The sequence below is a fragment of the Trachypithecus francoisi genome, unplaced genomic scaffold (genome assembly GCF_009764315.1).
Source record: "Trachypithecus francoisi isolate TF-2019V2 unplaced genomic scaffold, Tfra_2.0 Lachesis_group5, whole genome shotgun sequence".
Lineage (NCBI taxonomy): Eukaryota > Metazoa > Chordata > Mammalia > Primates > Cercopithecidae > Trachypithecus > Trachypithecus francoisi.
Window position 1 is genome coordinate 60,184,078 of NW_022681470.1, and position 70,220 is coordinate 60,254,297.

The following is a 70,220-nucleotide window of genomic DNA, read 5'->3' on the forward strand; positions in this document are numbered from 1 at the left end:
AGAATAGGCAGGGTGGAGAACACAGCCAGGGCCATGCAAATGTGCAGTGAGGGGTTCTGTCCTGTTACAGTGTGTCTCCCTGCCACCCTCGGTTTCTCCCACCCTCTCAACCTTTCTGCACCAATAATCCCTCCTCCCTCCTCAGAGCAGAGGGGTGATTGACGGGTCTGCCATCTGCTGCCTTCCCTCATGCTCCAGGTACCCTGTGCAGAAGTAATCTAAACGACTTGGGTAACCGAGATAAGATCCTTGCTGCCATTAAACATTGACAGGCCCCAGTGTGGTGAGTGCTTAGTTGCAGAGAAACTGCTGGACTAGTCCATGGGGAGGCAGGGAGACCACGGCAGCTGGGCCATTAAAAATGAATGGAAACCAGCCCTTCTAAGGGGCTGTGCCTCTTAAAGTGGCAGTTCTCCTGTTGGCTGGGGAAGATGCCAGGAGGATTCAGAAAAGGCCAGCAGGCCCAGGCCCTGCCCAGTATTCAAAGTCTCAGCTATTTGTGCCCTTCACACTCTGTTAGTTGGGTGGAAAGAGCATGGGTTCCAGAATCAGGCAGATTTGAATTTGAGTCTCAGCTTGACCCTATAGTCTGGGTTTAGGCACCCTGAACCTTAGTTTGCTCATCTGTAAAATGGGCTTAATACTTACTCAAAAGGTTATAAGAATGAAGTGAAATAATACATGTAAGTTGTCTTGTATGGTGTTTGGTCTATTAGAAATAATTACTTAAGGCTAGGCATGGTGGCTCATGCCTGTAATCCCAGGACTCTGGGAGGCGAGACTTGAGCTCAGGAGTTTGCAACCAGCTTGGGCAACACGGTGAAACCCCATGTCTACAAAAAATACAAAAATTAGCCAAGTATAGTGGTGCGTGCATGTAGTTTCAGCTACTCGGGAGGCTGAGGTGAGAGGATCACTTGAGCCTGGGAGATGGAGGCTGCAGTGAGCTGAGATCACACCACTGCACTCCAGCCTGGGCGATATAGCCAGACCTTGTATCAAAAATAAGTGAATAAATTAATAATAATAATAATAATAACTTACAAGTTAGTCCCCCCAGCCAGTTGCAATGGCTTACACCTATAGTCTCAGCTACTCAGGAGGCTGAGATGAGAGGATCCCTTGAGCCCAAAGTTCGAGGCTACAGTGCATTATTATTGCATCTGTGAATAGTCATTCACTCCAGCTTGGGCAACATTGTGAAACCCCATCTTAAAACAAAACAAACAAAAAATGTTAGTCCCCTTCTCCCTTGCCCCTACTTCTCCTGGAAAGGGTGAGTTTCTTCTCAGACCCAAGTCTCCTCACGAAGACCCTTTCTGGCCTGGTGGGATCTTTTCCCTGTTCTTCTCCTTCCCACAGCTTCCAGAGACCCTGGTCTCATTGTCTGTTCCCTTGCCTGCCTTCCTCTGCTAGACTGGAAGCACCCTGAAAACAAATATCTTAGCACCATTGATTTTCGTATCCAGTCAGTGTCGGGTGTATACCAGCTGCTTGGGGAACGTCGAATTGAACTAAACTGATAAAAGCCTTTAAAAAGATATATATGAGACCAATAAGTGGAAGGCAAATGACACAAGATGGAAGGAATTAGGGTAATTTGGCACAGAGAAGGTCATCCAGGCTGTCCAAGCTCACGGCTATCTTAGGTATGGTTAGTCCGATATCCTCACTTTATAATGAAGGGGTCTGAGAGCCAGAGAGGCGGTGGCTGAGCGAGAGAGTTCACCAGGCTCCTGACTTCTGGCATCATGCCGGAGAGCTGGGGCTGTGACTGACAGGCTCTGTCCCTCTCCCCTGTAAGCAGGGCAGGATGATCCTCCCAGGCCAGGTGTATGGTGTCTTACTCCCAGTTCCCCAGAGTCAGTGCAGGGTAAGCCTAAATCCAGAAAGCTCTTGTGACTTTGAGGCCAGCACCACTGTCCTCGGGGCACCTGGAATTTCTTGCTAGTAGGCTGGATGTGCACTTGACTTTGCAAATTTTGGCTCTAGCAATAGTGTCATGTACTTCCTTGACTCTGGGAGGTCAAGCATTAAGTGGGAGTGTTTTTGAAGAAGGAAGAGGATGAGCCACATCTGACATGGCCAGCCCTTTCCCTGCAGTGCCTGCTCCAAATAACAAACTGATTCAACCTGTCATTAAGTCATCCTGTTATTATGGACTCTGAACTGGTCCTCCATGGAACCACTTTGCAGCTTCCTCAGTGGAATGGCTTGCAGCAAAGATGGATGGGATCCTTTTCAGTAGGACAGGAGGTGGGACAGCCATCCCAGGGTCCCAGTCAGCTTCTCTGATAAGATCTTTATAGCCTATTCTGTGGGATCATCATGAAGATTAAATAACACAATAAATGTGAAAGTTCTGGGATATAATATAGTTATAATAAATATATGGCAGGACAGGCACTGAAAGAGTCAAGCCAGGGACACTTTGCCCAGGTGGGTTTCTTAGTTTGAAAAGGTTCTCAGACCTTCCACTTCCTAATACTCCCAAATGGCCCTCATCACCCCATTGCTGTTGATGAATGGCTCCTGTGGCTTTCATAGTCCACAGGAAAGAACTGAGCATTCTCCTCTCACTGAACCTGGAGTTCAGCGGCCAGGAGCAACATAATATATTATATATAATGTCATATATATTATATATTGATAATGCCTATTACCCCAGTACTTTGGGAGGCTGAGGTGAGTGGATGGCTTGAGCCTAGGAGTTTGAGACTAGCATGGGCAACATGGTGAGACCCCTTCTCTTAAAAAAGAAAAGAAAAGAAAGAAACAAAGGTGTGAGAATCAGGGAGAGAATATCTTTTTGTAACGGTAGAGGAATTAAACTAGGAGGCCTCTTAAGTAAAGTCCTTTCTTATAATAACAATAATGAGCCCTAAGTGTTTTGCATATAGTAACTCATTAATCAAAAACAATCCTATGTGATAGATATCGTTGTAATTTCCACGTTATGGATGAGGAAACTGAAGCACAGCGAATATTAGGTAACTTGTTGAAGATAAGATTTGAACCCAAGCGGTCTAGCACAGTGGCTGGAACCTCTGACCACCCATCCCACAGTTCTGCCTCTATTAGAAGACCACTCTGGAGAGTTTCCTGGGGGAGGAGGAACTCTTGTTACAATAATCAATAATCAATCAAATTTCCAAGGAGATTTCTCTGGACCTTTGGAGGGAGATTCAAAGCCCTTCTCCATCCCACTTCTAGGTCTGCTTGCTAAGTCAGGGATAAAGCTACCCTGGATCTTCTGGAACTTTCTGCTCCTTGAGGCAGGAAGGCATTTGTTTGCCCAGGACATCTCAGCTCAGAGGCTCATTGGCCCCAGAAACGTGGATGGCATGGAGGTGGGCTGTGCCAGTCAGCTTTCAGACTGGGAGCTTCTGGGTGTGCTTGTTCTCCACCACACCTCTGCAAGGTGAGCCTGGGACTGGGAGGGACAGCCTGCTGAGGACTGAGAGTGTGGGACTTTTATGACTGTCCCACTCCTTCTCTGCAAATCATCCTCTAAAAGGCTTCCCAGGGCTTGATTCTGCTGGGTTCTCTGAGCTCCTCCTGTAGGCAGCTGCCTTTCGGTTCACTATTGTATCCCAGTGAATCCAAAATTAGCTTGATTCACAAGAGAAAATGAGCACGAAACTCCTGTATAGCCAGAGAGTGATGTCTATAAAGTCCTATGTGGTAGAAATACGGCTTTGCCCCAAGGAGCCATCTGGCTGTGTGCCCTCTCCCACACACACACTTCCATTTGGCACACTTATTGTTATCCTGTGCTGTGAGGGAAGAGAGGTACTGGCCACGGATCCATTGCAGAGGAGCCAGCTTATACTCCCACGGTGCTAGGAAGGAGGCGGAACAGGTAAGACAAGCACACAAACCATGGAAAAAACTGGAGGAAACTTTCCACACTTCTTAAGCAATGGATGCATTTCCCTGTGGTGTAGGTTGAGTAAGTAAGCCAGAGGAGACAGGATGGGGTGGATTCAGATGCCCAGGGAGGCAAGTCTTGGTTTGGGGTTTTCAGGAAGGCAGGGCCACTTGTAGAGATGGCAGCTGGTGGTGACCTGGGGTCTGTGGAAGTGGCAGGCAGAAATAGCAACTCGTGTGTCCATGGTGGCACCATTTTCAATGCACCTTCATAACCACATCTCTTTTGATCCTGACAGTCACTCTATAAGCAGTTTGCCACTGTCGTTTTTCAAATGAAAACACTGAGGCTTAAAGGGGTTTCTGAGTAGCTGTGAACTCAGGACTTCACACTCCCGATTCTTCCCTTGGCCTGCAGTTTGCCTGGCGAAGTCACAGGAGATATCTCCATGGCACCGCATCAGCCCTTACAAAGCAGGAAACCTTGATTTCTACAGAGGCTGTTTCCTCCCAGCCTTGCACAAGGCCCGCTGCAGAGACAAAATCATAGTGGCGAAAGTGTGAATGCCAAAGCCACACTGGTAAGAGCCAGTAGCCGGGCAGCTGCAGTCACCCCACCGAGGGTGGACAGGTGTGTCTCAGTGGTAGGCAGAGGCTGGTCTCCACAGGGAGGAGGAGGGAGCCTGTGGGTGGCCCAGGGGCTGCCCCTCTGTGCCCAGGGGAGTGGGTGGAGGCCTGAGGGGAGCCTGCCTGTGCTGAGATTTTGGTCATCAGAGGTTGGGGTGAGGGGTTGGGGAGGTAAAGCAAGAGTCTCTTATGTTTAAACCAATCAATGAGAGGACAGCTGTTCTTTGTTTCCATGAGCTCAGCAGAAGAGGAAACGGTTTGCCTGTGTGGTGGGGGAGGAAGGGAGGGCGGGGTTGTAGGTTAGTGCTCTGGCTGTGAGGAAGTGGAACTTGTTACCCAAGGACTTCCCTTTTAGAATGTTTGCTTTCCTACCAGGAAGAGTGGCTTGGCTCTCTGCGGAGGCTCTCAGAGGTTCTCCCAGCCTTGGGAACGCTGAGTAAAACCAGTTAGCACAATGTCCCCCTGTGGAGACTGGCATTACCTTGCGTCTATGCGTGGCGACAGTGGGCATCCTTTGGCCTGTGCAGCGCAGGGTCGCTCCCCTCCTTTCCTCCTGTCCTCCCTTCTTCCCCAACCTCTCTCTCTCTCTCTCTCGGAGGACAGAGTCTGCTCCCTTAAATTCTACTGGGGCCTTTTTCAGGCCTCCATCCCTGGGATTTGCTGGTAGAAGAAAGGGAACCAGCATTGACTGAACTTCTACTATGTGCACTTCCTGGGCCTGGCACTGGGATCACAGGATGGTGGCATATTTCCTGCCCTGAGGAGGTGTCCATAGGGGAAGTTGGAATTAAGCCACCTCCAGAATTCTGAGGTCAAGGGAACGTCAACAGAACTGTGAACAAAATGCCCAAAGCCATGAAAATCGACAGAGACTTGAAGGGGAGGAATGGGGTAGGAGCTGGTGCCGAGGATGAGAAGGGAGAATTCGCCTGGTGGAAAACTGATAGCTAGGGGCTGTTTTCAAAGAATTTTCACAAACATTTATTCTCTTGACTCTCACAATAAATGAAGCCAGCCAGAAAGTATTGTCCCTATTTCAGCGATAAGGAAATTGAGGCTCAGAAGGGTGGAGTGGCCCAGGGCAGGGCGAAGCTGGAGTGGAAGCATTGGTCTTGTGCTTCCACACTCATTGCACTTTCTTCCAGGCCAGGCTGAGGTCAGGATGGTGGAGGAGCTGGTGGAGGTGATGAGGTACCAGAGCAACCTCGAAGAAAGGTGAGAGGCAGGGGACCACCAAAGGCAAACCTGGAACACCTGGTGACTCCGGCTAACTCTCCATGTGGTGTCCAAGAGGACTTTTCTGGTACTGCTACCGCTGCTAATAGTAATAAAAATTGCTATTTAATGTGTTTACTATGTGTTGGGTGCACAAATATTGTGGAAAGAGTGAACATAAGTGCAGAATGCTTAATAAATGTGATCTCTTTTTATCTTCAAAAGAACAATACAGGCCAGGTGCGGTGGCTCATGCCTATAATTCCAGCACTTTGGGATGCCAAGGCAGATGGATTGCTTGAGCTCAAGGAGTTTGAGACCAGCCTGGCAACATGGCAAAACCCCGTCTCTACAAAAAATACCCAAAAAATTAGCCAGGCATGGTGTTGCATGCCTGTGGTCCCAGCTACTCCAGAGGTTGAGGTGGATGAATCGTTTGAGCCCAGGAGGTCAAGGCTGCAGTGAGCTGTGATCCTGCCACTGCACTCCAGCTTGGGTGACAGAGTGAGACCCTGCCTCAAAAAAAAAAAAAAAAAAAATCAACACGATTAATACTTTTACTTCTATTTTGCAAACAAGGAAATTGAGGCTCAAAGAGGTTGGGAACTTGCCGGAAGACCTACCAGCAAGTGGCAGAGCTAAGCTCCCATCTGACCTCAAAGCCCACACCCATAACCACTATGCAGTACTGTCCAGGCAGAAACACAAACACTACCCCATTGTTTTTATTCTTCAGCAACTTTGGTATCATCCAGTCCCAGGACACTAGCTCCTGAGGAAAGAAGTCACCTCCAGCAGCCTTTAAAATTCCCAGGCATAAAAAACTATGTTTACCAGCCACCCTGAGGGTAAGCCTCAGAGACAGGGACCGTGGCCAAGCCTCAGAGACAGGGACATTGGCCAAGGCAAACTTGCCACATCTTTGGCCAATGCCCTGCCAAGGAGGGCCACTAGCTATTTTTCATGCCTCAAACTCCCACTCTATCACAGCACCCAGAGCTTGGGGATGGGGTGAGTTTCCACCCAGACAACTCTCTACCAGGGAGAGACTGGGCCAGGGGAAGTAGAGAGAGGAAGTAGGTCTTAGAGAGAGGAGCGAATGTGGGTGGCTAAGCCCTGTGGGCGTGAAGGGATGGTTGGGAGGCCCTGGGGACTTTCCCCGGAGGCTGAGCTAGCCAATTTACTCTCCGACCCACCACAGGCAGGCACGCACACCCACAATTTCAGGCGAGACGGGGCAGGCCTCTGAGAACAGCACTCCAACAGGATTTATCTGAGTGCACAGCTGGATTCAGAAATCAGAGTGCCCCCCACAACCTGCCCCCGGAAAATGAAGGCTCCATGAATGAGCCCTGAGTTCTCATTGCAGTTTCTCTTCCTTTTCTGTTTTTTTCTTGGCCTCTGCCTGACAAGAGGCCTCCGGAAACCCTCGTTTTTCAGGCTGCTTCTCCATCAGCCCCTAGGCCAGACCTTTTTATTTGACTGGTCTGGGGGAAGAGATGGGGAGGCTGCTTGGCTAATGAGAAGCCAGTCTTCTTACAGCAGCACCTATTCTGAGACTTGCTGGGGGTCTCTGGAAACACAGATGCCAGTTGTTCTTTTTGTTTGCTTGTTTCAGTACAGAAGAGATTGAGTTTCAATAGGAGACGTGATTGTATTTAAACACCCATGGGAAAATCCCTAGGCTCTGCAGTAAAAATACACACCACGACTATCCATGTCATATGCGTCCTTGACACCACCAGGCAAAATGCGCAGGCTGTGAAACACATTTGGATGTCCAAAGAGCAGATCCTCCAGGGCGCAAATACCTGCGCCCACCCCAGGACAGAAGTGCTCAGGCAGGTGTCACCAGCGCAGTCCCTGGCCTCCGACTTCCCCCGCTCCACGCCCCCCATTCACACAGAAGCTCAAAGACAGTCCACGACCTTGGCTGGCCGCGCTCAGTCCTTGGCTGCGGCCGCCTGGGCAGGGGTTAACCCAGCTAGGTGTGGCCGCTCCCTCCCGCCACCCGCCTCCTCCCTTCCGCGCCGCGTCACTTGTTTTTCTGCCGGGCTTTCCCGCCTCCCGCCGGCCGCTGACGTGGACCGGGGGCGTCACAGCCTCTACCTCGGCCGCGGGGAAGTGCTTCCCTTATATGGGCACAGACTCCGGAGGGGCCGGCAGGGCAGGGGCGCTCGTGGGGAGGGCAACAGCTGCCAGCCATCAAGGGCCAGGCTCTCCTCTCCCAAACAATGCCCAGGCCGGGGCAAAGGTGACCCGCATTTGGAAAAGGGACGCTGGCTTCCCTGTCTCCTCCCGAGAGCCACAGCCCAGGCGGGCAGCCTTCCCAGACGCTGTTGCTCTGCATCCTCCCTCTGTGGGTTTCTCATGAAATGTGCAGAGCTCGATTGAAATGCAGATGACCAGGTGGCCTTTCATAGATGCACTCTGATAGTCTCTGAATGCTCTGCATGCCAAAGTCAACGGCCGGAAGGCTGTGATGCTAGGCCAGTGTTGGGTGGTAGAAACGACGTCCTCGCTTCTGCCATGGGGCCTTAAACTTGTCTTCTAATTCCTCAGGCCCCAGCTTCCTTCTCCATAAAATATAGAGGATACTGGCCTCGAGCCTAGTAAGGACTAGATGAATATTCTGCTTGGTGTAAAATAGCTTTGCGAGCTGTAAAGTGCTATTCAGACTTACAGATGGTCGCTTGGTGCCACAGAGGAGAAACCTGTTCAGGTGCCACCTCCAGAACCCGCCTGTCACGGGCCACACCTGTGTGCTCTGAGAATGCCCTTTGACCCTGTTGAAAAGCTTAAGCTGTGTAAATAAAGTCATCCGGAGTTTGCCTCTTGTGTGCATTGTGGCGAGCTGTTTGGGGCCTCTATTAGTAAGCAAGTGGTGAGCATGCTTGAGATTACCCTTCCAGCAGGGAGGGGAACCGCGGGTGAGCGGTCATTGTGCAAATGCCTCGCACTGTACTGGACACTGTGCGGCACATGACTATCTTCTGTTGCTGCTAGTAAGAACTCTCTCCCTCCAAATCCAGCTCAGCTCAAAACTCCCAGTCCCAACAAGCTATTTCCTGCTGGCACCTTCACTCCAACTCCTTGGTTAATTGTGAATCGTGTTTGTGCAGTGCGGCTCTGCCCACATTCGCCTGTCTCCTGGCAGCTTTGCATCTGTGTCCTCGATGTGGACACTTCTCCCTCCTTGGGAACTCGGAGTGTCCTGCGGGCAGGAACCATTTCCCCCCAGTCAGAATGAAGAGCCCACACTCTCTATCTCTGAGAGTGGGGACTAAATCTCCTTCCTTTGATCACTCTAGGACAAAGAGGACAAAAGGTATTCAGATCATGAGGTCAAGTGATTGATTTGTGACCCATATGTAAATGGCAGTGAGCCATAGGGCCAGCCAGACATGGTAAATTTCTTCAGGATTTTCCTCCCCACTCACTGTCTTCAATGAGCCCCATGGAACCCCCTCTCAGGGAGGACTGTGCTAGGTTGCCTAGAAGTAGACTGCACAGTGGGCAGGCAGGCAACCTCCCTTTGGAGACGGTTGTCCTCATTAAACATCAGGCATTGAAGGTGACACCTAATTCCATGCTCCCACTGGGTAAACTGCTTGTCAGCTGTGGCCAACTGCTCTTTAGGCGCTGGGCAAGATTGGTTTTATGTTTTATTTGAAGATCGATGAGTGACCCAATAGTCTTCCTCAAAATATTCCAGATTCCCCTGGAAGTGGGGATGGAGGGTGGAGAAGACCTTCCTTCTCATCAATGCCTCTGGCTTTGGGATCTCAAGCCAGTTCCATTTAGGAGTAATCCTGCTGAGCCTGAGCACTCACTGCTGTGATCCGTGTCAGCCCTGTCTCTTGCTTCTTCATACGAACTCCTTACAAGGTCTGTATGTGCATCATGGGCTTTAGTGAAGATTGGGGTCTCCTGAGGGGGTTCATTTCACAAAAATGTAAACAGCTTAGAAAGGGAACATTGGGCATTTCTGTTTTTAAACTTCCCTCAGCTTCCTCTCTCACACTGGCTCTAGGCCCTCCCAACACCATTTTAAGGTTACTCAACCCCGTTTTTTTTGCTCCTCTCTCTCAGAAACAGAAATATAGATTCCTCTTGTTTTCTTCTGCGGAGTATTTCAGCTCTAATCCCCACCCACACCTCTGAACGTGAAGAATTCAACGAGATAGGTCCAAAGCTTCTGAGTGTGTAAATTCTTAGGCAAAGAGCCACCTTTTTTTTTTTTTTTTTTGAGATAGAGTTTCGCTCTTGTTGCCCAGGCTGGAGTGCAATGGCATGATCTCGGCTCCCTGCAACCTCCGCCTCCCAGGTTCAAGCGATTCTTCTGCCTCAGTCTCCTGAGTAGCTGGGATTACAGGCAAGCACCACCACGCCCTGCTAATTTTGTAATTTTAGTAGAGACGGGGTTTCTCCATGTTGGTCAGGCTGGTCTTGAACTCCTGACCTCAGATGATCTACCTGCCTCAGCCTCCCAAAGTGCTGGGATTACAGGTGTGAGCCACTGCACCCGGCAGAGCCGCTGTTTTTAAGCCTGGTAGGTCAGGTTGGAGGATCATGGTGGCGGTCTTCCTGGACTTATGCAGTGTTTTTACATAAGGATATTGACTTACAATAGATTCCTCTGAATTCAAATGGTAGGAGACAGAGAGTTGTTATCTTTCTAGGAGCTTACCCATTCCCACTGAAATAATCATTCTGTTACATGTTTGGGAGCTCAATCATCTCAAAGCCCTCTTAGACATACTTCATAACCTTCCTGTCTCCATTCACCTCAAGAGTTTTTGCCATGGGTTCCACCTTGCTTCTACATAGCTCTAATGCTGCAGGGAGGCAGGTGAAACCACCTGGGGCCACCTGACTGTTTGACCAAGCAAGGCTTAACTCCTGACCTCAGAGAGTTCCTGAGCCAAGAGGGAAGGAAGGAAACCCTGAAATAAGGATAGAAAGAAATGTAGAGATGATATTGATTGTTACTATCCCAGCCATTATCCCGATTACTTCTGTTGTCGTTATAGGCTCTTATTAAAGGTAAACCCAATTGAGGAAGATACTAAATGCCAGCTGAGAACAACTTCAGATTCTTTGGCTCCAATATTCCAACATAGGGATTCATATCATAAATTTCTTCTTGAGGAATGTGTGGATGGAGCGGGCTGGTGGGGGTGGGTTTTAACAGGCTAACTTGAATGCTTTCTTATATTTCACAATGAAAACTATATAATGCAGGTATTTCCCTTTTTACCTTGGCTTCCTGGAAGTTCAAAGATAAATTTAGGTGTCAAAGAAGTAACTGATTCAAACAAGTTTGAAACAATTTATCTTTCTCTTTCTCCCTCCTACTACCAATTCGTTTCTGGTCTTTAATATAATATGAAAACACATATAATTATCCTCTATGTGGTTTAATATTTTAAGCTATCTCAAATTCTTGTTGGAAGTAAGCAAAGTATAAATTATAAGTAAAAATAGTTAACATGTACTGACCACTATTATATGCCACACACTATTCTAAGTATTGTAAACTCATTTGAATCTCCCAACAACTCTAAGAGGTAAGAATTACTATTAATCTCATTTTACAGATAAAAAATTAAGGCACAGAGAGCTTCAATAACTTGCCTAAGATAGCACAGCTAGGAAGTGTGCTATCTTTGAACCTAGGCAGTGTGGCTCTAAGGGATGTGCTCTGCCCACCACACTAGAACAAATATGTCAGTTCAAAAACTTAGTCCATCTGGGGACACCAAAGTAAAAAAGCATAATTATATGCCATCAGGGCCAGTCATCATCAAAACAAGACTGATATAAGGCCAGGCAGCTATAATCCCAGCACTTTGGGATGCTGAGGTGGGCAGATCACTCGAGGTCAGGAGTTTCAGACCAGCCTGGCCAACATGGTGAAACCCCATCTCTACTAAAAATAACAAAAATTAGCCAGGTGTGGTGGTGCACAACTGTAATCCCAGCTACTTAGGAAGCTGAGGCAAGAGAATAACTTGAATATGGGAGATGGAGGTTGCAGTGAGCCGAGACTGCACCACTGTACTCCAGCCTAAGCAACAGAGTGAGATCCTGTCTCAAAAAAAAAAAAAAAAAGACTAATATATCATAACAAGCAGCTCAGACCACCCATTCGTAATCTAAATAAAGATTCCTCTCCACTCCCCCCCAAACTTATTCTTAGTGGAAGGGATGGAAGAAGTAGGATTTAGAATCCTTTCCCACCCTTCCCTAGCCCACTCTCCCCCCACCACCCCAGCACCCTCTTTAGAGACTTTCCTGACATGTCCATTGCCCTATATGTGACTTACTTTTTTCTTCAATAATGTGGGAAGAATAATGTTTTCACTCCTTCACATGGAGATAATTATTTCAACCAAATTTAATAAAGCTTCACTGAGTACCTACTGTGTGCTGGAGGCCAAAGTATGTGCCAGAGACTGAAGTATAAATGTACAACCCAGTGTCTGCCTTCAAGAAATCACAATCTCACAAGTCTACACAATGAACTGTAACACTGGGATATGAGTATATACATGTGTGTGTGTGTGTGTGTGTGTGTGTGTATATATATATATATATATACACAGAGGAGGAAGTGATTCATTCCAGTAGGGAGATGGAGTGATGGTGAATCCAGGAAGACTTCACACAGGAGACAATATAGAAGCCAGTCTTGAATAATCAGTCAGCTTTTTGATGGACAAAGAGCTGAACAGAGAATTTCAGGCAGAGCAAATAACATGAGTAAAGGTACAATGAGCTGGGCACTCAGCTACTCAGGAGGCTGAGGCAGGTTGATCGCTTGAGGTGAGGAGTTTGACGCTGTAGGGAGCTATGATCATGCCTGTGAATAAGCACTGCACTCCACAGCCTGGGCAACATGGCAAGACCTCACTGTTAAAACTACAAAGGCACAATGGTATGAAAGTGCAAAGTATGTATTTGAGAAACACTGAGAATGGGTTAATTGAGCTTAGAGGTTGGGCCAGATTGTAAAGGTCTTGAAGGCCAAACCAAGAATTAAACTTTCAACAGTAGGGAGCCTTCAAAGCTTTTAAGTATGAAAGAGACAAGACATACCTGTAGTTTAGGAGCTCTTGACAGCGGACTATGGACTGAGGAAAGGGCAGGAAGGGAAGCGCTTCAGACAAAGAGACCACTTAGGGAACTGCTGAAACTATCCAAGAAAATCTAACGGTTGGTGGTTTCAGTGATGCTGAGTAGAAGGTATTTCAAAAGGATGACTGACAGGACTGGGCCAGTAATTGGATATGGGATCCGCTCAGGAAGTAGGGCTCCAGGATATCTGTCACCTAATCAGGAAAATCCTCTCTTGCTGGCAGGTGATCACGTATTCCACTAGGACCCAAGGAGTTGTCAATGTGAACCATAGATGACAGATTAAGAGGCAGGGTAGGTCTCCTAGCCCAATACTCTTTTGTTACATATAAGCAAACTAAGGCTTATAGAAGTCCAACCATCTCTCCCTTTCTCCTGGTCCCTTCCTCCAAACCACATGGATGAAAAAATGCTTGAGTCCATGGTGCAGTAGAGAAGCACTTCAGGCCGAGAGCCAGAAGGCCACAGGTGAGAATCTGCAGTACCTCTTCTTTAGACTCTTTCTCACGTCCTCCTTTCTGAATCTGTCTTCCTCCACCCTTCAGCCCCTGCCCCCTGGGTGGTCTCTGGCTGTCACAGCTGTGATGCCAGCTTCCTGCTTGCCCCAGACACTCAGCCCCAGGAGGCCCAGCCCCATTACGGCTCTGCCAAAACAACATCTGGAGAAGCTCCAATAGGTCCAGGGCCTCTTGTCTTGTTTTTCGTCTGGAGATAAAGGGGATTTATCCTGGGCCCCTGGGAGTGAGGATGAGGAGGGTTTACAACATGTCTGTCTTCTAAATTTGGGAAAGAGGCAATAAATTCAGCTTCAGATCTGCTTCTGTCCCAAGTCCATGTGTTCCCCTGTGAGTTTCCGGCACTTTCAGTCACACCTTCTCCTACCATAGGAGAAGGCCTAGAGGGAGAAGGTGTGGGAGGTCACATTCTTGGGGGGCCTCCAGGATAACAGACTGTTAGCAGATCATTCCCATCCTTTTGCTCCTGATACACCGAGGGAGTTGCAGAAACAAAAACACATCACTAGGGACCTTTCCAGCCAAATATTGGTCTGGCCATCTGTCCACGTCTCCCCCCACTCCCCAGCTCCCACCTCATCCTCTCTTCACTCTCTCTCCTGTACCCCCAGCCATCCTTCTTGCCTTCACTCTTCCCTGACTACACAGCCGGGCTGGCAAAGGAGGGTGAAAAGCCCAGATCATTCCCCTTCCCACAGACACTAGTGGGTTAGTAGGTCACAGCAACTGAGGAGCAACCCTCAGGAGAATACATGCCTTTAGGGGAGCAGATTCCTTCCCCAGATGGGGCCTGGCATAGAGTCAGCTTTAGTTACAAGCTTGATGAATTCCTAACAGTTTCCAGCCCCTCCCTCCCAGCAGCAGTAGCGTGGGCCTGTGTGGGCCAATGCGATGCACAGTAGTGTGGAGAGGATAAAGAGGTGAGTTAGGGGAGCACATAGCCTGCATCCAGGACCCTGGAGGCCCTGTCCCTCCAAGACACGGAGATCACTCTGCAGTCGTCAAGGCAGTGGCTGGCCCCTGAGAGCAGAAGTGGCAGTTCCCTGGAGATTGTCTTTCTCTGCCCTGTCCAGCACTCTGGGTCTCATATCTCAGTTGCCAGGCCTCTCTCCTGGAACCCTGTGTTTGGTTGCCACCTCCAAGGCCCAGCCAAGCCTAAAATCCTCACTCTCCCTCTTTGGATGCTGGTCACTGTCCGAAGGGCACATGTTCTCATCCCCATTCCACTGTGGGTGTGCTCTGCTAGTCTGACTCTCACCACCCTCCTTTCCAAACCCTTTCATTGAGCCCCCTTTGGGCCCAGAAAAGTCCCCTATATCCTCACCCCCTCCAAGCATTTTCTCCATCTCCTGGCATTCCCTCAAATGGGCTGTGTCAAGAGAAACCTGTTTTTCTGCCTTACCCAACAGCCCTCAGGATGAGGCGGCAGGGACCAATGCTTTCTTGCTCTGTGTCAGCCTTTCCCTGCCGTCATTCCTCATGCCTTTCTCCGAAGTTCATTTACCCCACTGTCTCATCATCATGGGCCCTCTTGGCCGCTGTGAGGCTCAGGGCCTTTCTCTGTACTCTAAATTCCTGCTGCCACCTGAGGAAACATCAACTTCTACGTGAGTAGCTGAACTCATCCTGCTCCTGGGCTCCTTTGTGTCTCCAAGTGACCATCTCATGCACTCAGCCTCCAGCCCTCACCCCCAGATAGACACTTGGAATGCTGACACCAACTCCCAAACCCATAACAGTTCCACCGCTGGCTCCCAGGGGAACCCAATAAATATTTCTTGAGTAAGTAAATACGTGAATAAAGCCAGGGTCACATGATGGGAGTCTGGCCTAATGGAAAGGGCCCTGGACTGGGTGGGAGATCTAAGTTCTAGTCCTAGCCTCGCCACTAAGTAGCTGTGTGACTTTGGACATGTTTTTTTCATCTCACGGCTTTCTTTTCTTCATCTGAAGAATTAAAATTTTTGTGTAGATGATTTCTGAAAACCCTGCTTCTGACAGTTGGCAATTATGAGACATGGTTTGCTGAGCATCTATAATATTTAGGTGCTATGCTAGGTGTTTCCTATAAATTACCTCTCATATACCTAATAACTAAAGGCCAGGCGAGGTGGCTCATGCTTGTAATCTAGCACTTTGGGAGGCTGAGGTGTGTGGATCACGAGGTCAGGAGTTCAAGACCAGCTTGGCCAAGATAGTGAAACCCCATCTCTACTTAAAACACAAAAATTAGCCAGGCATGGTGGCAGGCGCCTGTAATCCCAGCTACTCGGGAGCCTGAGGCAGGAGAATCACTTGAACCTGGGTGGGCAGAGGTTGCAGGGAGCCGAGATCTCGCCAGTGCACTCCAACCTGGGTGACAGAGTGAGACTTTGTCTCAAAAAGGAAAAAAAAAAAAAAAAAAAAAAAATATATATATATATACACACACACACACACACACACACGTAGTTATATAAATATATATATATACACACACATAGTGAATAACTGATTCAGTAGTTTGAGGTGGGTGGGGCCCGGAATCTCAGTGAGAGGCTGCATGAGCTGAATTTTTATCAGACTTCCCGGGTGATCTGAATGGGTATCCTAAGGCCCCTTGGTACGCAGCCATTCGAATGTCAGATGAGAGGTTTTTAATTAGTACTACAGGCAATGGGACGCTATTGAAGGTTTTTAAAGCAGAAAAAAGAAGGGTAATACTATGGAGAGAGAGAAAGAACTAAGAAACAAGGAAGAAGGGAGAGAAGTATCTTTGATCTGTTACATGTTGAGACTGAAACACCAGAAAAATGCTCCAAAGGTGTCCAGCTCTCAATTGGAAAAAAAATGAATTGGAAGCTCTGTAATAAAGGTGAAATTAGAGATGATGATTTTGAGATTTATTCTTTATGAGGAGATGCAAATTCAAATACCTCCAGAATCAAGGCAGGTAATGCAAATGAGGATTAAGTATAATTAAAAAAAAAAAAAACAGCATTCATCTTTAATAAATGGCAAGTACCACTTTGTCTCAGCAGGGATGCAGTAGGTAATGGTGGAGACTGTGGTGAGCTAGAGGACATACCCCCTGTCTTAGGGGCCAGTCATTGCCAAATAGAAGTGTGGGATCAGTGTTAACAGATCTTCTGGTTTTTACAGAGAAATTCTAGATATTTTCATTTTGACACTTCCTAATTATTAAATGTTCACAATGAATTTTTTAAGTGCTTAAACACTACACAGACAAAACCATTTGTATCTATGTTCAGCTTTGCCTTGGGGGGTTTCAATTTGTGACTTCTGAGCTGCACAGATGGGATTCAGGAGACAGAGTTGAGTGAACTGAGAAGAAATCCAGGGGCTGCACTGTGAAGAACCATGGCCCTCCCAAGCACCCAAGCTTGCCTGGCGGCGAGCCCAGGGCTTAGAGAGACCCTGGTGCTTTTGGCCATCGGGTGTTTGGTGAGCTCCAAGTTGGTGGCAGCAAGTGAAGCCTGCACCTGCCATGGCTATTTCTGCTCATCAGCTGGAAATCATGTGGGTAGCCTCTGAGGTCCTGATACCTCTGGGGTTAGATGCCACCTTGGGGAGGGGCCTGCAGCCTTCACTCCACCACTCTGTGTAGTCACTTTCATCCCAAACTGTGAAGATGCTCTCTACCCAGGAGTGTCTGAGTCCTGGCTGGAGTGGGCATCTTGTTTAACACATCTTAGACACTTACTTTGTATCAGGACATTCTTCTGTTGTCTAATTTAAGTGCTTTTTGTGCAATTTAATCTTTTTTTGCTTCTTCTATCTTCAGAACAAGTGGTGGAATGGGTTACTCTTTAGCTTCCAGACTCTTCTTCAGCCTTCAGTAGGGTCTCAAAAAGTCCTAGGCTGGGTGAGGTGGCTCACGCCTGTAATCCCAGTACTTTGGGAGGCCAAGGAGGGCAGATCACAAGGTCAGGAGTTCAAGACCAGCTTGACCAACATGATGAAACCCTGTCTCTACTAAAAATACAACAACAACAACAAAAAAATTAGCTGGGCGTGGTGGTGTGCACCTGTAATCCCAGCTACTCGGGAGGCGGAGGCAGGAGAATCGTTTCAACTCGGAAGGCAGAAGTTGCAGTGAGCCAAGACCGCACCACTGCACTCCAGCCTGGGTGACAGAGCAAGACTCCATCTCAAAAAAACAAACAACAACAAAGTCCCATCTCAAAAAGTGTCCTCAGGGATGTAAAACTTGTTACCTGCAGATTAGAAAGCTGTTTGCTTACTGATGTGTTAGCAAGCCTTCCTTCAGTCTAGATGGGTAGTTTTCTGCTTACCCTCAACCCTAATCATCTTTGCATTATCTATTTCTGTCCCTACTTTCAGTTCATTCTGGGCTGGAGGAAGGGGTTCAAACCAGAAATATTAAAAATAGCTACCTTCCTGTAGTTCTCATTAGCAGGTTTTAAAGACAATGTCATTTTCTCCTCTTCTTAATTCTCTTCTGATTCTAAAGAATGACTCCCAGACTGGCTGGCCTAGAACTGACCTTGAAAGGTTCAACTTTGTGAGAAACTGATAGGGAACCCCCAAAGATGTCCTGATCGTTACCCAACGATGCTTGCAAAGAGTTGTGAGATATTTAGCAGTATTTCCACCCTGATTAGGAAGTGAGGAAGAGGCAGCTGGTCTTCCCTGGGTGATATTTCTTATCAGCTCTGGTCAGCACAATCAAGTTGTCACCAATGAGGTCTGTTAAGAGGAAAGATCAAATTAGTATTTGCACCAGCTATACTCAGACATACTCCACCAAAATGTACGCTCTATCATAACATTTCACAAGACGTCCTTCTTCAACAGATACCATTGTATGTGCTTATTAACATAGCGAACACATATCCATATCCCGTTACCCACAAACATCAGAGCCCATGTGCGATCTAAGTATGTATGCTCACTCAAATACACATACTAATAACTCCCTAACCACACTGACACACACACACACAGACCAACAAAAAATAAACTCTGCATGGTGTAGAAATGACCTGATGTTATCCTCCTAGAATATCTCAGCCCAGCCTCTGCCTGCCTCACTCAACCTCAGGTTTCTACTTGTGCTCAGAAAATTGAGGCAACCAAGCCAAGTCCCCACAGGCCCAACAGGGCTCTGGGAAAGATAGAAATTACTTACAAAGATCCAGTTGCTTCTGAGCTGGAAATGGAGAGCAGGGCTGCATGCTAACCCCACAGACAGGGCCAGCACAGAGGCCTGAGGAGTGGGACCCACTTCTGAATGGGAATATGGTCTGAAGAGAGCAGGTGGGTCACTCCTGAGTGGGTCACACAGGTGGGCCGTGCAAGTGGGCGAGATGAGCAACCAGGACTAGAGGAATCAATAGGTCTGAGGTCAAATGGGACAGAAGTTCTGGTCCAGATGAGGCATAAATGAAGTCCACCCTCACTTCCACCACGCTATTCCCCCTCTTTAGTTGGTGAAGTCACTGGTCAGCACATGTCAACATTTAAAGTTCAAAATTCAACAAAAGACCCTTGGGTGGGAATGGAGGGAGGGAGAGAAGAATGAGGAAGAAGAGGAGGAGGAGGAAGGGCAGGAATGGAGAATGAGAAGCAGGAAGGACGGGTGGGGAGGGAGAGGCAACTCACTTTCCTTATCTTGCTGCTCAAACAGCAGCTTGATTATACCAAGGAATGGGAAGCAACAGGCAACATGCAAAGAAAAAAAGCAGGGGTGACAGCTCGACTTTTAGAGCTTCTAAGGATTCCAGTCCTAGCAATTTAAGAGCAGTTTCAGGAAATTTCAAAAACAATTGGGACTACTATAATGTATTTGTTCAGAAATTGAGAACCTAAATCCAGAGTTGAGTACAATTACACCATATGCATATATATTTTTTAATTAATTATTTCTTATGTTTTGAGATGGAGTCTCACTCTGTTGCCCAGGATGGAGTGCAGTGTCGTGATCTCGGCTCACTGCAATCTCTGCCTCCTGGGTTCAAGCAATTCTCCTGCCTGAGCCTCTGGAGTAGCTGGGATTACCAGCGCCTGCCACCACACCCAGCTAATTTATTATTATTATTTATTTTTAGTAGAGACTGGGTTTCGCCATGTTGGCCAGGCTGGTCTCAAACTCCTGTCCTCAACTGATCAGTCTGCCTCAGCCTCCCAAAGTCCTAGGATTATAGGCATGAGCCACCATGCCCGGCTACACTGTATATTGACTTGGGAACTTTGAATGTGAGATAAATTAAGCTTCCTTTCCCCAGGCTTGTGTATAGAAAGAAAAGAGGAGAGTCTGGGCACAATGGCTCACACCTGTAATCCCAGCACTTTGGGAAGCCGAGATGGGTGGATCATGAGGTCAAGAGATCGAGACCATCCTGGCCAACATGATAAAACCCCACCTCTACTAAAAATACAAAAATAGCTGGGCATGGTGGCACATGCCTGTAGTCCCAGCTACTTGGGAGGCTAAGGCAGGAGAATTGCTTGAACCCAGGAGGCGGAGGTTGCAGTGAGCTGAGATCGGGCCACTGCACTCCAGCTTGATGACACAGCAAGATCCCATCTTAAAAAAAAAAAAAAAAGAAAAAGAAAAAGAAAAGAGGAGAAAGTGGGGGCACTGCCTTCTGGTATTTATGGATCATCTCTGCCCTACACAAAGTTCACAAACTAATCACCAATGAGGAGGCCAAGACATACCCCGGGTAATGGTGGAGACAAAGGGTTCCAGCCTCCAGGCTCCTGTCCCATTCACTACATCATCTGCAATGACAGCTCTGCCGGACGGCGGCCCATGCAACAGCAGCAGAAGGGCACCACAGTCTAATGAAAAGGTCCCATACTTGAAGTCAGAAAATTTGGTCCCAGTCCTGGTTCTCTTGAGAATTTACTGTGTGGCCTGGTGAGTGACAGAAAAATCTACATAAGGACAGAATTCTATTTTCTAAAGCAAAAAACAGGTGAGGGGCTACCACAATATTTTTTTCAGCAGTTCAGTTGCAAGAGATGTTAGTCATCTCCTACGACTCACCCCTGTCACAGACATAACCAGGAAGATGGTCAGCGTTTTCAGATTTAGGTGCTGAATGACCCTATATAGCTGTCTATATCTTGACCTATTTCCCTGACTTCCTTAGTGGTTGACCTTGGTCAGTTCTGGCCTTGCTGACACCTGGTCTGTATGGTTTGGTATATCTTTAAGTTAACTTGCTTCCAGGGTCAGCCCTGTTTCCTGTAGCAAATAATTCTTTCCCCTCAGTGAGGAGAAGTAATGGCCTCATCTGGCCTGATCCAGCGTTTGGGGAGAAGCCAGTGAAAGAGGCCGTCTAAGAGATATGTTTAATGCCAAAATATTAGAATTTGGGGTCATTTTGATTTGTTATATGAAGCAGTAGAGCAGCATATTTGAATTCTGGATTGTCCCAGAAATGTGGGACATGTGAGCATAGTAACCTGTTTTCAAGTAACTTGCAAACTGTGGTTGAGTCTCTAAAAAGATCTCTAACAATGCCAAATGATAGATTGTGAATGCCCAATGAATGGTATGGATGATTAACTCAGCCTCGAGAGAATGGTCAGCATAGGTTTTCAAGGTAGAAGACCAAGATTGCACTGTACCTTCAGTAGTGTGAGAGATTGAGGTGGGGGTGGGGCGTGGTAGAGACAATGATGTATGCAGGAGATAAGGACATGAGCCAAGGAGCAGCAAGGTCATGCATGTTCAGGCATGCATGGAATGGGGACCACGTTACAGGGCAGAGATGGGGATCATGGGCAAGCTGTTGAGGGATCCAGGCTGTAGATTCGCTGTGATACTTAGAGGGCAGTGAGAAGAGTGACCCTGGAACACAAAGTAGCAGAAACCTAAAAAGGTAGATGGGATTAAATTATGAAGGGTCTTAAACATTAGGCAAAGGAGTCTGGACTTGAATTAGTAGATGAATCGGGGAGGGGATGTTTCAGAATGACCTGATCAAGAGAAGAGCTAGGGAATGAAGTATTTTAGGAAGGGAACTCCACTAACAGTGGGAAGGGTGGCCTGGGGATGGGACTGGAAGGAATTCACTGCAACCATCTAGACAGCAAGAAGCAACCGATTTGGGGACTGGATCTGGGGAGCAAAGTACAAGGAGAGGCTGACCTTTCTGTACAGAGTGACTGGGAAATGATGGTATGGCTGACAGAAATGGAGATCAAGAGGGAGCTAGCTTTGGAGAAGACAATGGGCTTCCGCTGACATTGAGGTGGTGGCTGGACATCTGAGGGAGAGGACAGAGCCGGTGGGAACAGGAGCAGGATGGAAAGACAGGAGGACAGACTGTGCAGATGAGAAAAGTCACTGTAAAACAGTAAACATCAAGACAGACTACATGCATAGGACCTCTCCAAGGAAAGGCAGCCTAGAGAAAAGGGAGGAGGACTGAGGAGACATAGTGTGGGGAACGGGGCAGGAAGGGATCCAGGGCCAGCACAGCCAGGCAGCGGGGTGGAGAAGCCTGGGGCACAAGGAAAAAAGACAGGGACACTGCTTCCAGAAGGTGGTCAGAGGGCTCAGAGTTCAAGGAAAATAGGAATTTACAGAGGCCATTGGGTTTGAGTCACCTTACAAACACTGGGCATCTGTATGCCAGACCCTGGGCCAGGCTTCAGGGTGTTGGGTAGAAGTTATCCCCATTCGGATGAGGCTGGATTCTTTCTCGAGAAGGTCCAATCCACAATAAGGAAGGAAGACGGCTGGGGAAGGAGGGAGTGGACGGAAAAATATGTACAGTTGAGAGCAGACTACTAATTCAAAAAAATTATCACTTAAGGAAAGTGAGAACTAGAAAAATAAGTTGAGAAGACAAAAGTCTTGCAACACACCCCTACCCCTACTACCCACCATAAAACTTAGACTTGAATGTTTCTCAGCAAGAGAAAAGGCATTGCTGCAGAATGGAACTTGTTGTGGGAGGTGGGATTACTACGGAAATAAGCAGAAGACAGCCTCCCTTTCCAAAGAGCCAAGAGGAACCCATTTCATCTAGTTAAGAGACGAGGCAAAGAGGTAAAATGGTGACATGTCCTGGTGAGTGGTTCTGACAGTGTATGGTTGGAAAATGCTGTCGGAATCCGAAAGGGGAACCGCCTGGGAACGGTTCTGGGAAGCCTTCTGGTGGTGTCACCGAAGGCTTCTCGGAGGAGGTGGCCTCTAACCCGAGCCTTAAAAATGGGAGGAGAGGCAAGGCCGGGGCCTGCCCGGCGCGGAGTACTCGGAAGCCGCCTCCTTCCTCCAGAGCTCTCAGCCTCCTCCCCGAGCCTCGCTTTCTCCTCTCGTCTGGCTCAGCTCAGCCGGGCGCAGTTTCCTAGCACTGACGTCAGCGAGCGATGACCTCAGCGCCGCCAAGGCTGCGAGGGAGGGGGCTGGGGTGGCGGGGGCGGGGAAGAGCGCTTGAGCGCGGGGCGGGGCGGGCCCGGGCCCCGCCCCCATCCGCTGGCCGCGGCCAATGAGCGCCGCCACCGGTTGCCCCCACCTCCCTGGACCTCCTGAAAAAGGCGGCCCGGGGAAAGTCCGGGCAGAGCCGGAGCAGCGGCCAGGGCATCGCTGGGTTGTGGACCCGTACTTCCCACCCGAGACCTCTCACTGAGCCCGAGCCGCGCGCGACATGAGCCACGGGAAGGGAACCGACATGCTCCCGGAGATCGCCGCCGCCGTAGGCTTCCTTTCCAGCCTCCTGAGGACCCGGGGCTGCATGAACGAGCAGCGGCTTAAGGTCTTCAGCGGGGCGCTCCAGGAGGCACTCACAGGTGAGCGCATGCCGAGGGGCCTGGCGCCACCGGGGGTCGGCCCCCTCTCTGCCAGGGCCGTCTTTCCTGTACTCCTGCGGCAGGGTCACCCACAGGAGCAGCTTTGGGACTCGGTGGCCCTCCGACCCCCGGGGCGGCCCGCAGTCCCCAGTTTCCCGGGTCCTCCTCCCCAGCCCTGTGCTTGGGTCTCGGCCCGTGGCTGTTCTGATGGGGCGCGCCCCTCCACGCTCTCGGAAGCGCAGACCCTGGTCCTGGAGTGCCAGCCCGAGTCCCCAGCTTATGCCCCGGTCTCATTACGGGCTCGTCTCCCTCGCTGGACCCTCGAGATCTTAAGACCCTCGATGGATGTTGTTGCGGGCCGCCCGGTCGGCCGAGGGGTCCCGATGAGGGAAGAAGGTGCAGTAGAGCCTTTTCAACAACTCGGAGTCCCAGTGCCATTCTTCCTGCCAGTCGGGGTGCGCTGTGCCTGGGGCAGTCCACTGGTTGCTGACTCGCTTCAAGTTGGAATTTGGGCCGCCTTTGTGTTCTCTTTGGTTCCCCTTAGCCATCTGCCACCTATTATGGTAGGGAGGAGAGCCTGGTAGCTGGTGACCCTACCCTGCTGGCCTTCGAGTTGGGAGGTGAAGAGATAAGCAGCCCGCTCACTGACTGGGGAGAGACCTCTTTCCCAGCTGTTTCTAGCTGGTTGCTGTCAGTTTGGGGAAGCGATAGCCATCTCGGAACGCACCCACACAGACCCTGCCTTCTGAGAAAAACAGATGTTTCATCAAAACAACCCAGTTTTCACTCCCGTGGGCACTGCTAAGGAAGGTTCTCTGACTCTTCCGAAGGAAGCAGAGGGAACACAGGGTGGGAGGCCCAATTTACTTGCTGTGGACCTAACAATGTTGGCAGCCTTCCTGGCCCTGAAACTTCAGCTCACAGGTCTCCAGAGGCCCTGCCTGGACATGCCAGCCCCAGTCACACCCTTCCCTCCTGAAACTGGGGGTGTGCCAAAAGCAATACAGTGGCCACTGGAGAGTACCCCAGAGCTCTGGAATCCCCTCCCAACACACAAACACACACACACACACACACACACACACACACACACACACACACACGTTCTGGAGATCTCTCCCTCTTCCATAAAATTTTCTCTGCTAAGTGGCAAGAGGGTCCTGGAACTCAGAGGAATCCACCTCCCTTACTTAAAGGGCCCCTTCCTCTCCTGTTCCTTGACCCTTCTCCCTGCCCTGTGGTAGTATCCATGGCCCAGCTGCTCTAACCAGGGCATCTCCCCCTGGTCCTGTCTCCACAGAGCACTACAAACACCACTGGTTTCCTGAAAAGCCGTCCAAGGGCTCCGGCTACCGCTGCATTCGCATCAACCACAAGATGGACCCCATCATCAGCAGGGTGGCCAGCCAGATCGGACTCAGCCAGCCCCAGCTGCACCAGCTGCTGCCCAGCGAGCTGACCCTGTGGGTGGACCCCTATGAGGTGTCCTACCGCATTGGGGAGGACGGCTCCATCTGCGTCTTGTACGAGGAGGCCCCAGTGGCCGCCTCCTGTGGGCTCCTCACCTGCAAGAACCAAGTGCTGCTGGGCCGGAGGAGCCCCTCCAAGAACTACGTGATGGCGGTCTCCAGCTAGACCCCTCTGCACCCGCCCTGGGCGCTGCCGTGCTCATGCTGCCGTGACAACAGGCCACCACATACCTCAACCTGGGGAACTGTATTTTTAAATGAAGAGCTATTTATATATATATATATATATATTTTTTTTTTTTTTTTAAGAAAAGAGGAGGAAAAAAACCAAAAGATTTTTTTTAAGAAAAAAAACCCTTCAAGGGAGCTGCTTGGAAGTGGCCTCCCCAGGTGCCTTTGGAGAGAACTGTTGTGTGTGCTTGAGTCTGTGAGCCAGTGTCTGCCTATAGGAGGGGGAGCTGTTAGGGGGTAGACCTAGCCAAGGTGAAGTGGGACACGTTTGGCTAGCACCCCAGGAAGATGGGAGAGGGAGCGAGCAAGATTAGCAACTGTGAACAGAGAGGTTGGGATTTGCCCTGGGGGAGGAAGAGAGGCCAAGTTCAGAACTCTCTGTCTCCCGCAGCCAGACACCTGCATCCCTGGCTCCTCTATTACTCAGGGGCATTCATGCCTGGACTTAAATAATACTATGTTATCTTTTCTTTTTCTTTTTCATTATACTTTATATTTCTTTTAGTTTTCTAATGAGGACCTGGGCAGAGAGTGAGAAGGCCTCTCCTGGTTCCTACTGTCCTAAGCAGCTTTTCTTGACATCATGACTTGTTTCTAATTCTACCCTCAGGGGCCTATAGATGTTGCTTTCCAGCCAGGAATCTAAAGCTTTGGGGGTGTTTTGTTTTGTTTCTGAGGGGGGAGGAGGGAACTGAAAGTTACTGGGGTTAGGATGGAAGGGAACTCTGCACAAAACCTTTGCTTTGCTAGTGCTGCTTTGTGTGTGTATGTGTGGCAAATAATTTGGGGGTGATTTGCAATGGAATTTTGGGACCCAAAGAGTATCCACTGGGGATGTTTTTTGGCCAAACTCTTCTTTTTGGAACCACATGGAAGTCTTGTTGCTGCTGCCATGATCCCTTTGAGAGGTGGCTCAAAAGCTACAGGGAACTCCAGGTCCTCTATTACTGCCTTCTTTTCAAAAGCACAACTCTCCTCTAACCCTCTCCTCCCTCTTCCCTTCTGGTGGGGTCATGGAGCTACCCTATTTTCTAGGACAAGAGTTCTCAGTCACTGTGCAATATGCCCCCTGGGTCCCAGGAGGGTCTGGAGGAAAACTGGCTCTCAGAACCTTCTGATGCCCTAGTGGGCTCAGGGAACCATCTCTCCTGCTCTCCTTGGGATGATGGCTGGCTGGTCAGCCTTGCATGTATTCCTTGGCTGAATTGGGAGCGTGCCCCATGTTCTGCAAGACTACTTGGTATTCTTGCAGGGCCGACACTAAATAAAAGCCAAACCTTGGGCACTGTTTTTTTCTCCCTGGTGCTCAGAGCATCTGTGGGAAAGGTTGCTGTCTCTCTCCGTACAATCCACATTTGTCGTAGACTTGTGCAATATTTACTGTTGTGGGTTGGAGAAAAGTGGAAAGCTACACTGGGAAGAAACTCCCTTCCTTCAATTTCTCAGTGACATTGATGAGGGGTCCTCAAAAGACCTCGAGATTCCCAAACCGAATCACCTTAAGAAGGACAGGGCTAGGGCATTTGGCCAGGATGGCCACCCTCCTGCTGTTGCCCCTTAGTGAGGAATCTTCCCCCACTTCCTCTACCCCCAGGTTCCCCTCCGCATAGCCAGTCCCCTTTCCTGGATTTCTTGACTGCTCAATTTTGACTCAGAGGTGCTATTTACCAAACACTCTCCCTACCCATTCCTGCCAGCTCTGCCTCCTTTTCAAATCTCCACATTTTGTATTGCCTTCCCAGACCCTGCTTCCAGACTTTATTGCTTTAAAGTTCACTTTGGGTCCACAGACCCAAGAGCTAATTTTCTGGCTTGTGGGTCGAAACAAAGCTGTGAATCACTGCAGGCTGTGTTCTTGCATCTTGTCTGCAAACAGGTCCCTGCCTTTTTAGAAGCAGCCCCATGGTCTCATGCTTAATCTTGCCTCTCTTCTCTTCTTTATGATGTTCACTTTGAAAACAACGAAACCCCCGAGCTGGACTGTTGAGCAGGCCTGTCTCTCCTATTAAGTAAAAATAAATAATAGTAGTATGTTTGTAAGCTATTCTGACAGAAAAGACAAAGGTTACTCATTGTATGATAGTGTTTTTATATGGAAGAATGTACAGCTTATGGACAAATGTACACCTTTTTGTTACTTTAATAAAAACGTAGCAGGATAAACTTGTGTGGTGTAGAGAAGATAAAATTCTCACATTGTACATTTGCGTTTCCCTTTCAGATCCAAATCCTTTCTTTGCGTTTAATAGTATTTCTCCTCAGTTGCACTCAATCTACAGCATGTGGGTGGCATAAAAGAAAAATCTGGTTGTATGGCTGGGCCATTTCCAAGCATCCCCTCCTCCCTGGAAAAGTAGCTCCTTACTTCCTGGTTTTGTGTGTGTGTGTGTGTGTGTGTGTGTGTGTGTGTGTTTATTTATTTTTTGTTTTGTTTTTGAGACAGGGTCTCGTTCTGTCGCTCAGGCTGGAGTGCAGTGGTACAATCTCAGCTCATTGCAACCTCTGCCTCCTGGGCTCAAATAATTCTCCCACCTCTGCCTCTTGAGTAGTAGCTGAGACTGCAGGCATGTGCCACTACACCTGGCTGATTTTTGTAATTTTTGTAGGGACGGGGTTTTGCCATGTTGCCCAGGCTGGTCTCAAACTCCTGAGCTCAAGTGGTCCCCCTGCCTTCGCCTCCCAAAGGGCTGGAATTACAGGCATGAGCCACCATGCCCAGCCTACTTCCACCTTTAATGAGGATTCTAATTTCCCTGTGAAGATGCTAGAAGTAACAGGGTTCTAGTCTGAACATTCCCTAGTCTAGTCAGATCTCCATCTTATGCATCTTGTTTTTTTGTTTTTGATAGTCCTTCATTTCATTCATTCATTCAGTCAGTCATTCATTTAGCAAGCATATATTGTCAGTAAGTGCTAGGCACTGAACATATTAAAAATGATTAAGACAGAGCCTGTCTCACAGATCAGGGTTTGGTAAGCAGCAGGTAATGAACTCCTTCCCAGGCTAAGGCAGGATTGTTGGCAATTCCCAGTAAAGGTGCTCTTGTCATCTCTGGGGCTGCCATTTGCCACCCACCATACTTGTCTTGTTAGACAAGAGCAGCTAGGCCTCAGGATCTATGCACTGGAGCTGAATGCCAATGCTACAGGTTAGCCAAAGAGCGGCTACTTCTGACAGCAAACACTGGAGTGAGAGCCAAAAGTTTGTTACCAATTTATAACTCCCTTTGGCTACATGCAAGGAAATAACAGTTTTTATCCTCCCTGACTTTTGAGTTCTTTCTATGAGATTTTTGACACAAGCCCAGAGTTTCCCACTGAGGGCAAGTACATTCCCGACCTGGTCTAGTTTTTTCTTGGCTGTAGGTGAGCTGTATTTATTTATTTATTTATTTGAGATGGAGTCTCGCTCGCTCTTGTCGCCCAGGCTGGAGTGCAGTGGTATGATCTTGGCTCACTGCAACCTCCGCCTTCCGGGTTCAAGCGATTCTCCTGCACAGCCTCTGGAGTAGCTGGGATTACAGGTGCCCGCCACTATGCCTGGTTAATTTTTGTACTTTTAGTATAAGAGACAGGGTTTCACCATGTTAGCCAGGATGGTCTTGAACTCCTGATCTGAGGTGATCTGCCCGCCTTGGCCTCCCGTGCTGGGATTACAGGTGTGAGTCACTGCACTGGGCGGTGACCTGTATTTAAACTAAATTTTACACATGTTGCTTCATATACAGTGACAGCTCCCCTAACTTCATTTCATACCTCCATGACCTTTATCAACAAACATATAGTTTTCTCTAGGTGTGCTATGTTGGAGGTAGCCCAGGGAGACTGTGTGTGCTATGCCTGTATTGAGTGAGGAGGGTAGGGGAGCCAGGGATGGGGTTAGAGGAGGCCAGGTCATCTGTATCATAAATATAATTTGGTTAAGACTCATTGTATCAGGGGGTTGTTAATTGAAAGGAGTAGTCCCATTTTTATTTGTAGCTTCTGAAATAAATGTCCTAGACACTTGCTTGAAAGGACCTACTTTTTTGGATGTAAGACGGGGTTAATTAGCGTTGAGAGATTTTTGCCCACCCTCTTTTGAGCGTTTGCTACAAAGTCAGCATCTATCTTCCTGATTTCTAAAAAGCCTTGCTCATGAAGAATATTTCCTTGTTTAGTGGAAAGCCTGAAATTCAGGGAAGGTTGGAGACTGAGAGGACCCTTCACCCACTTCTGTGTCTTCAAGTCAGGGGAGCCACAGCACGGCAGATTCACCTTGGGGCCAGTCTTGGCTCTTGGTAAACTAGTAGTCCCTCAATTTACGTGAGAGCATTCTGTGATCAGGCAATGTGTTTTCTTTTTAGATATGAACCAATTTCAGTAAAACTGGAGCACACCCCTTGGCTACCTGGGGGTACAGGGGCTCTGGCCTGAAATTGCTTGAAGAGTTGCAGTTCGTGGCTTTCATGTGTCCAGGGACTAGGCACTGGTTGGTCTGTTCTGCTTCCATCTTCTCCACTTGGTAAGCAGTGCCAGCTTGGGAGACCTGTGGTCAGTCAGCTGTTTTTGAATGATAATGCACCTCCCCAGAGAGTGCAGACAAGGCTCTGCACACTGCAGATTAAGAGCCCATCCTGGATCCTGATAAGGAGTTCTGGGTCGGGGAGTCCTTGGTGCTGCAAAAAACAAGTCCCAGGAGGAAGAAACCCACTTCTGTAGGCCTGACTCCTGTAAGGAGCCTTTGGTAAGGAAGGTGAGGACTCAGGTGTCCTGGCCCAACAAAGACTGGTGCAACAGAAAGAGTTCTGGACTGGGAGGAAGAATGTATGGGTTGTGCTCCTGGTACTTCCTAACTAGCCGTGTGAGTTTGGACAAGTTCCTCAGCTTTTCTGTCTAAAAAATTAGGGGGTTGGCTGGGTGCAGTGGCTCATGCCTGTAATTCCAGCAATTTGGGAGGCCGAGGCGGATGGATCACTTGAGGCCAAGAGTTCAAGACCAGTCTGGCCAACATGGCGAAACCCCATCTCTACTCTAAATACAAAAATTAGTCAGGTGTGGTGGCGTGTGCCTGTAGTCCCAGCTACTTAGGAGGCTGAGGCAGGAGAATCACTTGAACCTGGGAGGCAGGGGTTGCAGTAGCCAAGATTGAGTCACTGCACTCCAGCCTGGATGACAAAGCAAGACTCCATCTCAAAAAAAAAAAAAAAAAAAAAAAAGCGGGGAGTGGTGGCTTATGCTTGTAATCTCAGCATTTTGGGAGGCCAAGGCAGACGAATCACGAGGTCAGGAGTTCGAGACCAGCCTGACCAACATGGTGAAACCCTGTCTCTACTAAAAATACAAAAAATTAGCTGAGTGTAGTGGCAGGCGCCTGTAATCCCAGCTACTTGGGAGGCTGAGGCAGGAGAATTGCTTGAACCTGGGAAGCCGAGGTTGCAGTGAACCAAGATTGCACCACTGCACTCAATCCAGCCTGGGCAACAGAGTGATACTCTGTCTGAAAAAAAAAAATTAGAGCTTTGGATTAAATGACCTATGTTCTTTCCTTTGGCTATTTATTTTTATTTATTTATTTATTGAGACAAGGTTTCACTCTGTTGCCCAGGCTGGAGTACAGTGGTATGATCACAGCTCACTGCATCCTCCATCTTCTAGTCTCAGGTGATACCCCTGCCTCAGCTTCCCGAGTAGCTGGGACTAAAGGTGTGGGCTAATTTTTTGTTATTTTTTTTTAGAGATGGGGTCTTGCTATATTGCCCAGGCCAGTCTCAAACTCCTGGCCTCAAGCAATCCTCCTGCCTCAGCTTCCCAAACTGCTGGGATTACGGTTCTCACCCAGGCTTTTTCAGCTTTTGATTCTAAATTATCCCTTCCCATTATACTGCCAGTCACTGGGGGACAAATTAGCACCATTATTGTCATTACTGTCAGTTAGTTGAACTGAAAGGTAATTTGGGCCGAGAAGTACAGTAATTAATGACTTTTTGCTTGGGTCAGACTACTGCCTGATAAGGTTTCAGTTTGCAAACACCGTGAAGCAGTACTACAAAGAGGTTAGGAGCTCAGGCTCTGGTGTTAGGCTGCCTAGGGAGGTTTAATCTCAGCTGTACCACCCACCTATCCACTGTGCAACCTGGTGGCTAGTGACTTCAACCAGGCCTCAATTTCCCCCTTTGTAAAATGGAGTGAAGAATATAGCCCACTTCAAAATGTTGTTACGAAGACTACATGAGATCCATAAGCTACTTATAATTGTCCTGGCACATTTAAGTACTCAGTAAAAAGAGAATACTCCTTCCTTCCTTCCTTCCTTCCTTCCTTCCTTCCTTCCTTCCTTCCTTCCTTCCTTCCTTCCTTCCTTCTTTCTTTTCTTTCTTTTCTTTTCTTTCTTTTCTTTCTTTTTCTTTTTTGAAACAGAGTTTCATTCTTGTTGCCCAGGCTGGAGTGCAAGGGAGTGATCTCCAGTCACTGCAACCTCTGCCACCTTGGTTCAAGAGATTCTCCTGCCTCACATGGGGAAGGACTTCATGACTAAAACACCAAAAGCAATGGCAACAAAAGCCAAAATTGACAAATGGGGTCTAATTAAACTAAAGAGCTTCTGCACAGTGAAAGAAACTACCATTAGAGTGAACAGGCAACCTACAGAATGGGAGAAGATTTTTGCAACCTACCCATCTGACAAAGGGCTAATATCCAGAATCTACAAAGAACTTAAACAAATTTGCAAGAAAAAAACAACCCCATCAAAAAGCGGGCAAAGGATATGAACAGACACTTCTCAAAAGAAGACATTTATGCAGCCAACAGACACATGAAAAAATGCTCATCATCACTGGCCATCAGAGACACGCAAACCAAAACCACAATGAGATACCATCTCACGAATGGTGATCATTAAAAAGTCAGGAAACAACAGATGCTGGAGAGGATGTGGAGAAATAGGAATGCTTTTACACTATTGGTGGGAGTGTAAATTAGTTCAACCATTGTGGAAGACAGTGTGGCGATTCCTCAAGGATCTAGAACTAGAAATACCATTTGACCCAGCCATCCCATTACTGGGTATATATCCAAAGGATTATAAATCATGCTACTATAAAGACACAGGCACACGTATGTTTATTGCGGCACTGTTCACAATAGCAAAGACTTGGAACCAACCCAAATGTCCACCAATGATAGACTGGATTAAGAAAATGTGGCATATGTACATCACGGAATACTATGCAGCCATAAAAAAGGATGAATTCATGTCCTTTGCAGAGACATGGATGAAGCTGGAAACCATCATTCTCAGCAAACTTGTTTTTTTGGACAGAAAACCAAACACCACATGTTCTCACTCATAGGTGGGAATTGAACAATGAGATCACTTGGACACGGTGGGGAACATCACACACTGGGGCCTGTTGGGAGGTGGGGAGCTGGGGGAGGGATAGCATTAGGAGAAATACCTAATGTAAAAGATGAGTTGATGGGTGCAGCAAACCAACATAGCACATGTATACCTATGTAACAAACCTGCACATTGTGCACATGTACCCTAGAACTTAAAGTATAATAACAAAAAACCTAAAAAAAAGAAAAAAAAAAGAGATTCTCCTGCCTCAGCCTCATGAATAGCTGGGATTACAGATGCTGCAACTATGCTCAGCTAATTTTTCTATTTTAAGTAGAGATGGGGTTTCACCATGTTGGCCAGGCTGGAATCGAACTCCTGACCTCAAGTAATCCACCCGCCTCAGCCGCCCAAGGTGCTAGGATTACAGGTGTGAGCCACCATGCCCAGCCTGAGAATAGTTGCTCTAAATAGAAATTCACCTCATCTTCTTAAAGACTCTGAAGAGGGTTCTAAAATGAAAGGTCCTAAAATGAAGAAGAACACTCTGGCATACTGCTAACTAGAAGGAAATCATTATTAAAATCATAGCACCTACTAGTACCTTCAAGAATGGCTACAGCTGGCTGGGTGCGGTGGCTCACGCCTGTAATCCTAGCACTTTGGGAGGCTGAGGCTGATGGATCACGAGGTCAGGAGGTCGAGACCAGCCTGACCAACATGGTAAAACCCCGTCTCTACTGAAAATACAAAAATTAGCTGGGTGGTGGCACACACCTGTAATCCCAGCTACTCAGGAGGCTGAAGCAGGTGAATCGCTTGAACCTGGGAGGCGGAGGTTGCAGTGAGCTGAGACCACCCCAGTGCACTCCAGCCTGGATGACAGAGCTAGACTCCATCTCAAAAAAAGAAAAAAAAAAGAATGGCTAAAGATAACACCATCCGAGAAGCAGCCTGCGGCCTCTTCCCTACAAAGATGATTTTCAATCCTTTGTTTAAAAACATGCACAGGGCTGGGCGTGGTGACTCAGGCCTGTAATCCCAGCACTTTGGGATGCCGAAGCGGGTGGATCACAAGCTCAGGGGTTTGAGACTGGCCTGGCCAAAATGGCGAAACCCCGTCTCTACTAAAAATACAAAAATTAGCCGGGTGTGGTGGCACATGCCTATAATCCCAGCTATTCAGGAGGCTGAGGCAGGAGAATGGCTTGAACCCAGGGAGGTGGAGGTTGTGGTGAGCTGAGATCGTACCACTGCACTCCAGCCTGGGTGACAGAGCAAGATTCCATCTCAAAACAAACAAACAAACAACAAACAAACAAACAAAAAAAGAAAAATTAAAACAAAACAAAACAAAAACATGCACAGGCCAGGCGTGGTGACTCATGCCTATAATCCCAGCATTTTGGGAGGCCATGGCAGGTGGATCACTTGAGCTCAGGAGTTTGAGACCACCCTGGGCAACATAGTGAGACCACATCTCTACATAAATAAGTAAATAAAATAAAATAAAATAAACAAAAACATGCACAGCCCAGGCTGTGGCAAAGAAAATATGCACAATCCAAAAGCCCTTTCTAGGGTCATATGTAGCCCACAGTAGGGACTCTAAAATACCTGCCGAATTAATGATTGATAACTGAATGAACTCATGTCTGACCTCTGTCATTCTTGCAGAAGTGTACAGTATCCTTGCTAGGCATCTGACCTTATTGGCGGGCCACAGGGCAACTTTAACCCATTGGCTCCAATGGTCTGCTTGTGGATTAATACCAAACTGGGCTATGTGCTCGTTTACACACAAAGTGGGTGGGGAAAGTTTTCTAATAGCAGCTTTACTTACCTCCACTCGGCCCAACTGTGGAGTACACCCACAGGTTCTCCCTTCCCAGAAGAGAAACAAATGGGGAAGCTGAGAAGAGCAAGCCTGAGCTCTCTGGCTTTCTCTCCACACCACTTCTTTGGCAAGAAAAATGTTTGAGCTCAGTCTAAGAGGCTACCAGGGCCCTGGATAAGGATCTTATACAAACGAGTGTGCCCTGGATATGCAGCCAATCCGTTCCCCTGATGTGAGCCTGGATCTCTGGGCCCCAGCAGCTCCAAGCCATTTTGTTCCCAGTGGCTCTTCCATTCTCCACCCTCATTCCTATAAACAAGAATGACCCTTGATTCAACTCTTGTCCAGTAAACTGCAGAGGTTGCCTAGGGCATATCAGATAAGAAGAGGTAATAGCTGGGTGAGTTTGGAGCAAGAGCTGCTTTACTTAACATCACCATCAGGGAAGGGCCATTTAAAATTTGATGGGCACGGGAGTGAGGGTGGGACCAGGCAGTAGATAAGTGAGGCTGGCTGGACAAAAGCCAGGGTAAACTTGAGGAGTGAGCTCAAACCTTGTCTGAAAAGAACCCCTGTTCCTTAGCTCCAGTCCACTGCAATCATGAGAGGCCAGTCATGAGGCCAGTGATTTCAGAGATTGTAATTTTCAAGAGCAGCCTGAAATGTAGATGTTTATTTGACATCTCCCTAAACTCTAATGATGGCAACTAATTTTTTGAAAGTGTTAAATGCTGTTTTTTTAAAGTACATATCTGCGTGTGCTCCCAACTTGTGGCCTGTGATGTACCTGGGGCCACCTGGGAATGGGATGTAGGGGTTTTCAACCATACTCCCCAAGCTAGCAGTGAATCTCTGCGTTGGGCACCTCAGTGGAAGGCTGTCCCTATGGCCACAATCTCTAGGAAGGAGCATTCTGGCATGTTCCTGATAGAAATGAGGGCACACAAGGGGCCTCTTCACCCTAAAATTAGACAAAAAGCAGCTCTCCCCACCTTCAACTGGTGGTACCCGTTAAACTTGCGCTTGGGACTGCAGCCTCCAGGCCTTTGCTCAAGGAATGCCCTGTCCCCTTCCTATCCACCTACTTTAGCCAGGTTCACTCAGGTTTTCAAGTTCACACTTTTCCAGTGTTCACTGTTCACTGTTCACACTTTCAAGTTCACATTTTTCAGTGACATCTCCCCTTCACAAACTGGCCTATGTGGCCTTCCCTTGAGTTCCCATGATGTTCGGTTGAATGTATAGCTAGAATGTAGGCCAGAGACCTTGCCTGAACAGTGTCTGGTACTTAGTAGGTACTAGTGAATTCTGGTTGAACAAATGAATGTCAAAGTTGCCAAGAGTGGAGGCTAGTGGATGATAGGAATTTAGATTAGGGGTGGAAGAAAAAAAATTAAGCCCAGTCACCTATTTTGAGCTGGGACTCACTAGGAACCTGTGATTGCACCTTAAGAAAACTTGGTCCTCTGAATCTTGCAGGCTTTTAGGTCTTTAAGCACCTCTCAGTGAAATGTAAATGTCACTTGGATGTGGGTGTTCACACTTTAAATCATAATATGGGAGAGCCTTCGTTATCAATTAACTCCCTAAGTGGATTTACCCAAAAGGTAACCACCTGGAGAGAAGAAAGCTGGGCTGACGCCAGGAAAGGACTCTGGCCTCAGCAGCAGGAGAGGCAGAATGGATTCCACAGCTACTAAACGCTGATTCTATCCAGAGAAATCCTTCCCAATGTCTACTTTGGAGGCTGACTGGGGGCTGATGGAAATGGCACTGGGGTAGGAGTTGTTAGGAAATAGGGGGCCTAGCTTCAGGGCTGACAATATCTTGTAATAGAAGTCTTCGATATCTTGAACAAGTCCCTTTAGCACTCTGAGCCTCAGTTTGCATTTCGCTTCCCTCCCTCCCTCCCTCCCTCCTTCCTTCCTTCCTTTGAAAGTGTTTAGTTTATAAATCATCTCATGAAAAATCCACAATGACTGCAGATAACATCATTGCACCACCTTTTCTCCTTCGTGAGCCTCAGTTTTCCCATCTGTAAAATGAGTCACTTGTGCTAAATGATCTCTTACCATTCTATTTTCGTTTCCACATGGAACAGAAAAAAAAAAAAAATCTATTTCTTCTGTTCTATTTCCTGCCAGCACATAACCCAGGTCTTGTCCTCTGTTAAACATTCATATAACAGCCCCCTGACCTCCTTGCCCTACCACCGGACTGACCATTATCCTAGGACAACGCAAACTCTATTTTCTTTTCTTTCCCCCCAATTTTTTTAATTTATAAAAATATGGAATGCTTCACAAATTTGTGTGTCATCCTTGTGCAGGAGCCATGCTAATTTCTGTATTGTTCCAATTTTAGTATATGTGCTGCCGAAGCGAGCATGCAAACTCTATTTTCATCATGCCATTCCCTTCCTGCTGACTTTCTTTGCCATTCTGTATCCCTAAGATGGGAATCCTAGGGCTCTTTCAGTCTTTCCAACCCCAAACTCCTTGTGCAGTAGCCCAACCAGCCAGAACCCTTTACCAAATTGTCTCCTGCTCACCTTTCCTTGCAGCTTTGCCAACATCTGCAAATTTCTGTAATTTGCCAATTGACATGGCACAAATCACTTTCTTCTAGGATGTGAGCACTACTGTGTGCTGAACACTCACTATTGCCAGGGACTCTGCCTGGTCCCTTACACACAGTATCTCTAATGCAGTCTCTGAGATCTTAGGACCTCAGATTCACAGATGAAGAAAGCAAGACACCAGTAACTAAAAGAGGAAAGTGGTGGAAATGGGTTTAAAACCTATGTGTGCCTGTCTCCAGCATCGATGCTGTTTTCCTTTACCACTGCCTCTTCAGGATGCCTTCCCTGAATAATTCCACTTGTCCTCTATATACATTCTTACCTCAGGGATTTCCAGCATTCATGCATATGGTTTAAAACGGCTCACATCTTTATGACATACTTCTTACTTCAGAACCCCTTAAGGAGGTACACACATAGTTTACTACTGTTCACACTTTTTATGGCCAACACAGCACATTGCTTTGTGTGTGTATGTGTGTGTTTGTGTGTGTGTGTGATGGAATCTCACTCCTTCACCCAGGCTGGAGTGCAGTGGTGTGATCTCGGCTCACTGCAACCTCCACCTCCCAGGTTCAAGCCATTCTCCTGCCTCAGCCTCCCAAGTAGCAGGGATTACAGACACGTGCCACTACACCAGGCTAACTTTGTATTTTTAGTAGAGACAGGGCTTCAACACGATGGCCAGGTTGGTCTCAAACTCCTGACCTCAAGTGATCTGGTGGCCTCGGCCTCCCAAAGTGCTGGGATTACAGGCGTGAGCCACTGGGCCGGCAGCACATTGCTTTGAGTTGATGTCTGATGGCTCTGCAAGCCCTTCTCCCCTCTCCAACTGTCGTCACTCACACCTCCATGGCAGGAACCACTGTTTTCTATTTCCTTTTTCACCTCCATGTGCTTGTCTACCACTCTGCATGGAGCAGGCCTAAGTACACTGACTGCTGGATGAAACATACGGGTTCAACAAACTACAGTGTGGTCCTCAGGTAGCCATGGGGCAAGTGTCCCCTCCTCACCACCGCTCCATCCTCCCACTCTAAACCTAAAAGGAAAAGTGCTCTATTTGGGAATCTCCTAAGAGGGAGTAAGGGAGCTCTGTAAGCTAAGCCAGCCTGCATACATGGTTCCCGGCACAAGGTCTACACACTAGTGAGCACGTTCTTGGGTGGATGCTGATGGCAGGGCTTCATTTGATCTTGGTGAGGTCAGTTCCACCCTGAACCTCAACAACTTGAAATTATAAGCAGTAAATAGGCAGACACAGATGGAGATCTAGGTAAGTTTGAAAAAAACTGGAGACTTCTCTTTGGAATGAGCTTTCACATTACATGGGCTTTCACATCACGTGGGCTAATGAAGACTGATGATTCAGTCTTCATGCCTGGACCACAGATTTACTTTTACACTGTTCACAGAGGTTGAGAAGCTCTGGCTGAGGGTGAAGAGGCAAAGCCTTCTGAAGAGTCTTTCTTGTATGATTGCTCGTGTCCTCGCTCAAGGCAAGCTGGTGCTAGAGAGGGATGATCCCTTTACTGTGTACTGTGTATGTGTATGATCCCTTTACTGTGTATCATACTGTGTATGATAGGGGGATGGATCATTTCAGCAACTCAGCTGTTAGTTCCCCGCAGCTGGTGGGTGCTGTGAGAAGTGCAATTAAGCGCCTAACTCCCTCCCCCAGCTCCTCCCCAGCCTAGCTACTCCCTTGCAAACCCTTTCTTCACGGGCAGACTGTTCCCTTGCCAGCTGCCTGCTCCTCCAGGTGTTTCCTGTACTCTATTTACTGGCTGGGGTGGCAGAGGGCGGAGAGAGGGAGTCTGTTTTGGCTTCCTGTTAGCCAATGGCAGTGGGTGTGGGGAAGGCTGGTGCTCCTGTATCTAGGGGGAGTTAACCACAAGCAGCAGCTGCCTCCTGACACCTGCCTTTCTGAGAGCCTGTAAACAGTTAGGGGACCAGGGAGGAAGAAGGCCTCCTGAGCAGGGCAGACACTTCTGTCGGGTCAGGCTGGAGGAGGTCATTTCATAAGCTTCCAACCTCCATTCTTTCCAGGAGGAAAAGGGTAGGGTCAGGGCCTAAAGTGTCAGTCACCCCAAGGACCTTAGGCCACCCTGGACTCTAATCCCTACATGAGAAGCCCAAGTAGTACTGGGTCTACCTCCGCTGTCTACCTGCCATGAAATGGACGGCACTGCCTCCCCAGGCAAAGGCCAGGAGGGGACGGCAAGATCTTGGCAAAGCCTCCATTTCCTTATCTGAGACCTGAAACAGCTACACATTCCCCATCTTCACCAAGGTCCCCAAATCCAGCCAGCTTGGTACAGAGACACTGTCATGGGTTTCCCCCTGGACACTCTTCCCAAGAAGGCAGGACAGTATTTTTGGTTCCAGTTTTTCCAGTCCAGCTAAAATGATACACTCGTCTGTGTATGTGTGATCCTTCCCTTCTTTCCTTCCCTCCCTCTCTTCTTCCCTCCCTTGTCCCCTCCCCTCCTGTTCCCTCCCCTCCCTTCTCCTATACTCCCCTCCCCCCCTCTCCCCTCCTCTTCCCTCTCCTCCTCTCCCCTCCTCTCCTCTTCTCTCCTCTCCCCTCTTCCCCTCCTCTCCCCTCCTCTCCTCTTCTCTCCTCTCCCCTCTTCCCCTCCTCTCCCCTCCCCTCCTCTCCCCTTCTCTCCCCTCCTCTTTTCTCTTTCCCCGATAAGGTCTCACTCTGTCACCCAGGCTGGCTTACAGTGGCATGATCTTGATTCACTGCAGCCTCAAATTCCCGGGCTCAAGCAATTCTCTTGCCTCAGCCCTCGGAATAGCTGGGACTACAGGCATGCACCACCACACCCAGCTAACCTTTGTATTCTTTATAGACACAGGATTTTATCATATTGCCCAGGCTGGTCTTAAACTCCTGAGTTCATGCTATCCACCTGCCTTGGCCTCCCAAAGTGCTGGGATTACAGGCTTGAGCCACCATGCCTGGCCTCCTCAGAGCAGTTCCATAGCATTGGCATTATTACCTTTAGACGATAGATGAAGAAACAGGCTCAGAAGGTTAAGCAAATTACCTATGGGCACAGTGCTTGTAACTGGCAGTCAGGCTTGAATCCAAGGCTGACTGAATACACAAGAAAAATTACAGCAAAAACCCCAGGGTTTCTTCTATTTCTTCTTGTCACGCTTCGTGCTCTTGTCTTCTGGAATCCAGAAACTTTTACACAAAGCCACAGTTCACTTTGCAGATAGCCTACATAAGATGAGAAGTCTGGCATCCCAATCTTATACATCTCTTATGACCAAGCTCAGATCACCTCTCCCCTGTGAAATCATTGCCATTCATCCTAATGTTAAGTGATGTTTTAAAAACCTGCTGAGTTCTTATAGCAAGAAGCCACTGCTCCCTCCCACTGGGTGTATTCCATGGGTTTCTTTTTTGTGCGTATGTCATATTTCAACTAAAATATAAGGTCCTAGAGATCACCTCTGATGTTGTCCAACATTCACACAGCATCTGCATCTAACACAGTACCTGGGAATGAAGCTGAAGCCAGAGGGACTGAGGAGACCAGATAGTCTAGACTTTTTAGGGAAGCCTCTCTTTTACCCTTTGCTCCGCTCCAATTGGAGAAATCCCAGTTCAATACCGACTGGCCAGCTAGATGGGTTGCATCATCCTAATCAGGACTTTCAGCCGCTGACTTCCCAGCCCTGGTACAAAACACAGGAACTCCTTGTGTCCACTGTGACCCACTTCCTTTCTTACTGGAGCCTGCTCAGGGTGGAGGCTTAGGTCTCAGTGGCTTCTCTTGTTTTCACAAAAGGAAAATAATCGCTGTCATAATTGCTGCTTGACCAATAGGCTTCTCCTGTGACACCTCCCCAGGGGAAAGAAAACGGAGCACTGATTGTTTCCTAGGATGACATTCAAAGATATCCAGGGGGGGTGGAACAGGATGTAAAAGCACTTGTTGAGATGATGGTGCTATTTGAATGTGAGGGATTGATGTGGATCCATGCTGGCCTTGGAGTCCAGAGGTTGTTATCTGGGTCTAGCATGGGGCCAGCTGCAACTGGCAGCTTGAAACCCATTTTTTATGGTTTTGAGGTTTCAGCCATCAGTCTGGCAGGCAAGTAATGAGTGTCCTGCAGTAAGTGCCCTCTTATGGGCAGAGACAGGTCCCTTCGAGAAGCACAGGGAGAGAGGAGAGCAGAGGAGAAAGAACAGGGATTGGTCTGCAGTGTTGCCAGTCCAAAGGAGGTGACAGGAAAATTATATATCAAAGTACCTAAAACACTAACTACATGGGATTGAATGCAAACTAATGGAATTACATAGAATGATCTACATCAGTGCTTGGATGTTAGGTACACAAGTGGAAAAGATCAGAGATGGGTGAGGTTAGCTTGAGCAAGGATTGGGAAAGACAGATGTTTCGAGAAATGCCTTTGCAGCTAGCATGTCTTTACTACCTTATTTATGCCCAGCAGAAGACATTCCAACCACTTCTGGGCACTGGAGCTTTGGCCAACACAAACAACAGGAGGTCAGGTGGGTGGGCAGAAGAGCAGGGCATGAGGCTAGTTAGGAGAGGGTCAAGTGCTGTTCCCTGTGTTCTCTGGGTAGCCACTTTGCTCCCCCATGCTTCCTATCCTCCCCTGACACCAGCATCACCAGCTTAGCTCTCTGCAGAAAGAACAGCAGCAGCATTTAGCCTAGAAGAAAGCATGCCTATGGCCTCAGAATCATGACTTTAGTAAACCTTTGATTAAGACATAGGGATGACTCCCTTTTATTCTGAATGTATTGACCTCAATAAATAAACTCTTAGCACCTTAGCCCAGAGTTCCCCTTAAATCCTCCCAAGTCAGGCTAGATTGATGGAAGGCAGAGGGAGAAGGGAGACAAAAATCTGAGATTCAGGAGGGTGCGGGGAGGACACTAGCCTTAGCTCAGCCTCCATCCCTACTCTCTAAAAAAAGATCTCTGCACAGCCTTAGACCTTTCTACTCTCAGTTGCCTCATGAAGTAATAGATGTGAAGTACTTTGAACTATGTTTAAAGTGCCATGCCCACTCCACTTCCTGGGAGATGTGGGTGTGGGGAACTTGAGAGGAGAGCCTTGCGCAGCTTCTCCTGTTTACCAGGCACTAGATTGGGCATCAGCTTGCTCTCTACCACACTAGGAGGTAGGGCAGTGGGGGTTCTTAACTCCCCAGTTTACAGAGAGGAAACTAGAACTCGGAAAACCCAGATGACTTGCCCAGAATTACACAACACGCAGACGGTGAGCTGAGACTGGAAGCTGAGTTTTCTGACTCCTGGCCCACTCCTAGCTTCTTAATGTTTGCGGGAATGTGTGGATGATTTTAATAGAATCCCATTCTGGAACAACTCCAACTTTATCATTAAACTGTAGAGCACCCAGATCCCACTATTCCCCACCTGTCCCAGAGGCCTTGGATTTTCCACTTAGACCCATTTCTGAAGAGGCGAAACAATGCCGGTCCGGGATGTTTGCCTGATGAAAGCCTCAAAGTATAAAGTACCAAATTACTGTGGCTTAGTGCTGCTGCCCCAAACTGAAGTCTTCCTTCCCAGGGGCCCCGGCTCTGCGCAGAGCTGGCCAGAAGCTGAGGAGGAGTGTGGGGGCAGAGCTTCCCCAAAGGAGGACAGATGGGCAGGCTGGCCGCAGTGCCCGTGCTTTCAACACACTTTTGTTTTCCAGCCAAACATGCAGCGTCAGTTCCCCTCTCACCTCCTGCTCCCTGGCAACCCACCCTCTAGCCCCCATCCTGCCTTCGGGTTGGCCCTGAGATGCTGATGGGCTCTAGAGGGACTGGGGTCTTTCTCCTTTATGACTTGGGAGAAGGATGAAAGGAGGCTTGCAACTGGTGTGGGGCAACTGTTGCCATCTGTCTGGTGGGACGTCACCAGGGAAGGTCTCGCCCATTCACTCCTTCACGCACCGCTGGGCTTGGGCCTTTTGTTTGGTTGGCTGGGGAGGGGGGCTGCTGTAGTGGAGGGAGGCCACGGGTGAGAGAAGCAGCTTCTTTGTGTCTGGACCAAACTTTCAGTGACTCACCAGGTTAATTTGCATGAGGATGCTGCCCAAGCCCCAAACCACTCAAGTGACACCCCCTCCCCACTCACAAACTCTCCCCCTCCTCCTTTGGTCACACAGCTCCCCAGAGTCAGAGGGAGATGCTCTGGCTCCTGCATTGGGATGAGGAGCAGGCCAAGCCTCTGGGTCCTCTCTCTCCACCCTCGTCCCTGTCCCTTTCCCAGTGTGAGGTGGATCTGGTGTCCTCCTCCCTCCCCACCCCTAGCCTGGAAGAGCTGACATCCAAAGTCCTGCTTCCTCCTTACAGTTCTGTTCTTTTTGTTTGCATTTTTCTGTGCACTAGGCCTGGCAGGCGGACGGGCCAAAGACAGAGAAAAGACCCATTAGCCACCGCCCGGCAGCTGAGCAGGAAAAGAAAGGAACTGAATAGAGGCGGTGGGGTTGGCAGCCCTCCAGCCCAGCTCCTGGTCTTTGAATAAACACCCCAGCCAGGGGCTGGGGATCAGTGTGGGGAGGCTTTGGGGCGTTTCATTATTTAAAGGTCTCTATTCGATGAGCTAAGTCCCTTGGGAAGGGGGAGGACAAGCAGATGGTGTGCCCCAGGAGCTGGGAAACGGGTGCAGGGTGGAGGATGGGGTGGAGGATGGGAGTAGGGGAGACTGAGCCAGAGGCAGGGCTCAGAGAGTGAGAGCACGGGGGAATGGGAAGTGAAACAGCCGACTGCCCTCCCGACCCAAGCAGCGCCCTGAAAATAGCCTTTCCCAACACCAGCTGGGGGCAGGTTCTCAGCCTCTTCTTTCTGTACCCCTTAACACCATTGCCCAACTTCAAAGTTGGTGTCTGTCCTAAGCGAGATCCATTTTGAAAACATACAACAAAGCTGTGAAGTTTGGGGGATGAATACTTCACCTTTCTCCTGGCTCTGAGGCATGCTCCAGGTTGGTCCAGGGGATCAGCACTGCACAGATGGGAGGATTTTCTCTGGCTCCATTTTTTTTTTTTTGCATAGTGGTGAAATTCAGCTATAAAATTCAGCATTTTATCTGTTTTCATTTTGTGTGGTGAAGCCACACGGGGAATCTCTTGGGAGTCTGGAGAAGTCTTGAGAGTCCTAAGGGCCTTAACTGAAAGTCCTGCTCTTGGGTGGGGGGCATGTGGTGTTTCTAAAAGGCAACCATTCTAGCCTTTTCCTTTGGCAATATAGCAGGAATGTCCACATCTTCTAGAGCAAAGTCAGATGGGTTTCCCAGGTGGAGACAGACTACCTAGGTACAGCTAGCTCTGTGACAACAGGCAAGTTACCTAACTTCTCACTGCTTGTTTTTTCAACCTTAAGATCGGATAAAAGTAGTTCCTAGTTGGTATTGTTGGGAGGATTGATTTTTGTGAGGTGCTCAGAAGGGTACCCCGCTCTTAGAAAGTACACAATAAATGTGATTAAATATTATTATGGCCATTACTAGAACAGGAGGCATTTATCTAGGTTACACAATGGAAACTGAGAGAAACAGGATTGGGGAATTGAATATGAGGCCAAAGGAGAATGTGTGAGGGGTAGACTTGCCTCCGCCCTTTCTCCCTTGTGTAACTGAGTTATGGTTGGAAAAGTGAGACCCTACCGTCCAGACCCTTGCTTTGTGGCGGTTTGGGCATTATTGTTACACGCGGAGGTGTGCGATTTACGTCTTCTGCTTCCCGGGGCCCTTTTCACTCTCTCATTAGCCCCTCCGGGCCTGCGAGGTCAGCTGGTCCCTTTTGGGGCACACACTGCAAGACAGCACTGTCTTCAGGTCATAGCCTGGTCTGCCTCAGAAGTTAGTTGGGTGTTTTTTGCACCTTCTCACGTTCGCAGGTCCCTATTCCTCAGTATGCTTGGTGGTGAGGGTAAGGAGACAACGGCAATGCCTTTCAACACGGGACCGCTTCGGCCAAGGCGATCCCACACCGGCTGCCTAGAGTCAAACCTGCCCGGCAAGGAAGCTTCGGGGAGGAGGGAGACAGCGCCGGCTGGGCCTGCGAAGGCAAGCAGGTGACTGGCTCCCTCCCTCCCGGATATGGGCCCTCGGCCTCTCACCCCCCAGCTACCCACCCACGTCCCTCAATCCCCACGAGCAGCTGGCTGGGACCTGAAAGCGCCACCAAACGCCCTCACAAGTCTGCTTTCTTCGCTGGGCAACAACAGGCGCGCAGCAGCCTCCTCCCGCTCTGGCGAATCCCCACCTTGGCAACAAGCTGCTGATTGGCTGGCTCGGGGGCGGCGCGGACCAATCCAAGACCTGTCTGACGCCGCTGCGTTTGGCCGAAAAGTATTAAGAAAAAAAAAAAATAAATAAAAGAAAGAAAGAAAAAAGGAAGGTGGGGCCCGGCGCTAGGTGGCTTCCCAGCGCAGTTGCTCCCCCCGCGGCGGTAGAGAATGGGGCCTTTCAGAGAAGGGGGAGGCAGGGAAGGGGCGAGGCGGGGCGACCGCTGGGCTTGGGCCTTCTCGCCACCTGCCGCCGGAGCTCAGGTCCTCGCCGGAGCTCAGCGCCGGAGCTCAGCGAGGACCTCGAAGGCGTCCCCGCTTCTCAGGTCCTCCTCGCAGCTTGAGCGACTGCAGGGCCCCGCCCGGCGCTTCTTGAGCAATCTGGAAGTTCGGGGGTGAACTTCTGGCCCTTTCCCGTCCTCCCTCCAGAGTCCCTCAGGCTTTGGGCATTGATTTCCCCAAGTTCGGGCTCAGGCCCTCTTCCTTTTCTTCTCGTGCCTCTGCGTGCTCGCGCCCTCCTGTGGGCCCAGTTACCTGATCTGTCTGCCATCGCCAATCGGCCATCCTCTAAAACCAGATTAACCACCCCCTCCATTGTACTGTGGCCACGGGCGCCAGCCTCAGCCTCTAAGACAGCATGCAGTTCCCCAGCACGTACATTGTAAACTTGGTTTAACGAATCTTGAATGATGTTGTTCTCTTGCCCCAGGACGCAGAAGCGCACACACACCTACAAACTCAAAGAATTTGGCACAGTAGCAGCGAGATTTAGACTCAAGAGACAGGTGACCATGAATCGACCCTAGCCTCTGCCACTTTCTGGCTGTGTTACTTTGAGCAGTTACTTAACCTCTCCGAGCCTCAGTTTTCTCCTGTGAAAAATACTAATGATAATAATGGCACTATCTCCTAGCATTATGGTGATAAAATACCTGGCACATAATTGCCTAATAAATGCTGATATTATTTTAGGTATTAATAACAAATGAATGAGCATTTCTTTCTCATATTTTACCTCAGCTCACCATTCTTGATTTAGGTGCTGGGGATAGCACTAGATCTTAAGGACATTTAAAGTCCTATTAGTAAAGTAGTTTGAGACTCAGAATACAACGTGATATGGTTTCAAGGCCCTGGGATGGGTCCTGCGTTTAGCTCCTAGATTTTTGCTAAGGGAGAAATCTCTTGGCAAGACTGAATTTCTATTTTCTTCAAGGTCTTTTCTTCAAATTTCCAACTCTCAAAAATTTTTAGAACAGCAGCACTCAAGGACTTACAACTCCCTTTTTAATAGGATTTAACTTTCTCCTTTTGTTAGGTAGAGCATTCCATAAATGTTCTCTCCATATATGCACATTAACACTAAGATGGACTTGTATGTTTTCCCCAAATCCCTTTCCCGAAGTCTTTTCTTGTCACCTGGAGACTCACCCCTTCTGCATTCTCTTGCCTGCCAGAAACATACCACATGCTGATACATACATTCTCTTCAGTGAATGTGGAGACTGGCTGTTCAGTGCTTACAGACCCCTGGCTGCTGTCCAGTTCTATCACCTGCTGGGCTTGGTTGATGTTTCACATTGTTAAGAACAAAAGCAGTGATGCGTCGGGGGCATTTCAGTGACGCCTGACGGCGGGGTCAGGGAGGAGGATAAGGAACACACAGAGACGGGATACAGTTCAATGGGGAGCCAGTAAGACTGGGGTTCCGTCTTGAGTCTGGGCCTTTAGGGAGACAAGTCAATTAAGCTTGCTGGGTCCCAGTTACCCTGTCTGTAAAGTAGGGTGTCTCATACCTGTCTCCTTCCTGCATAGGTGTGTCAGGGAAAGAAATGTCATAGAAGTGAAAGCACTTTATATTTTCTGGGTTAAAAAAAAAAGGTGTGGTGTGGCGCCGGCGCAGTGGCTCACGCCTGTAATCCCAGCACTCTGGGAGGCTGAGGCGGGCAGATCACCAGGTCAGGAGATCGAGACCATCCTGGCTAACATGGTGAAACCCCGTTTCTACTAAAAATACAAAAAATTAGCTGGGCGAGGTGGTGGGCACCTGTAGTTCCAGCTACTTGGGAGGCTGAGGCAGGAGAATGGCATGAACTCAGGAGGCGGAGCTTGCAGTGAGCAGGTATTGCACCACTGCACTCCAGCCTGGGTGACAGAGCGAGACTCCATCTCAAAAACATTAAAAAAGTGTGTGGTAGGGGTGAGTGTGTAATGGGCTTAAATCCATTTCATGCCACTCTTTTCATTGGTCCCCAAATAATATGATTCCACAGGTGTCATTAAAAACTTATGAATGCAGCTCTGTGTTAACTGTTGGGAAGTATTAGCAGGAATCATATGATATGATCCCTACCTTTAAAGAATTTACAATCTAACCAGGTTTCTCAACTAACACATGAAACATTGATGTGTGGCACTACTGTGGTTTCTAACAATGGTTCCTCAACCTATTCAGTTCTGTCCTGCAATGAAAGGATCATCTGGTGATGTGACAATCAGCGGATGTACCTCACCCCAACCAGCACAAGTGCTGGCCCCTTACCTCTCCCTTTCTGTCCTTTCAGTGTTACAAACCACCCTTGCTGCTGCCTTCAGTGTTCATGAGCCATGGCCTGATGCGTTGTCCTAGGCTTGGGATGATAGTGCATTCACTGTGGACTGCTCTCCTCCTCACCCTTGATGTTGCCCTTCACCTGCAGTCACGCAGTGCCTGTTCCTGATGCTTTCCCGCCTGCACCTGCCACTACCGCTCTTTACAAATGCCAATACAGCCATTATAGCTGCAGCTGCTACTCTGGGGTGGACCCTGGATGGGACTTTGGGGGTACTGTTGTCCCTGCCTGTCCCACCCTGGGATGAAAGGGCCATCTCTCTTCCCCCTTCTACAAGAGGAAGAAGAGTGCTAGTGTAGCCCTCTAATCTCGGCATTTGCTCCTTAGGCCAGGTCACCAAGAAAAGATGCAAGGTAGCCAGGTTCAGTGGCACATGCCTTTAATCCCAGAACTTTGGGAGGCTAAAGTGAGTAGATTGCTTGAGCCCTAGGAGTTCGAGACCAGCTTGGGCAACATAGGGAAAACTTGTCTGTACAAAAAAATTTTTAAACTAGCTGGGCTGCAGTGAGCCGTGATTGTGCTACTGCACTCCAGCCTGGGCAAGAGATTGAGACCTTGTCTAAAAAACAAAACAAAACAAGAAAATGGTGCAAGGAGCTCATCTTTTCCCACAGCACACCTCCTTGATGGAGGGTGTTAGAGTGGGTTGGCAAGAGGACCAGTTCGGTTGCTGCATGCTCAGCGGGCAGCTCCCAGCTCCAGATTCCCAGTGCTGGGCCAGCAGACTCTGCTCCTTTCCTTTTTTTTTCTTGAGACAGAGTCTCACTCTGTCGCCCAGGCTGGAGTGCAGTGGTGTGATCTTGGCTCACTGCAACCTTTGCCTCCGAGGTTCAAGCGATTCTCCTGTCTCAGCCTCCTCAGTAGCTGGGACTACAGGCATGCTCCACCACACCTGGCTAATTTTTGTATTTTTAGCAGAGATGGGGTTTCATCATATTGGACAGGCTGGTCTCGAACTCCTGACCTCATGATCTGCCCGCCTCAGCCTCCCACAGTGCTGGGATTACAGCATGAGCCACAGCGCCCAGCCCATTGTAGGTTTTTAAATGTTTCATAATTGACAAAGTAAGGAAAGATATAGACTCAAGGACAAATGTGAGCTGGGCGTGGTGGCTCACACCTGTAATCCCAGCACCTTGGGAGGTCAAGATGGGAGGATGGTTTGAGGCCAGGAGTTCGAGACCAGCCTGGTCAGCATGGCAGGACCCCACCTCTATTAGTAAAGAAAAGAAAAGAAAAGAAAAGAAAAGAAAAGAAAAGAAAAAATAAATGTGAGTTGTCACCTGTATACACCAACCTTTTCTTTTTCTCTGTTGTTTAGTTTGGTGAATGGACGATGCCTTCCTTGGGCTGTTTTTGCTGTTGTCAGGGTATCATACACCAAGGTCTGGGTCTCAGGTGCCTGGGCCTTAGTGCTTGGCTGGTGTTCCATTCCCAAGGCCCTGGAAACATCTGTCTGATATCCTAGATGAAGCTCTTTTGTCTGCCTTACGGAAGTCCCTGTTAGATGGTACAGTGTGTTGAATCGTGTCCCCCCAGGATCCATATCCACCCAGAACCTTACAATATGATTTATTTGGAAACAAGGTCTTTGCGGTTATAATTAATTAAGGGTCAAGTTGAGATCATAAGATAAATATGTACAAATATTACGTGTCTGTAATAATTAAAAATAAAAATAATTTAAAAGATGAGATCCTAATGAATGAGGGTGGGCCTGAAATTTGATGACTGGTGTCTTCTTTTTTTTTTTTTTTGAGATGGAGTTTCGCTCTTGTTGCCCAGGCTGGAGTACAATGGCACAATCTCAGCTTACTGCTACCTCCACCTCCTGGGTTCAAGCGGTTCTCCTGCCTCAGCCTCCTGAGTAACTAGGATTACAGGCACCTGACACGACAGCTGGCTAATTTTGCATTTTTAGTAGAGATGGGGTTTCACCTTGTTGGTCAGGCTCGTCTCGAACTCCCGACCTCAGGTGATCTGCCTGGCTGGGCCCCCCAAAGTGCTGGGATTACAGGTGTGAGCCACTGTGTCTGGCTATGACTGGTGTATTTATAAGAAGCAGAAGACGTAGAGAGACAGGGAGAAGGTGGCCATGTGAGGACGCAGGAAGGTGAAGACAAGCCAAGGCACATCAGGAGCCACCGGAAGCCGAACAAGGCAAGGAAGGAGTCCTAGAGCCTTTGGAAGAAGCATGGCTCTGCAAACCCTTGACTTGGGACTTCTGGCCTCTGGAACTATGACAAAATAAATACATCTTAAAAATTGTTTTAAGCCACTCAGTTTGTGGGTACTTAGTTATGGCAGCCCTAGGGAACAAATAGACATGGGTAATGTGGATCTGAAGCCAGATTCGAAGCAGTGTTAGCTTTCACCAGGATGAGATGTTTCTGGATTAAGAAGAAGGAGGTGTTTGTATGTGGCAGTCCTAATTTATATAAGGACATCCTATACCCCTGTTGATGTCTCTCTTACCCAGTTCCACAGAGCTGTCTTGGTGGTTGGTATATGGATGAATGCAAGACCAGGCACAGTGGTTCACATCTGTAATCCCAGCACTTTGAAGGGCTGAGGCAGGAAGATGGTTTGAGCTCAAGAGCTTAAGACCAGCCTGGGCAACGTAGCAAGACCCTGTCTCTACAAAAATTAAAAACCAAATTAGCCGGGCATAGTGGTGGGCACTCGTGGTCCTAGCTACTTGGTAGGCTGAGGTGGAAGGATTGCTGAGTCTGGAAGTCAAAGCTGCAGTGAGCTGTGATTGCACCACTGCACTCTGGACCGGCTAACAGCAGTTACCAGTTACTTTTTTTCAAGGGGAAAAAAAAGAAAAAAAGATGAATACACCTCACAGACCCTTTCCACAGATTTCCTGAAAGGAAAATCTTCTATTTTTTGGCTATTTGGCATCTGAGCCCTTTATTTATTTTGGGAAGTTCCCCACTATGTGAGACAGAGCCTGACTCCTGTTATGAAATATGAGATTGCCAGATACTCACCTCCTAGTCTCATTTGCTGGTAGGGCACTAGCCCCTGACTTGGTTCTGCCAATTTGACTTGGAATTGAAAGTTAATGACATGATAAAGCAAAGGCCCTGTGGAACCCACTCTGGTGAGGGTAGGGCAGTGATGGCAGTGGTCTCCAGATTCCATAGGCAGGAACAGCAGCAGTTCTCATAAATGGAGCTCCCGCGTCTGTGCCAGCGTGGTGTGGGGGGTCTTTATGGGCATGAACTTGGGTTCTTGGGTGTTGTTTCTGGTTGCATGCCCTCAAGGTTGGTCTAGAGCCCTCCCAGAACTACCTGATAGGCCATCCCCCTTTAAACAAACAAACAAATGAATTCTCGTTCTGTTTAAATCAGCTAATTTCAGTTTCTGTTGTTTGCAAACTAAGAACTGGGACTGACACAACTCCGTCTCTAGTTGGTGGTCTGGCCCCAAATGGTCCTTGATGATTATGTCTTGGACTTCTAGGACATGAATGTTTAAAAATATTCTGTTTTGGCTGGGCGCGGTGGCTCACGCCTGTAATCCCAGCACTTTAGGAGGCCAAGGCGGGCAGATCACGAGGTCAGAAGATCGAGACCATCCTGGTTAACGAGGTGAAACTCCGTCTCTACTAAAAACACTAAAACAAAAAATTAGCTGGACGTGGTGGTGGGCGCCTGTAGTCCCAGCTATGCGGGAGGCTAAGTCAAGAGAATGGTGTGAACCCGGGAGTAGGAGCTTGCAGTGAGCTGAGATCACGCCACTGCACTCCAGCCTGGGCGACAGAGCACGACTCCATCTCAAAAAACAAAAAAAAGGTTTTATGGTTCTATGAAAACATAGGTATTTATTAAAATGTGTCATAATTTTTGGCTCAGAAAACATGATAAGTGAGGCCAATGAGAAATGCTTTTCATAATTTTAAGGTGCCTATGGGCTGAGAGTCCCCTTAGGGGAGGACAGACCAGGAAACACCACCTGACACTTGCACTGGGCCAAAGCCATCAGGACTATCCTGGGTCCACTCCCCTGCTGCCATAAGGACATCCCCTCTGCTCCTGGCTTACCCTTGCTACAGGGCTTGGAACTGCTTATGTCCCTGACACCTTGACTGTGTATATACCTTGACTGTATATATCTGTTTCTTCTTTGGGACTTGAGTTCTTTGGCTCCTTCCCTGGAATAGCTTTCCCCACACCGTCTTGTGCAAACTGCCATTGTTGGTCTTGGTATCTGACTCAGATCTACCTCTGAGACTGCCAGCTAAGCCTGGCACCGATGGCATGCTTCTGTTGTTATCTCTGCCTGCCTCCAGAGCCCTATTTTGCCAAGACTCATGGCTCTGATGAACACCTGTGGAGAAAATGTGGGGATTATTGCGGTAGAATACAAGGACAAAGCTGCTGATTCTCTGTTTCTGGTGGGTTGTAAGAAGGTTCAAGACTGACCCCTCTGATTTCCAATGCTCTTGCTTATGTAGGTAGGTCTTCTTATTGCCTCTTGGAACTCTGACCCATTTCCTGTTTTTATTTCTTAAACTGGGTCAAATGTAATTTTGTTCTTTCTACCCTACGTGTAGCTCACAATCTGGACACATAAATGGAAACAGCTCATTTATCTTTAGTGTTTGCAGTTTCCGTTGGAGCCCATCATGGTTGGGCAGGGTCTGCTTGCTCCTTTTGTCCATTCCAGTCTTTCTGGACTCATTTCACCCTTCATCTGCTCCCTGGACCACACGGTCCAGGCAAGGATTAGGTCCAATTTATTGTACCATTTCTTCTAGCAGCACATATGGGCATGGCCTAGTTTCCAGAAAAGTTTCCTACTCTGGAAACTTGGGCTGTCACAAGATTGAGCAATGTGTTTGCTCTGTCTGGGCACAACTTGGTAGCCTAGGTACCCAGAGGCTCAGCTGGCAACAGGAGTCATGTCTACTGGCTCCCATCTGTGTGTCCGAGGCAGAATAATTTCTGGGAGAGTTTGAGGTCTACACAGGATACTGAATCTCCTGATGATATATGTCAACTGTGGACCCTGCATCTGAGTGCTTAGTAGAATAAATGGCTGAGCTAGCAAACAAAGCTAACAAACAAAGTGCCTTGCACGCCCCCAGTGAGAGGGAGCTTAGGGCTGTTCTGCAGCATTCCTGGACCCCACCCCTCATCATTCCCCACCCTTGGAAAAAAAAAAAAAAACGAACATTTTGTCCCTATGCCTTAATTGGTACTTATAGCAAACTACCTCATGGGTTCTTGAATGAACTAGGTGTTTTTTTAAGTGGTTAACGCAAAACGAATGTTATTTATTATTATTTCTATCAAATGCCATGGCAAGGACCTTGAGAACTTTACATTCATCTTTCATATACTAAATGCAGCAACTACCACACATTATCTAGCTCAAGGTTTGCATTCAGTAAAAATTTGTTGAGTGATTGCGCTGTGTTCATAGAGAGAAAAAGGGATGATTTGCCTATTTTTCTTGCCTTCCCTCTACGATCCATGTTTCTGCCTGTCTTTCCTTGGCTTGACTTAGAGAGAAATGAGAAACCCTATCTTTGTTTTTCATACATCTAACAGAAATGTAGCATTCATTTCAATTATGAAAGTAACAAACTGTAGTATTATTAGCAGTACCTGAGGCTTTGTCACCAGCTGAAATCACAATTTTTTTTTTTTTTTTTTTTTGAGATGGTGTCTCGCTGTTGCCCAGACTGGAGTAGAGTGGCTCTATCTTGGCTCACTGCAGACTCCACCTCCTGGGTTCAAGCAATTCTCCTGCCTCAGCCTCCTGAGTGGCTGGGACTACAGGCATGCGCCACCATGCCCAGCTAATTTTTGTATTTTTAGTGGAGACAGGGTTTTACTATGTTGGCCAGGCTGGTCTTGAACTCCTGACCTCAAGTGATCCATGCGCCTGAGCCTCCCAAAGTGTTGGAATTACAGGTGTGAGCCAGCGCGCCTAGCCCACAGATTTTTTTTTTTTTTTTTTTTTTGAGAGGGAGTCTCACTCTGTTGCTCAGGCTGGGGTATAATGGAGTGACCTCGGCTCATTGCAAGCTCCGCCTCCCGGGTTCACGCCATTCTCCTGACTCAGCCTCCCGAGTAGCTAGGACTACAGGCGCCCACCACCACGCCCGGCTAATTTTTTTGTTTTTTCTTTTTTAGTAGAGACGGGGTTTCACCATGTTAGCCAGGATGGTCTCGATCTCCTGATCTCGTGATCCGTCTGCCTTGGCCTCCCAAAATACTGGGATTACAGGCGTGAGCCACCGTGCCTGGCCAAGATATTTTTATATTACATTACAGTTGTTAAAATAGTTTGATATGCCATTTACATGCATCAATACTTTGAAATGACTATAATTAATTAGACCTGTTGCTAGATCTTGTTATTTATCGAATTAATAAAGAAACGTATATATTATTATATCAAAAATGTATATGTTTTATATTTTGGTAACTGTATTTCAATGTAATTAGTTTCCTTTGTAATCCTTTAAAAAGGCTTTGTAAGCCTAGGCATGTGGTATAGGCGGGAGGATCGCTTACATCCGGGAGTTGGAGACCAGCTTGGGCAACATGATGAAACACCATCTCTACAAAAAAGTCAAAAGTTAGGCGTGGTGGTGCATGCCTGCAGTCCCAGCTACTTGGGAGACTGAAGCAGGAGGATTGTTTGAACCCAGGAGGTGGAGGTTGCAGTGATCTGAGATTGTGCCGCTGCCCTCCAGCCTGGGCGAGAGTGACATGCTGTTTTTTTTTTTTTTTTTTCAAAAAGGCCAGGCGCGGTGGATCACGCCTGTAATTCCAGCACTTTAGGAGGCCGAGGCGGGCGGATCACGAAGTCAGGAGTTCGAGACCAGTCTGACCAACATTGTGAAATCCCATCTCTGGCCGGGCGCGGTGGCTCAAGCCTGTAATCCCAGCACTTTGGGAGGCCGAGACGGGCGGATCACGAGGTCAGGAGATCGAGACCATCCTGGCTAACACGGTGAAACCCCGTCTCTACTAAAAATACAGAAACTAGCCGGACGAGGTGGTGGGCGCCTGTAGTCCCAGCTACTCGGGAGGCTGAGGCAGGAGAATGGCGTAAACCCGGGAGGCGGAGCTTGCAGTGAGCTGAGATCTGGCCACTGCACTCCAGTCCGGGCGACAGAGCGAGACTCCGCCTCAAAAAAGAAAAAAAAAAAAAAATCCCATCTCTACTAAAAATATAAAACTTAGCTGGGCGTGATTGCGCGCGCCTGTAATCCCAGCTACTCAAGAGGCTGAGGCAGTAGAATCGATTGAACCCGGGTGGCGGAGGTTGCAGTGAGCCGAGATTGTGGCACTGTACTCCAGCCTGGGGGACACAGCCAGACTCCTCAAAAAAAAAGCAAGTTGGGAAAAAGTGGGCTGCAATTTAAAGGTTTCAGAAAAGGCTGGTGGTGCGAGGTGAGATGCTGCCCACTAGTGGCTACAAGGCAGAACTGTGAGCCTACTTGTAGGGCAGGCCCTGGGACATGGGGTTTGAGGTGGTGGTAGTTAAGTTTCTTTGTACTTGTATCTGAAATAAGAGAATAAAGGCAGTAAGTGGTTGACCCCTGTCTACTGCTTCAGCGTGATCAGTTGAAATTCTCTCCCTTTCTCTGTGCTGCAGCCATTTTCGCTGTCTAATGTCTCAGAAGCTTCCTTGTGCATTAGGGTGTGTATGCATGCTGCTATCTCTGCCTGGACCGGCCCTTCCATCTCTTTGTCTGGATTACTATGTATCTCAGAGTATCTAGGCCAGGCTGCTTGATAATCCTCGTGCAGACCTATGCTCATCGTCACAGCCCTTTCTCAGTCTGTAACTGCATGATCCTCAGTGTGATTTTGTTGCTGTTGTTCAAGGACTGTCACTGCAGTGGACTACAAGCCCCCAAGGGCAGGGGCTGTTTGCTTTTGTTCTCTGCAGTATCCCCAGTTCCTGCTCAGTGGCACTCACTAAACATTTACTGATGAAAAGTGAATTTTGAATAGGAAATTCATAAAGGAACTGTGAATGCTAGCAGAATGGATTTGGGTCCATCTCCAAAAAAAGTAAGATGATCTTTCTCCATTTATGACAGCCAGTGACCCACAAGCCTCCTGCATACACCTAATAATCCAACAATACAGGGATCCTCAGGACAGCACAGTGGAAATAACATTGCAAAACTGACAGGCTGGGGAGACAGACGGCGGGGGTCAGATCCTGGCCTTGATGTGTCCTTCCTGGGTGACCTCTGCATCTTTGTTTCCAGTTTCCTCCTCTGTAAAATAGTGAAAATAATAATATCCATGGTAGAGAATGGCAAAGAGTACTAAATAAGTAAAGCCCTCAGCACATAATAAGACTGATCAAATGGCAGGCTAAAGAAAAAGAGTCAACTGAGCCTGAGGGACTGTCTATACTCTGTTTCTTGCAAAGCACTGGGTTTAGAAACAAGGGAAGCCTTGCAGCAGGGCTGGCTCCCATTCCTCTTCCTGCTCCGTCTTGGTTGGGATGCTCATGGGAGCTGCTAAGAAGCAAAAACGGAGAGGCAGAGGATTCCTCCTTATAGTTGGATAATTCCTGCCCTATGTGCCATGTCTCTGTCTCCTCCACATGGCATCTTCCTCTACTGGAGATCCAAGGCAGAGGGGCCTCATCTGCTGTCCTTGAAGAGAGGATTGTGGTTAGAGCTATGACTTCTTTCTGGTAGTTTCACAAACTAGCATTCCTGCCTAACTCTCACGTCAGAGAATTATAGTCAAATTAGTTTACTTTGGCTTAAGATGGAGTTGTGACATTTGCAATATGCTTGGTACAGATTTTAGTGCCCAATAAATATCAGTTGTTATTTCCCTATCAGAAAATAGTGGACTGTTCCGAAGGCACAAGCCTAGTCTGCCCTCCTAACTTACACGACATTTGCTAAGCACCTATCACAACATCGGACACCTAAAGGCTTTCAAGATATGAACAGAGGATGAATGAGAAAACAAATAGAGGGTAAAGGCTTGTTTTCCTCTTCCAGGGCCAGTGGGCTTTGGCAGGTTTGGCTGCCCTCAGATCTGCACAGTTGCCACTAGAGGGCAGAAGCAGTTAAGACAACAATACCCAGGACTAGCCAGATCTAGAATTACTGGCTTGGCAAGAGAGGATGGTGGAAAGGGTTGAAAAAAAAAAAAAAACCCAGTTAGTCTGTATCTCTTGGGGACAATATGGAGGGGAATGTGTAGAGAAGATTGAAGTTAGACTTAAAGAAGAACTTCCAGAACACAGTTTGCTAAGTAGAGCTTTTATATAAGTGACTTTTTTTTTTCCTCTTAGCTTCATCTGCCCGAACAGAATAGATTAGAAAGAGGGCTCATCAGTCCAAGGTCTATGTGACCTGCGACCTCACCAGGTCCTCCTAAAGTAACCCTCCTGCAGTCTGCTTTAAATGACTCCACTCTTGCAAATGCAATCATAAAATAACTTTATTGGTCAGGTTAGCCACCACTCATGCTTTTCCTGTAAAAAGGATCCTTTATAAAGGCATGATGGTGTTCACATGCAGATACTTTCTGAAGAGCCCGGGGGCAGGGGGCAGCCTTACCCCTCGCATCAGAGCTCCTTTGTTGAAATGAGCTGGTTTGGCTTTTGTGGATTCCAGGTCTGGAGCCAAGAACATAGTCCAAAGATCCCCTCTTCCTTTCTCAGGGAAGGTGATTCAAAGCAAACACAGTATCAGGGATGTGATGGCATCTGGGCAGAGCCCAGACTTGGGCTAACTCTCCTCCACCAGTCCTTGCCCCTGACTCCCCAGATGGCTTCATCCCAACAGTGCCCAAAAGGGCAGGTGGATTAAGCCCCAGGCAACATTACCTTTTGCAATGGGAAGAACTAAGTGCTCCCCAGCCAAACTAGAAAGCAAAAGCCATCTTCACTAATGGGGATATAGCTCAAAGATGTGAAAGCGGAGGGTTTCATGCCCAGCACAGGCAAGATTTGGCTGCTTGGCCTGGGCTTCATGGACCCCAGCCAGAGCTGGTACTTTTTAACTATGGCCTTAGGACAAACCAGGTAATACAGATTAACCACATCCTCCTTCTTTGGACTAGCAAGTCCAGGGCTGCCTGGAGTCTGTCTCTACCATCAGGATATAGAATCTTCCTGCTTGGATAAAAGGAGAGGACAAACTATGTTTCTCATGCTTTAAAAACCATGTGGCCTCTACCTTTGTGGATAAAAACTCAGGTAGGGTGCTGTTTGGAATGCAGAAAGTGCTGGGCAAGAATGGAACTCCTGGGGCTGCTTTCTTAACTCAGCCAATTTGAGGTGTGTTTGCCCCATTGCAGATGCTGATGATAAGCAAAGTCTGGCCTTTCCTCTTCTGGTCTTATCCACCTTCAAAGAGCTACCCAGCTGCCAGAATATAGCCCTATACATTGATCTAAGCCTGAGGCTGGCTGTCTCCTCCCATGTCAGGTCACGAATATTATCATCATGCTGGTGACCTCCAATCTGGTGGCTTTCCAGGGCTGAGGTTAGGGAGGTATAGAAGTGACTCCTGGTGTCCTTTCACCCTCAGACAAAAGTGTGGGTTGTCTCCACAGGTTGCTGGGCAGATGCTCACATGCCTTGGGGTCTCTGACTCTGCTTAAGGCACAGAAGAGGCATCTGTGGAGGAAAGTGGGGTGGGTGAAGTGAATTTCAGAGGAGGCAGCTGGGCAAGAGGTATATTTTGAGAAGCAACAAGTGGGAGCCCAGAGTAACTGCACGACCAGCCCAGCACAGAGGGAGAACTGTCAAGCGCTGCTCACAGCCAGCCAGGAATTGTTAGAAAAGTACGGTTATATACTATTGCCCATTCCACTTTTAAAGTTCCATGACCTCAGATCATTGGGAAGAACTTAAGAGTCGTGAGATTTATGGGGTCGGAACATCCAGGGATCCTTCCATCTACCACCACTTCTGCCCCTGGAAAAGAGTGAGCTTCTGCCTATGTCCTCAGCAGAAGGCTGCCTGTCCCTGATCCCCCCGCAACCCCACCTACAGGAAAGAAGACTACAGAGGGAGCCCGTGGACTTCCGTCCCATGGTCCATCCTGGACCTTCCAGCAAAAGCCAAACCAAACCATCAAGCCAAATGCCACGGGGGCTGTCTGTCTGCCCAGTACCCGGTGCCAGGGCTGCTCAGATCTCGATGAGGCTGGCGAGGCGCAGGCAGAGGGGCGCGTCGGCAGGCATGGCGCTGCGCTTGATCTCGTTCCCGTCCAGGCGCAGCACCTGCAGCTTGGAGAAGTTCACGACGTCCACCACGGTGCAGAAGCTGCTGATGGAGAACTCTGTGGGGACAAGAGGAGCACGGGTCGGGGAGAGAAGCCCCGATTACGAACCCGAAGCCACAGTGAGATTTGCCTCTGTGAAGCAGTTCAGATAAAAGGAATGGAACGTGCGGGTGGAGGGCCGATATTTTCCAGGACTGGAGTCATACTGACTGACGCCACTAGGGGCAGAACTAGGGACAGAGTGAGGACTGTGCCTGCGTCTGCAGCTCACCTCCTAACCACCAACCTGAACTTTACTCTGCAGGGTCAGGAATGTTCTTAAGTGTCCTTCCCTCCGGGACCTACCTACCTTCCTTCCTTCCTTCCTTCCTTCCTTCCTTCCTTCCTTCCTCTCTCTCTTTCTTTCCTTCCTTCCTTCCTTTCTCTCTCTCTTTCTTTCCTTCCTTCCTTCCTTTCTCTCTTTCTTTCTTTCCTTCCTTCCTTCCTTCCTTCCGGCAGGGTGGGGGGGCATGGGGGGGAAGCTGTGGGCAGCAGTGGGAAGCAGAGGGTAGCCAAAGACCAACTGTAGACACCTTGAAGTACTTGATTGCTTTTGGAGAGGGAGGGATTTGCTGAATTGCTGTGAGAAAGAAGACTGGGGAAATGGAAGGACTTAAATCTTAAATATCTCCTGCTACTTTGCAGATAGAAAAAGTGGCAGGAAATTAAAGAGAGAAAGCCTGGGCCGAGAGACAAGTGTCTTTGTGTGTCAGGGCTTTGAGGGGGTTGCACGTCTCCATTCTAAATACTGCCGGAACAGTGAGCAAGGCTCTGAGTTTAAAGGAAGCTGGAGACTCATAGAGCACTGGGGCTGCTAGGGACCTCAAAAGTCAAATAAATAATTTCCCTGCCTCCTGCATTTAATATGATTACAATCTACTCCCTCTTTTAAACCTCAGAAAAAGTCTCCTAAGATTTTCCCCTAAACCGCAGAATTCTAATAGAGACAACAGTTCTGCTTGCTTGGTTTTAGCATAAACGTTTCTGTTGCTATTAACCCTGTTCTCCCTCTGGTTGTCCTCTTCGACAAATCAACCACTCTGCCTCCAGTCTGCTGGGTCAGTAACTTGAAAGGAAAAGCCAAGAACTCAGCTAAAACTCCAGCAGAGACAGCAAAAGTCACCACAGAAAGCTGAGGAAGCCTCGTAGGGCTGTCTTTACCATGGTGAATGAGGCTTTCAGGAAACTTGCTCCTGTCATCATTCTCTGCAAAGGGGGTTTGAATAAAGTTACCCTTTGGGTCTTGAGGTTAGGATTGTCCATGGACACATCCCTAGCAGCTGTAATACTTGGGTAGACCCAGAGCTGGGGCATGCCGTTTTTGTACCAGAGGCATCCCTCGGCTTGCAGCAGTGGTCAGGAGGTGTGTCAGCCTGGGGCCAGGCAACAGGAGAGGGAGGGGCTTTTCTAACTCTATTCTTAGGGGTGACCATGAGGGCTCCCATTGGGGGAGGTTATAGTTATGAAGAAGACAGTTCCAAGAAAGACAGTGTGAAGAATTTAAGAGGCTGATGAAAAAAGTGTTTTTAAATCAGCGTTTTCAATGGTTTTCAGTCCCTGTTAAGCACAGACAAAGATGAGATGAAGTGAGGTTGCAGCAAATTAACTTCTACTGCAGACGTAACACAGAAAATCTAGGCCCAAAGAAAATTAAGACACTGAGAAAAGCAGCGGAAACTGGGAAATACCTGTCTTTGGAAAATACTCCCGGTGGGGTAGAATTTCTGGAATGCTTTTGGATGTTTCCTTTCTGGTCCCAAGGACTAGACTAAGTGGCCCTTGAGTGGGCAGGTTGGGGGCAGAGCCTAGACTGGGCTGGGTCTATGTTATCTGTGTACAAGCAGAGCAGTGGGGTGAGAAGAAGCAAAGTGGCCCAGCTTAAGTATCACTTCCCGCCCTATTTAGGATGAAACTGCAGGCTCTGTGATAGATTCTCTTCCAGCCTGGAGCCCTCAGACTGTCTGCTAAAATTCCAGATCCCTGCTGTGGATAGGTAAATATGGGACATACTTGTGGGGAGCTAGACACACAGTGTATATGGATTCTAGCCACACACTGGGTACTGTGAGCCACACCCCACCCCCCCTTCCCCCCACCCCCTCCCCCTTCCCCCCCTACCATCTTCCCCAAGCCCATGAATAGGACAGGCTTCTGCGTGGAGGCACTGGAGGACATTTTTCTAGCCCAAATTAAATACTGACATAAGTCTTTCCAAATTCCTACTGGTGCACCCGCCCTACTCCACTGGATCTCAAAGCTTCCGAACAACATTCTGAGCTGTGTTCTTGCCAGGCTGGAAAAACTGAGGGAGATACCGATGGAGGAGGGAAGTGGGGAGGAGAGGACCGCGTCTGAGTCCCCTGTGCACCCCTGAGCTCCTGTTCTTCTTTTAGCTCCTCTCTCAGAAGGTTGTTTCAATCCCACCTCCACCCACCCCCCCATCCCCAAGTCCCTGACTGGTTTGCAGGGAGATGTCCCTCACGTTTGCTGTAGGAGAAGGGGCTGCGCTTGGGGAGCTGTTTTCCTGCTGGTGGTCTGCATCAGAGAGATATTCCTCACCATTCTCAGTCAGAGACGCCTGGCTCTAGGCCCTTTAGGTCACGGTTCTAATCTACGTTGTCTGGGGGACCTTTAGAGATGGCTTTACCTTCTCTGCATCTCTCTTTCCCCAAAACAACAACAAAAACTGCCTGTCAACTTTCAAGTGGCAATAAGAAGAAAGGCTAATAATAATAGCTATCATTAGTTTTTAAATTCTATGCCAGGCCCTGGACAAAGCACTTTACATATATTAATTCACTGCTTTAAGGAAAAGAAAGCATTGGTGTTATTTTGTCTAAAAAGAAGGCTGAGAAAGACTAAACGACACCTAGTCATGGCTCTTGGACTTAAATTCCACAAGAATTAACTTAGGAGTAGACACTGAAAATTTTGGGGTTGTTTGACTGAACAGACAATTTTTTTGCAGGACCTTAGGAAATTGCACTAATTTTATTTTCTGACAAGCATCTGGAAGAGGTGGTCCACCTCCCATTTGAGTGGCAGATGTGGTTCTGCATGAAGGCAGAATGATAAGAGGCTGTGATGAAGCCTTTTCCACCCTAACTTTCTCTGATTGTATGGGTAGGTGCTAATAGATTCTTTCCCGTGACAGCGCTCTTTGCTGTCACAGTTTCAAGGTCAAACTTGGATGAAGCACAGCATACGGCATGACATTTCTGATGTGACTGCTCCTGGATTCAGAGTGTGTGGCAGGTAAGTAGCGGTAACTGCTGTTGTGATGATAGACAGCCACAAGGAAATGTCAAATGTCTGCAGCATGCAACATATTCAAGATGTCTTAGAGGACCCCTCAACCCCCACCTTGGGAATAAGAAGACCCCAAAGAAAGAGAGGTTTTAATAAAAAAGAGTTTAGGCTGTACATGATGGTGTCAGGCACTTCAAACTAAATGTCCAGACAGATGCCTCTTTGCTTTGCCCACCCAACTGTCAACTCCCAAATTGCCCTTTGGGGTTGGTGCCTCTCTCACTCAGAGGGCTGTCCAGCTTGTTAACATCTTGCTCAATGACTGATCTGTTCCCTGAGCACATGGGGAGAAAGGAATGAGAGGGAGAGGATGAGGACTCAGTCCTTCTCAGCGCTTTGATGGTGCTGTTCTATCTCAGCAGGCTCCACTTCAAAGCCCTTTACCAGTGGTCGCTAATGAGTCCTCCCTTCACCAGAAGGAAGAGGACTTTGCTGACAGAGGAAGAGAGGTTAAGTGCTGGCTCAGTACCTTCCAGCTAGGATTAAGACATCAGAGGCCCTGGGGTAATGTAAGCATGTTCTGAATACAAGATCCTAAGACAAAAGGGAGCTGAAAATCAGCTAGATAATTCCATCTGAAATGAATATTTCTTAGAGTCAGGTAGGCAGTCTTTTTTTTTTTTTCCTTTGGGCATTGCAGGGAAGTGCTTATGAAACAGGAAGCCCAGTGTCCTAGGCTTGGTGTTAGTCCGGCTTAAGTTACCCTAGGAAGGATCTCTGCCCTGCCACCAGGGGCTCCTTGTACTCCAGGAAGAACTGACCAGAACAAGTCCCGCATTCAGCTCTGAAAGGCTGCACATTTTTGTCCACCAACTGTTATGTTTAAAAAACAAATAAACACCAAAACGCAAGACCAGGCTGTAGACACAAGAGTAGATCAAGTGGAAAAAGAGAACACATCCTCTTCTGGGACAGTGAGTAAGTACCAGCCTTCAACTCACCATTCTCCCAAGACAGAAACTTAAATCTCCCTCCCTTTGAACTATTCCCTCCTAAACTTCTCTGGACTCATCTCTTACTGCTTCTCGACACATGACCCCTTCGTCTCAGACACATGCAATTTCCCAGCTGTCCCCTACATTGACAGGTGACTTGTGAAAATGGCTGGCTCCTTTGTGGCAAGCCTCCGTCCCAGAATAGCTTCATCCTGCATCCCTCCAACCCATGCCCGCTTATCTCTGAAGACCTGGAATGAAACTTACCTCTCCTGGAAAGTCTTCTTCTGTACCAACCCACTCCCCACTGAATTGTCTTAGCACTGCTATTTAGTATAAGTGTATTCTCTTTTGTACAGGGGTGTGGCTTGCTTGTCAAGTTGCTTCCTTTGTGTTGTCTGGTTCCCCTACTTCTATTTCTTTTGTTTTGCCACTAGCACTCAGAATAGTGTCTTTCAAGTGAAATAGACAGCCAGTCCCCGCCTCCCTTTGCCAAGGTCTCACCATTGATCCTATTGCCTTGGAGGTAGAGGTTCTCCAGGTTGGTGTTGACTGGGGGAATCTTCTGCAGCTGGTTGTAGGAGAGGTCTAGCTCAAGGAGGCTGCTGGAATTGAAGGTGTTGGAGGCCAGGCCATTGTTGGTTAGACTGTTGTGGGACAGCCGCACATACAGCAGCTTGGGTGCCCCCCGGAAGTAGCTATCGGGGACGGTGTAGACGTTGTTGTGCTCCATGTACAGCTGCTCAAGAGCTGAGGGCAGCCCATCAGGCACCCTCCGAAGGTGGTTATAACTCAGGTCCAGCAAGATCAGTGACCGGAGGCCCCTCATGGAACTGCCCACTTCCTGGATCTCATTGTGGTGGAGGTACAAGGCTGTGAGGTTCTCCAGCCCCTCCAGAGCATTGTTAGGGACCCGTGAGATCTGGTTATGGTCGAGATGGAGCTCTCTCAGGGATCGAGGCAGGGGACCAGGCATCCGGGTCAGGTTGTTGTGGTCCAGGTACAGCCTCTCCAGGTGCCTCAGCTTGGAGAAGACCTTCTTGCCCACCTTATCACTGGTGATCTGGTTGCCATGGAGAGCAATCCAGAGCAGCCCTGTGGCATTGTCAAAGACACCTTCCTGGATGGAGGTGATCTGGTTGTTCTGGAAGTACACATACTTCATGCGGGAGGGAACGAAGGGCAGATACTTGAGGTTGCGATTGTCACAGTACATGGCTGTGGGGAAGTTGGGTGGGCAGTCGCACTCCTGGGGGCAATCGCGGGGATCTGGAGGGGATGGAGAGCCATAGGTGTAGGCTGGCCCTTCGTCTACCCCATAGGGGTAAGGCTCGTAGATCTCATATGGGTAAGGGTCATAGGGATCGTAGTAGGTGGACTGCTGGCTGCGGAGGTAGTGGAACCACCAATGAGGGTCATCATCATATTGGGCCTGGGAGAGGGAGAAGAGCCCTGCCAGCAGCAGGAGGGAGGTCCACTGCATTTTGTCTCTGCGAGAAGAGGGAGAGAACAGAGCAAGCCAGAATGAATGAGACTCCACAGAGGCAGTGAGGCAGAGTAGGCAAGCCTTAGGCTTTGAGCTATGCAGAGCTGACTTCAGTGTCAAATATCTGAGAGCAGGAGCCTTGCTCTTGCTTCTTTGGTGCCTCCTCCCAGTCTGGTTCTGCCCTTGGTCCAGCCGGACCATGGCTATTTGGGGTGAGTTAAGTGCATTTTCCCCTGGTCATAGAGTCACAGACAGAGTCTTTGAGTGGGAAGGGCTGCATGTTTTTTGGAGGGGCAGATTCTTAGGCGCCTCTAGCACCCTGAAAGTCCTGTGGGAAAGCTGAAAAGCCGACAGCAATCCCTGTGTTTGTGGTGTGGTGGTGAGGATAGTAGTGGGATGCTCTTCAGATCTGAACCCAAATCCAGTTTGGATATTCCAGGGAAATCGTATTTTTCTAAGAGTCCAAGGAGAAAGCCCTTTCCATGTCTATGGGAGACCTCCAGAAGCCGCTTGACACATCAAAGGGGAAGAGCTGAACTACATCTGGAAAATCTTTTGGTCTCTTGGGCAGGCTGGGAGTTTTTGGTCTTGAGTGTCTGGGGAGGAGTGTGGTCCCTCTGCAGCCACCACAAGGTTCAGGTTGCCCTCCGAAATGCCATCATCTGTAACAGTCTGCTGAGTGAGGAAACTCACTGGTTAGCAGTTTGTGGCCACACATGCAACTTGGCTGGGACAGGGTCTTCATAGAGCAGTTACAAATCCTTTCCAGACTGGGGACCCTGGCACTGGGTGTGGCACTTGTCTTCTAAAGCAGGCACTCAGTGTGTGGAGTCTGAGTTACTCTGCTTCTCTCTTCCGTGGTGCCTAGTAAGGTGTTAGCACTTCTCGTGCTGTACCATGGGCATCATGCAAGAGCCATGTGGGGCCAAGAGAAATGAATGAGGGGCACCAAAAGAAGAACTAGAGATTGGAAATTCTTGTGTATGCTCAAGGGAAAGCGACTTAAGGTGGCATCCTGACATTCCCCTCTCCTTTCCCAAGCTACCTCCTCCCAGCGATGACACCTAGATGACCAGGCTCTGTGTCTAGGTCCCCACATTGCTGGTAGCCTGTTGCTTTTGGGCCTGTTATGCTAATGAGATAGGAACAAGGCAGACTGAAGAGGAAATGTGGGGTCTGATGTCATCTGAGAGGGAAGCTAAAGGTATGGAAGGTAAGAGACTAGGTGTGGCCTGGGTACCCTACCCTGGTTACCTATAGCCAATGCACGACATACTCCTGTGGGCAGTGGGCATCTTCCTGAGTGTCACCCTTGGACAGAGAAACCTTAGAACCTTTCTTGGCCTGGAAAAGTCACATACAGCCCTCACATCGCTGTTGGGCCTACTGGGGTTGGCAACTGTAAATAGGAGAAAGAAAGGAGTATAAAAGCCAACGTCATCAGATCCAGTGAACTGATGGGAAAGACCCCAACTGTGACACTCAACAGAGTTACCCTCTGACCACCATCCATCCCAGACCTCTTTGTCCCCTCAAAACAGTTTCCTTGGGCCCACTTCATCCTATCAGTTCCTAGGCTGCAGAGGAGCAGGCACCCTGGCTCACCCACAGGCAGCCTCAGGCCTCAGACAAAGAGCCACAGTGTTTTGGAGAAGCTGACCCAACTGCCCACTGCCTGGGCAAGCTGGCTGGTCCCTGGCTCTGGCCAGGAGAGAAGACGAATGGAGCGGCCCGCTGCCAACAGAGCATTTTTCCATGCACAGCCCTGGGCTGCTGCAGGACCAAGGTGGCTGTCTGGAGGGCTGGCACAGTGAGCCTCTGTCTCCATTTCTCCTTCTTTCAGACTGGGCATCTTGGCAGACAAGAGCCACCTTCCCCTTCAGACTCAGCTTTCTAGGGGCTGTGCACCCTTCCCACTTTGGCCTCTTCTTACAGCCATGGCTGCTGAAAGGGATTGATGGGGATCTTATGCCTCTCCTTACCCCACCCCATCTCTTAGCAATGTTGCTTCAGGGTTGCATACTCTTACATTGTTTCCCGTAATGCTAGAGGCCCTCCTGTGCTCAGAGTTTCTGTAAGGTCAAAAGTTTCCAGGACTGCCACTCTATCAGTTGGGGGAAGTTTACTCAGGAGCTACTGCTGTTCTTTCATTTCTCCACTCTAGAGAAAGATCTCTCCCTCCTATCAGTGGAGAAGGTCAAGCCAGAGGCCATCCTCTCACCTGGACTGCATCCCCACCTCAATCCACAGCTCTCTGGACATGGCCAGTTCTCAACACTTCTTTTTATTCTCTCCCTTCCACTCCAAACACACACACACACACACACACACACACACTCTACACAAAACCTTCCCCCTCTCTCATAATAGCATTTATGTACCAAACCCCTCTATAAGAGAGATTGCAGGGACATCCAGGTCTTGAAATATCCTTCAAAATGCCCACACTCCCAGCGTGGTGCGATTTATGAGTAGCAGGGAAGAAGCTTCCCTAGACAGAAGGTCCTTCACTTTTTCATGCCTGAGAATTGGAGGTCCCCTCAGCACCCATAAAGGAACTGTAAGAGGAATGTACAGGGCTGGAACCCCTCCCTTAGACACCGTCTTTGCCACTCTCCAGCATCCCTGGGGTCATGGCCCAGATGTGGAGAAGGAGGAATGAACCCTCCCTGCCTCCCCATCTCCCCTATCCCCTACCACTTTTCCTTTATTTCTTTTAAGGAAATGCTAGGGACAAATCCGAAGTAAAATGACTATACTTACCTCCAGTTGAACCTTTCAGAGAGTGACCACGTCCCTCAGTCTGGCCTCCTTGGGTTGGAGAATGTGTGAGAGAGGAAGAGAGAGAGGAGTGAGAGAGTCTACTGAGAGTGTGCGCGTCTGTGCCAGACCAGGGTCCCGCCCCAAATTCCTAATCAAATATTGTGAAGAGGGGCTGAGGAGCCCGGATCCTGGTTTTTTCAGCACTGCTGCAGGGGCGGAGCTCACACTCAACCACGCAAATCCTTCTTGTCCGCCTGACGCTATAAAAATCACCTTTTTTCCACTCACTTATCTTCCCTGAAACATTGGCAGCCCTGGGTCTCTTTCTGCTGAATGAGTTAGTGGCGCCCTAGAAGTTATTTGTACAGTCTCTTGTGAAGCGCCTGGATTTCTCATTAAAGCCACAAAGGCAGATGCAGGGATGGGGAGGGCCAGGGTTTGGTAAGAGACATCTTAACTCCTTCAGCAACCCACAAGTCCCCCTAGAGAGCCAGAACTCACCCTTCTCAGCTCTGCCTATAGACAGGTCATCAGACTAGTGGATAAGGGAGCATGCATGACAAGGGACAGCTGGCTCTGGTTCCAATTCTACCTCTAAGCAGTGTGGACTTTTCTGGGCTACAGGTCCTGCCCACCTCCACCACTGGAACAAAAGGAAAGGCAGAGACTCCAACATTTGTTGATCACTACTTATACACTAGCATCATCCACTTCCACTTGATGCTCACAACCAGTTTAGAGCTAATAACACTTACCTTGCTGGGTTGTAGCAAGGACTGTATCAGGTGATGTGCGTGAGGCTTCTGACTTGGCACATAGCTGATGCTCACTCTGTCCTACCCATTTCACAGCCATAACATTCCTAAGCCAGGGAAAGACAAGGTCAGAGAGCTGGGCAGGAGCTGTAACATGAAAGGACTTTTAGGCAATGGAAATGATTTGGGTTTTATTCTAAATTTTTGTTGTTGTTGTTGTTGTTTGTTTGTTTATTTGTTTGAGAAGGAATCCTGGCCAGGCGTGGTGGCTGATGCCTGTAATCCCAGCACTTTGGGAGGCCAAGGTGGGTGGATCATGAGGTCGGGAGATCGAAAAGGAGTCTTGCTGTGTCGCCCAGGCTGGAGTGCAGTGGCACGATCTCTGCTGTCTGCAACCTCTGTCTCCCAAGTTCAAGCCATTCTCCTGCCTCAGCCTCCTGGGTAGCTGGGACTACAGGAGCATACCACCACGCCACCACGCCCAGCTAATTTTTTGTATTTTTAGCAGAGACAGGGTTTCATCATATTGGTCAGGTTGGTCTCGATCTCCTAAACTCAGGTGATCCACCTACCTTGGCCCCTCAAAGTGCTAGGATTACAGGTGTGAGCCACCCTGCCCTGCCTATTCTAAATGTTTAAAAAACAACATGTTTCAAGCAGGAGAAGCCATGGGAACTGATTTGCGTGGGATCTAATTTACATTTTAAAAGCATGTAGGAGGGGCTGCTGTGTGGAGAAGGGAGGCCAGGGTGGAAGCAGGGAGGCTCCAGCCCAGCCTCAAGGAGAGGTAATGGCAGATTGGACTGGTGCAATGAAAGAGCAGATCTTATATTTTAGACAGAGAACTGACAGGGCTTGAGGAGTTAGGAAAAGTCAAGGATGATTCCTAGAATTTTAGTTTGAGCAACTGGGTGGGTGGTGGTAACATTTCTTGACATGGGAAAGGTGACGTGGGACCGAGTTGGGTAGAAAACCAAAGTTATGTTTTGGATATGCCGTTAAAGATGCCTGCTAGGCATCCCCTTGGGGATGCATGTAGACCATTGGACATATGAATCTGAATTTGGGCTTTAGAGGCTAGAAGAAAACATTTGAGAACCATTATAATTTGGATCACACAGAATCTTGGTAGTTTAGGTAAACTCATGTGTCCTAAATGTTCTCTCCTCAACTATGTTAACTGGCTTATGTCAACATCAAAGAAACACCTCTATCTTAAAAAAATACCAACTGAGAAACCCTGAGATGACTTGAATTTGAAGAATTTAGAGGTGTCGAGGCAGATGGTCCTTTTGGTTTCTCCAGTAGGTTTGAGCTGTTGACTTAGCATGAGGGCTATCAGAAAGGGCCTTGTCAGGGACCCACTCTTCTCAGAATTTAAGAAGAGATTTCAAAAAGATGAAACTTAATGAATGAGCCTTTTCTGACCACCTAATATAGACTAGGTGGTTTGCTTATGTTATCAATGATAACAGTAGATATTTTGCATTAGAATTAGTTTTTTTTTTTTTTTTTTCAAAGCTACTTTTAATACTTTGGGGTGAGCCCCACAGGAATAAAATAACACAGGGAAGGAGTACGCCCCTACCTGCCACTTCTGGGAGTGGCCAGGGGGAGAGAGGCTACCTGAGGGGAAGGAAGCACAAAAAGGACCCGCTGCAGACTCAGGGCAAAAAGAGACCATGGGTGCTGTGACCTGCGGGCATTGCAGGAGGAAACGTGACCGTGGTGGGACTGGCTCCAGTCACACAGGCGAAGGGCAGGAGGGTTGGACACGAAGCCACAAAGCTACTCGGGTTCCTCCTTCTTCTTGTTTGCCTTTTTCTGCTTCTGCTGCTTGGTCTCTGAGCCCCTTTGCTTGCGGCAGCAGCAGAAAGCCCGTCATCTCGGCGTTTTCCCTTAACTGAGTCACTCTGCTTTTTCCTATTCTTCTAGCCGGCAAGCTCACACTGGTTACCACAGCTCATGGCGGCGGCGGTGACTCTGACCTGCCTCTGTTGTGTCACCTCATTCTGTCAGGATTAATTAATTAATTTTTATTATTTTATTTTTATTTCTTTAGTTTTTGACCCTGCATTCAGCCAAGGAATTAGGGTTTTAGTAATATAAAGTGACCAGCTGGTAAGTGGCAAAACAAGGATCTGAACCTTGGTCTACATGACTTCAAAGCACACACACTTTCCTCTGACTCTAGCACAGAGGAT

The 70,220-nt window shown here is 48.4% G+C and overlaps 2 protein-coding genes, 2 long non-coding RNA genes, 1 other non-coding gene and 1 pseudogene across 5 annotated transcripts; 2 read left to right on the plus strand and 4 right to left on the minus strand.

Annotated features, from left to right (window-relative positions):
* The first annotated feature begins 4,226 nt into the window (after positions 1-4,226).
* Positions 4,227-5,936, plus strand: LOC117075569. The gene is made up of 2 exons (XR_004434054.1): positions 4,227-4,501; positions 5,643-5,936. It is a non-coding gene; the product is annotated as an uncharacterized LOC117075569 (long non-coding RNA).
* Positions 5,937-17,441: 11,505 nt separating this feature from the next.
* Positions 17,442-22,034, minus strand: LOC117076269. The gene is made up of 3 exons (XR_004434300.1): positions 21,954-22,034; positions 20,052-20,250; positions 17,442-18,077 (listed from the first exon to the last, which is right to left on the minus strand). It is a non-coding gene; the product is annotated as an uncharacterized LOC117076269 (long non-coding RNA).
* Positions 22,035-22,881: 847 nt separating this feature from the next.
* BTG2 (BTG anti-proliferation factor 2) lies at positions 22,882-27,019 on the plus strand. Its single transcript, XM_033199576.1, has 2 exons — positions 22,882-23,138; positions 24,439-27,019. The coding sequence occupies exons 1-2, from the start codon at positions 22,997-22,999 to the stop codon at positions 24,771-24,773; spliced, it is 477 nt and encodes a 158-aa protein (XP_033055467.1). The 5' UTR covers positions 22,882-22,996; the 3' UTR covers positions 24,774-27,019.
* A 9,264-nt stretch (positions 27,020-36,283) lies between these two features.
* On the minus strand, positions 36,284-36,387 carry LOC117076956. The gene has a single exon (XR_004434565.1). It is a non-coding gene; the product is annotated as a U6 spliceosomal RNA (small nuclear RNA).
* A 20,530-nt stretch (positions 36,388-56,917) lies between these two features.
* On the minus strand, positions 56,918-67,718 carry FMOD (fibromodulin). The gene is made up of 3 exons (XM_033199577.1): positions 67,262-67,718; positions 63,517-64,502; positions 56,918-58,786 (listed from the first exon to the last, which is right to left on the minus strand). Exons 2-3 carry the CDS (start codon positions 64,493-64,495, stop codon positions 58,635-58,637), a joined length of 1,131 nt encoding a protein of 376 aa, XP_033055468.1. The 5' UTR covers positions 64,496-64,502; positions 67,262-67,718; the 3' UTR covers positions 56,918-58,634.
* Positions 67,719-69,804: 2,086 nt separating this feature from the next.
* Positions 69,805-69,983, minus strand: LOC117075880 (annotated as a pseudogene).
* Between the last annotated feature and the right edge of the window lie 237 nt (positions 69,984-70,220).

Excerpts from the sequence above, each read along its gene's own strand:
- FMOD (XM_033199577.1), bottom strand. The coding sequence starts at position 64,495 with ATGCAGTGGACCTCCCTCCTGCTGCTGGCAGGGCTCTTCTCCCTCTCC. Across the intron at positions 58,787-63,516 it reads CCAAGGCAATAGGATCAATG|AGTTCTCCATCAGCAGCTTC; the intron begins GTGAGACCTTGG and ends TTGTCCCCACAG.
- BTG2 (XM_033199576.1), top strand. The coding sequence starts at position 22,997 with ATGAGCCACGGGAAGGGAACCGACATGCTCCCGGAGATCGCCGCCGCC. Across the intron at positions 23,139-24,438 it reads GCTCCAGGAGGCACTCACAG|AGCACTACAAACACCACTGG; the intron begins GTGAGCGCATGC and ends CTGTCTCCACAG.